This window comes from Seriola aureovittata, chromosome 24 (genome assembly GCF_021018895.1).
Source record: "Seriola aureovittata isolate HTS-2021-v1 ecotype China chromosome 24, ASM2101889v1, whole genome shotgun sequence".
In the NCBI taxonomy this organism is placed as follows: Eukaryota; Metazoa; Chordata; class Actinopteri; order Carangiformes; family Carangidae; genus Seriola; species Seriola aureovittata.
The window spans coordinates 4406572-4465298 of record NC_079387.1 but is presented as its reverse complement, the minus strand read 5'-3'; the positions used below and the strand labels follow the sequence as shown (position 1 = coordinate 4465298).

General features: G+C 40.7%; 5 protein-coding genes across 13 annotated transcripts; 4 read left to right on the top strand and 1 right to left on the bottom strand.

The window, feature by feature from the left end:
• The first annotated feature begins 363 nt into the window (after positions 1–363).
• Positions 364–14628, top strand: LOC130165312 (OX-2 membrane glycoprotein-like). 6 transcript variants are annotated; one of them, XM_056370475.1, is made up of 8 exons: positions 364–419; positions 2133–2213; positions 2382–2511; positions 2666–2992; positions 3354–3683; positions 5438–5722; positions 6528–6629; positions 10764–14628. In XM_056370475.1, exons 3-8 carry the CDS (start codon positions 2442–2444, stop codon positions 10766–10768), a joined length of 1119 nt encoding a protein of 372 aa, XP_056226450.1. In that variant the 5' UTR covers positions 364–419; positions 2133–2213; positions 2382–2441; the 3' UTR covers positions 10769–14628. The 6 variants fall into 6 exon arrangements, with proteins under 6 accessions (XP_056226450.1, XP_056226449.1, XP_056226445.1 ...); XM_056370474.1 differs by having other exon boundaries at positions 404–419; positions 2315–2511; XM_056370470.1 differs by lacking the exon at positions 364–419 and adding an exon at positions 420–558.
• Positions 14629–19149: 4521 nt separating this feature from the next.
• Positions 19150–24348, bottom strand: LOC130165313 (uncharacterized). 2 transcript variants are annotated; one of them, XM_056370477.1, is made up of 7 exons: positions 24060–24348; positions 23566–23948; positions 21614–21931; positions 21359–21400; positions 21058–21183; positions 20911–20945; positions 19150–20814 (listed from the first exon to the last, which is right to left on the bottom strand). In XM_056370477.1, the coding sequence occupies exons 2-7, from the start codon at positions 23660–23662 to the stop codon at positions 20464–20466; spliced, it is 969 nt and encodes a 322-aa protein (XP_056226452.1). In that variant the 5' UTR covers positions 23663–23948; positions 24060–24348; the 3' UTR covers positions 19150–20463. The 2 variants fall into 2 exon arrangements, with proteins under 2 accessions (XP_056226452.1, XP_056226453.1); XM_056370478.1 differs by lacking the exons at positions 21359–21400; positions 24060–24348 and having other exon boundaries at positions 23566–24038.
• A 1288-nt stretch (positions 24349–25636) lies between these two features.
• Positions 25637–31700, top strand: LOC130165112 (splicing factor U2AF 35 kDa subunit-like). 2 transcript variants are annotated; one of them, XM_056370043.1, is made up of 8 exons: positions 25637–25705; positions 26962–27049; positions 27343–27409; positions 29055–29104; positions 29599–29697; positions 30002–30135; positions 31248–31340; positions 31422–31700. In XM_056370043.1, the coding sequence occupies exons 1-8, from the start codon at positions 25662–25664 to the stop codon at positions 31528–31530; spliced, it is 684 nt and encodes a 227-aa protein (XP_056226018.1). In that variant the 5' UTR covers positions 25637–25661; the 3' UTR covers positions 31531–31700. The 2 variants fall into 2 exon arrangements, with proteins under 2 accessions (XP_056226018.1, XP_056226019.1); XM_056370044.1 differs by lacking the exon at positions 25637–25705 and adding an exon at positions 28180–28249 and having other exon boundaries at positions 26987–27049.
• Positions 31701–32979: 1279 nt separating this feature from the next.
• On the top strand, positions 32980–43240 carry cbsa (cystathionine beta-synthase a). The gene is made up of 15 exons (XM_056370080.1): positions 32980–33129; positions 36344–36647; positions 36999–37105; positions 37369–37503; positions 37615–37694; positions 38393–38597; positions 38734–38825; positions 39006–39131; positions 39223–39307; positions 39399–39504; positions 39853–39930; positions 40047–40181; positions 40361–40469; positions 40937–41021; positions 42349–43240. Exons 2-15 carry the CDS (start codon positions 36352–36354, stop codon positions 42480–42482), a joined length of 1773 nt encoding a protein of 590 aa, XP_056226055.1. The 5' UTR covers positions 32980–33129; positions 36344–36351; the 3' UTR covers positions 42483–43240.
• Positions 43241–43981: 741 nt separating this feature from the next.
• LOC130165128 (uncharacterized) lies at positions 43982–57982 on the top strand. 2 transcript variants are annotated; one of them, XM_056370078.1, is made up of 10 exons: positions 43982–44271; positions 46054–46199; positions 47203–47284; positions 47489–47624; positions 48492–48694; positions 48879–49015; positions 49165–49306; positions 49443–49724; positions 49883–55550; positions 56164–56520. In XM_056370078.1, exons 1-10 carry the CDS (start codon positions 44146–44148, stop codon positions 56268–56270), a joined length of 7029 nt encoding a protein of 2342 aa, XP_056226053.1. In that variant the 5' UTR covers positions 43982–44145; the 3' UTR covers positions 56271–56520. The 2 variants fall into 2 exon arrangements, with proteins under 2 accessions (XP_056226053.1, XP_056226054.1); XM_056370079.1 differs by lacking the exon at positions 56164–56520 and adding an exon at positions 56538–57982 and having other exon boundaries at positions 43985–44271.
• The last annotated feature ends 745 nt before the right edge of the window (positions 57983–58727 follow it).

Sequence of the window (58727 nt, the reverse complement as noted above, 5' to 3'; positions counted from 1 at the left end):
AAATTTTAGAGAAACTTATTGTGTGTTATGAACACCCTTTCACGAACAAATGAACTTATTTACAATCACAGTGAATCAGAAATCACTTAACACTTGGCAAATTATAACAACAAGTTGAATTGAAGTTACCCAAATGTTTGTAGCATGTGCTCTCATCCATGCTCCCATCCGTGCTCCCTCCAAGCCAAGGTGAAAGGTCAGACTGTGGGGCAGACACTGAGAGGAAAGACTGAAAACTCTGAAAATATAATATCATTGTCTCTGGCCTAGTAGCTCAAGGTGTTAGATGTAGATTTTCATCAGCAGTTGCGCAACATGGTCACTGGAGGTCTCTGTTTCTCCAGGTTTCATGTCTGAGGAAGAACTGAGGCAGTCTGAGAGTTCAGGGGTTGAAATGCGGCTGCAGGAGCTCAACAGTGGTAAGTCGTAGTTGAATGTATGAACCATGGATTGTTCTGTTCCAGATTCACTTTACCTGCAGCAAAGGGAGCAGCTCTAATCATTTGAGCCAACTTTGTGTTTGTGTCTTTTTGTGGACTGTTTGTGGACTGTCAGCAGGTAAGTCTCATGTCTTTTTTTTATCATGGACAATTCTCCACAACCTCAGTTCCAAGCAAAGCTATTTTGAAATAACTTGCAAATTTAGTAGTTTTGAGTTTTTCAGTCAACCCTCCTACAGTCAGTTTTTGTGATGACAATCCTTCAGGGTGAAACATCAATCAATCTATTGTACATAAAGATATGATGTAGGTAGTAGTTTTAAGGCTATGTATGTTTTACTGAAAAAAACATGCAACTTTTATTCATTGTACTTATTTTCTTCCTTCTAATGAATTTATCTACCCATATATTTAAATATGTTTCATTGACTTAAACTCAAAATTAAGCTTAAGGATTAATTTTAACTTGGTGAAAGTGTAACTTTTCACAAAATGTTGTTGCACCTGTTGGATAAAACTTTATGAAGAAAGGTAGGAGTGTTTATAGTGTTTTTGTCATGTATCACATTGTGGCATCAGCATGCTACTTTATGCATATAATTATTGTCATATACAATGGCAAAATTGGCTTATGTGAAAAAGCCTTTTCCTCCTGTCAAATGTGGGAAAGATGATAAGAATATATGTGGTTTTTTTTCATCAATTTGCCCAAGAAATCTCAAATAAAATCTGTTGTCTGGGGCTGGACCAGCTGTGGTGAAAATGCTCAGTATACACATCTGGATGTAGAGCAGATTGTTTAAGGATTCAAGTTGCCAGTCGATTGATGAATCAGATATCTTGTAACAGCCCACTGTCAGACAGCTGTAGTGTTTTAGCGGTGGAAAAGTGATGAAAGTGTTGCCCAACAGGAGCAAGCTGCGTGTTTGAAACCAGATGGTTGGCACCATGAAAGAGCAAAATAACACCCATAAAGCTCCGAGGTCTGGACCTGGTCTGTCTTGTGGTTTAAGTTGGGTTTTTCTTTTCCCAGCAAGTCCACTTGTAGAGTCTGATCAAAGGCCAGTTCATGCTTGATCCCTGCTGTTTTCACCTTTTTGGTCAGGATACGGAGTCAGTTCTGGAGTCAATTTGCAGCAGCATCTTTCTATGAGTGGGGAGATGTTTCTGGCCAACCAACCAACCACTGTCACACCGTTTGCTTTACTACAAACTCACATATGTTATGATCACCTGAATGACTAATATCTTATCATCCGGTCCTGCATCACCATCTGGCCACTGTAATTTATTTGAGGTTGGCTTTCCGGTATTGATTTTGAAATCTATGGGTTTGGTTCTGTCTACACATCAAGTGGCAGCTTGTTTTGCTGCCAGATGATTACGGGTTTACCGGGGCAGGGCGCATGCTGTGGATTAACATGTAAAAACTCCCATTAGACCCCAAGTGATGTTTCTTGAATCAGCAACTGTTGTTGTTGATGCTTACACATTGCATCACTATGGCAACAACCATTAAAGTGAGTCTACCGCAGTATCAGATGCACATATGTCCTCCCAAAAAAAGTTTTAGTTGTGCATATTTTTTGTATTTTCGATTCATTATTAATCAAAGAGTGTAATATTGTGATGCTCAGGCAATGCTGTCATTGCTAGTGTAATCCTCTGGCTTCATGTTGCCCATTACAACAGACAGTGCGCCACTAAGATGCAGCTACAACTGTGCTGACCAGCAGCAGCTCAGCAAGTCAGAACACTGGACAGCCGACAGAGGTACAGCTGCATCACAGCCTCACACTGATTCACACTTGATTCTCTGCTGGTTTAAACATGTCTATGTGGCCACAACATTAAGCATGTGGCTTCATGTTGAGGTTTCATGGTGAGGTTTAGGTTGTGGCTGAAGCTGTTGGAGCCCTCTGACGGTGTTTGAGTTTGCAGCTGCGGCCTGGATGTGAGACTGGCTCAGCGAGTGAGTTGGTAACCCTTCTTCAGTGAGCGATGTATGGACCTGCCCTCTCTCTGAGTCTGCTGCTGTGGACAGTAGGAGTGGCTGTACTCAGGACTCATGGTATGATCTGCATTCAATTGGTGCTTTTCTTTGTTTTTTGGTTTATTAAATTTCAAGCAGGTTGCACAATGCCCCAAAAGGCAGGCGGTATGTTAATCATGAATATGTTTAAAATTGATTTGTAAACTTGATTACTCTTTTCGTCCTATGTCAGGTGAGGTTATAGCCCAGTCTGCCATCCTGACCGCAGAGGCCGGTCGCCCCCTCATGCTTGGCTGCAACATCACCATGGCAACAGGAGACACCGTCCGGCAAGTCCGCTGGCTCAACAGGCACGACAAGATCCTCCTGGCCTACGAACAAAACGTGCAAGTCCTCGTCAGCAATCAACACCCGAGTGTGCAGCTCACTGCCTCCAGCAACGATGCCAGCTACATCACCATCACGAGGGTGCAGCCTGATGACGAGGGCTGCTACCGCTGCATCTTTGACGTTTACCCCACGGGCTCACAAGAAGGCAGGACATGCATCAGTGTCACTGGTGAGTCTGAGAAGCCTCATATTGCAACTAAACCTCACATGACACTTGAACTTTTGTTCTTGTTTCCATAACGACACAACCTTTTGCAAGGGTGTTTATTTGGAGAAGTCTGGTCACATTGCCTGTGTGCAGCTCACTGAGGTTCAGAGAGTCCCAGAATGCCTTGAGACAGGAAGTACTATACTAATGTCTGAAGTCCCAGATCAGCAGGAGAGAAAGCTCCCCTTGGCACTTCCTGTTGTTACCATTAAATCTTTATTATTGCCTGACTCCTTCTTGTTTCCCCTGAACCTGCACACAAGCCAGTGCTATAAAACTTTCATAGCACAGTTGATGCCAGGAGTTCTTTCTTTATCCCCAGGTAAGGTGCGGCAAGTGGGCAACAAGACAGCCATAAGCGGGCAGCCGGCCACCCTCTCCTGCTGGTACAGCCTCCCTGAGAGGGTGCAGCAGGTGCTGTGGAGGAAGACGGCTGAGCAGGGCGACACCACCACCGTGGCTTCCTACAGCAAGAAAGGCCACCACAACATAGAGGAGCCCTTCAGGGAACGAGTTAGCCTGAGCCGGACTCTGGGTGAGACCCAGATGACCATCCAGTCTGTCGCAACGGAGGACGAGGCCTGCTACACCTGCGAGTTCCACCCATACCCAGACGGCAGCAGAAGTGCCACCTCCTGTCTGTCGGTCTATGGTGAGTCTGCTGATGTCATTTGCAGCAAACCAAAGAAAACAAAACTTTTTGTACTTTTTTTAGCATGTTGACCCCAAGAAGAGTAGAACAAGAAAGAAGTCATAGGGTAAACATAGAGAGCTTTCATATAAAATGTGTAATTGGGCACAAAATTAACGTTCTGCTGTGGCGTTATATATGGTGCTATAATATGTAAAGAATATCTTTACATATCTTCTTAAACCCATTAACCACAAACAATAGCTCAAGAAAACAAGATGCAAGGCCAAGACACAACATGAATACCCCATCTTCCCCAAGTCCCAGGTAGCCACGGGAACATATAAGTACTAGTGGGTGTTAACTGGTAACAAACGCACATCAACTAACCGTCCTGACTACAAAAACAGGAGAAAGGGCAGTTAAAAGAAAATGACAGTCCACCCGTACGAACTGTGAAAATACAACGAACAACCTATGGCAAAAGTTGAATGGAGGCGAACAGTGGTGTGGCCGGTTGGAACCGGAGGTAGATTCGGTTCTCCTCCCTTGCAGCTCGGCCGCGAAGTCTAACAGCAATGACAAACACCGTTGTGGCTCCTTTAATCTTTTGGTAACTGACTCACTCAGGTGATGCTGTCAAACGATGTGTGCTATTTCTGGAAATACCTAGCTGTTTAGCTGTTTCCAGACATTGTTCAAAACAAGTCAGATAATTACATGGTTTGAGCAATGTGGAGGTGACGTTTCCGTCCGTCCCACTGCTCCGTGTTTCATTGTTACTTTTCATTTGCAAGGAGGAAAAAATGATGCAGCCAGGAATTTAAATGATATGAAACAATGTCTGAGCCCCAGTTGTGTTCGCTGTACTTCAATATACTGTAGGCTGAGAGGAAAGGTGTGTGTGTGTGTGTGTGTGTGTGTGTGTGTGTGTGTGTGCATTCCAAATACAGCTCAGGAAAGGGAAGCACTGTGTATAAACAAACCAGAGCTGCTGTTGTGGGTCATTAAACTACTGTTCTGACCTGCTTTGGTGACAGCACTTCTTGTCCCATCGCCAACACTTAACCCCCCCCCCCACCCCATCCCCCCACCCCCACCCCCAAACATCGTTACTGCGCCAGAGAGGTGTAAAGCACAATGTCAGACAAGAGTGTAACTTCAGAAGTGGTCAGCAAATGTTCCAGGAGCGTGAGTGGTTGTTGATCCTCCTCCGTGTGTTTTTGGAGTGATAGTGTTGACAGAAGGAAGGGTTTCACCGAGAGGAATGGGGTGATTAATTTGGGTGAAAGCCCAGGGGATGAGTGGCTCACTGTTTCCCCAGACAAGGCCTCAGTGTGTGTGTGTGTGTGTGTGTGTGTGTGTGTGTGTGTGTGTGTGTGTGTGTGTGTGTGTAGGTGTGTGTATGTCCTCCTTGCTCTGCTAAACAAGCTTTGCTTCTGTCTAAACTGATGGAACCAAAGATCCAGACACACAAACACAGAGTCAGTAAAAGCTGCTCAGCCTCTGTTCTCTGTCTGGGTTTTGTTTCCAGGACGACTTGTGTCATTGTGTCCTCAGGGCACGGAGATTGACAGGCGATGTGCTCTGTCTCTCCATCTCCATTACGAAGACACAGGAACAAACATCTTTCTGTTGTCTGTGATTGACGAGCTCAGACATTAAATTTGTGACCCATTGCACTTGGACTGAAAGTAAAATCAACTTTTTCAGCTCAGCAGTTAATAAAAGAAAATATCAGAATATTCTATTAAACATAACCCTTCTCTCTCCAGTTTTACCCAAACCAGAGGTGAGCCATGTGACCACATCTTCAGGGGTCACCGAAGCCAACTGCACCGCCCAGTCCCGCCCTGCAGCCGAAATCATGTGGAACATCGGCGGGGACAACCGAACACTCGGACCACCCATTTCCTCCGCCTACGATCAGGGCGACGGCACCACCATAGTGACAAGCACGCTTCTCTTCCAATCAGGGCTGCTCAGCGAACTGTCCGTCAAGTGCATCGTGCACCACCAGGGTTTAGAGAAACCCATGACGGTGTCCCTCAACAAACATGGTGAGGAATAATCAATATAGTGTTGTCCTACCACTGGAAGTACCCCGCTGAGTAATCTATTAATTATATGTCAGTATCAAAGAAGCAGCCAGGAAGTGAGAAAGTAATGAAAACACAATATAAATCCACAATATACAAATGGATGTAACACAATAACAGATCATGGGTTATAAACACTTTCTGTAATAAATAATCTAAAAGCAAAAATCTTATGAGATGGGTGACCCTGGGGCAAAATCTTATCAAATGGGGGTCCGTCCGTCTGATTTTTGTCAGTTTAGGGGTCCTTGATGTGAAAAAGTTTGAGAACCACTGAACTAAAGGCGCTCAGGAAACACAGGGAAACACTTTTGGTCATAAAACCAAAATCGTGTGCAATCAAGACAGGAGAATAAAAGCACGACATGTCTCCTTTAAAGGGAAGGAAACTTTAGGTGTTAAAGCAGCACAAGAAGCAGACCACAGTTGTATTGTCTCAAAATGTTGCAAACTGTGGACTAGTCATGGTCCCCATCTTTTCATGCTGAGGTGTGGTGGAAACAAGGCTTGTTTTGTCCATGTGTGTATTCTCAGCTATTTTAGTCACAGGTAATTATGGCCGCTTTGATACCATCCTGAATCCTGTAATGCCTCAGCATACGGGAAGAATTTTTTTCTTTTTTCCGCATAAAAGAAGTGTTATTCTCCTGCATGTTTTAGTCCAGATGTTGTACATTTCACGTGCTGTACTTTAAAACATAAACAGCTCTGTGGAGTTAATGTAAGCGTGTGTTTGTGTGTGTGTGTGTGTGTGTGTGTGCTGCAGTGGGTCCAGCCACGGTTATCCTCCTCTCTGTGTGCGGTGTGGCAGCGGTTCTCCTCCTCTGTCTGTGTGTGTGTCTCTGCAAGTGCTTCATCTGCACTGAAGGTGAGTTGTGAACTGAGCGTTTACTCTCTGTCCACATTTGTCAAGTCGTTACTTATTACACTTTGATTTACTCTGCTCTAAAATAGCTCAGAAAACAACAGGGTCATGCCTGTTCTCTAGTGGTTTTCCAGAGGCATTTTAGGAAGTGGAGGGGGTGGTTGCAAAAGAGAAAAATGACTGTAACTCCTGTTGGGAGTGTATCTATAGGTTGGGAGTTTCATGGGCTATAGAAATTAGCAAAAATATACTGAGTATTTTGAGATTATAGTCTTCTTTATGGGCATTTCTTTACTACAGGGGAGAAAAAACCACTCAGCTGATTGTTTTTCTTGTGGCCTGTTGCACCGGCCAAGTTCTGAGTGCCTCTTGTCATTGTAGTGATTATGATGAAGTGTTCACATTTTTTCTGGTTCCATAAACAGAAAACATCCTGGGATTTTATGAGCCCCTGACACACCGAGTGCAGCCTCCAAGAACTACAGTGCCACAGCCAAAGTCTGACTGATTAAACATGTTTCCTTTTCAATATTTTTAATTTAACAATGGTTCACATGACTACATGGTCTTTCAGCTCATTGTTATGGTTTTACGCCCTGCAACTGTTTTCAGTGACAAAGCTCTAAAAAAATTTAAAAAACCCACTGTGCGCCGACCTGCCCAGCACCAACCAGCAGACGGACAAAGCGAACAACTTTCTGGTGAACAGAGTGGAGCGTTTAGCAGCTAAAGAGCCTGACGTTTCCCTCAGGAGTTAGTGGAGACCATCAGCCACCACCATGTCTTCCAGCAGCTGATACGAGCTTGAAGCATGAGCAGTTTTGATTGACAGACTTCAGCTCCCACCCCATGTCTTTGGGCGTCTCTGATTGGTTAGGAGGGTGAGGCTCCCTCAGACACTTTAGAAGGGAGCTTTAAAGTTGCTTTTGACACAAGACTACAACTGTGCCTTTAATGAAGGTTTAAAGAAACCATAAGAAGAAAGCGTGAAATGCCTCACATTCATCCGAAAACACACTGCAAATGTCAACCGGCAGTTACTTTCCACACAGAGGTGCCAGGGTGGACGCTTGGTCATGTGTCATCAATGCTCCTTTGACTCCTGTCAGCACCTTTCCCCGCTATCTTTTCCGGGTGTCGTGGAAACAGTGCGGTTGCCAGCTGCGTAATGTGGCGTGTGGACCGCTGCCCGATTCCCCTTTATCGTAAATTCTCTGTCCACCGGGGAGAGAAAGGGACAACCGAACTTAGCTGAGCAATGACAGAGGCTTCGGCTGACGTTGTTGCTGGCCAAACAAGAGTTGAGGAAGAAAAATAATCAAGATTAGGACAGTCCCACAGCTATTCTCGATTTAGCAATGTGGAATTTAGCTTGAATATTGGGTTTTGTGTCACATGAGCAAATAGAAATCCCAACAAATACCCATAAAAGGTTTTCTCAACAGCCCAAAAGTTCTTTTAAAGCAATGCATTTCCTAAATAGACCTCTCTTTAATCAGAAGCTCAAAGTGATTAATGAGTTTTTCCTCCAGCTCCTCCTCATCCTTGTTTTCTTGCGCGATAAGAACGCCGAGGGCGCACACTCACATTTTCCCAGTGTCCTAAAGACGGAAAGCTGCTGCCACATCTCCTTCATTCCTACGTTCTTCGTCACCTCGTCATGTCAAGTTCCAAAAACGGTTCCAAAAAACCTGGCGCCCGCATGGGTGGCACACAACAAAGGCCTCAATCACGCTGTTGATTTAAGAGTGTTTGTGTTTTCACCACATCCCTGAGTCGTGAGACACTCAGGGACAGTCTTGACAATCTCAGTTACTGTGTTTGCATGTGATTGATAGTGTTGTGTTGGACCAGAACTTGCTCATGTGTCTGTGGGCTGAAATTGCAGCTATGAAAATAGCTTTTTTCTCAGGATATAAAGTTCCCGTTTACTTGAGAATTTCCACGTTGCTTGAAAGTCTCGGCCCACGTTTTCCAACTCTTTGGATCCTGAGCAGAATAACAAGTGGTTGCGCTGATTGTCTTGAGTTAGCAGCCAGAAGAAAAGACCCTCTTTTTCTGTCTAATCCCTTGCACTGAGGGGTGTGGGGTGGGGGGGACGGGGGGGACATTAGGGGCCTGGAGGAGGGGGGGATCAGCGACAAGGAGGAACCAGAGCCCAAAGTTGACAGCCTGCCCAGTTGATAACAACGCGGCCTCTCACACTTGACTGTACAGACACACACATACTGTACTTCCCGGTCTTGGCTTGGATGAGATGTGCCAGGAACACAGGCTTTTACTGTGACAGGATTCAGATTGTAGTTCAGGGGAAAACTGCATCAAGGCCTCCGTCTTTATTCAGAGCTAATTCTGTCATTTCCTTTAAGTCATCGCCCTTGACAACAGCTTGTAGAGACTACACAGTGAATGATATGACACTTGATGACTGGGCAACAATGGGTTTCACACACTTCAGACATGTATGATTCAACGTGCATTAATATGGATCAACATTACAACAATTGGCAGTGATGATCAGAATGACAAAAAAACTGCTCAAACTGTGAAATATAATTTTGTGCTCTTGTACGACTCAGTTGCTCAGAGTAAGAAACTGATTGAGGAATTACCTTTTAGGGCCTTTAATGTAAGTGGGTGCACTTCCTGTCTAAATGAGAGGCAAAGCCGTCAGCCATGTGAAAGTAAGAGCTGTTCAGTTGCAGGGAAACCCACCATGAATGGCCTGAAAAGTTGTGATATGTCTGCGGCTGAGGTCTAACTGCGAGCCACAAAATGACTTCTGTGGTTCCCTCTGCATCAGTGGGTGTAATTCAGCTTCTGCTTGCTTCAGCCACGGTTGGAAAATGGGGTCAAGGTCTGAGGTTCTTCCAGTAAAACGCCGCTCGGCTATTTGTGTCTGTGTTTTCCGGGCGGAGATGTACAGGCCATAAGGTACGGCGGTGGGCACAGCTACAAGGGCAGGAAGCTGACCACAGATAAGAACCATTTCTTCATGAAGGCACATGTTCTCAGAGGCACCTTTCAATCTGCAACACCGCAGGAAGTACGGGGGAGGAACCACACCCGGGCCGGCACACAAACATGGCCCCCCTTTGAATCATAAGGGCAGGACTGAGGGTAACACCGATTGTTCCTTAGAGATAAGAGGTAGAAAAACTGAACACCAATTTAAGTTCTCTTTAAAAAAAAAAGAAAAAGCAGCAGCTTTTTCACATGATGAAGGTGACACCTGCTGGTCACTACACTGCAAAAAAAAACAAACAACTTAAACATTAAAATTATTTTAATAATAGGGCTTTTTTCTTTTTCTGCAGTGTTGATTCTCTGTCACTCACAGCTGACTTAACTCTAGTGAGCTCTCAGGCTGCATGTGTCGATTCATCATCAACACTATAGACTTTTTCTGAATGAGCCACCTCTAAAATACACATTGCTGCCACATGTACATTTAGGTGTGGCAGGCATTTAATTATGGCTGTGGAATTCCTGCAGTGTTTCATTATTGTGTGCATGCGGTCTTTTTGGATCCGAGTGGGCGTTCTGGGGACTCTGTGTGTGTGTGTGTGTGTGTGTGTGTGTGTGTGTGCGCCCAGACATGTATGTGCTGGCTGTGTTTATTTTTGCATTCCTTTGTGGGATTTACATCAATACAGCTTCTGCTCATGATCTTTTCTTGCCTTGAGAAAGTCTCAATCTTCACTAGACTTTCTTGTAAAAACAAAGTTCCTATTTATTTTATCATTTTTATTTTTGCGTCACCTGCTGCCATAAAATAATATGATGAGTAAACATGAGTTTCGTGATGTAAGGTTATCTAAAATATCTAAAAATCAACCAGAACATTTTCATAAATTTAATAAACAAGCTAATTTAATTGTTAAAGTGTTTGCATGGATCAACAGTAGAATCCATCACCTAATGGGTAAATAATGACGACTGGCCAAAAACCTAATGTCATCCAGCTTGAGCTTTTACTGATGAAATCTCAGGGACGCCATGTCAGGAAAGGGATGTTGCAGCCTGCAGAGGAAGGATTTAACCCGTGTGATCAAATGCAAATAGGGAAATGAAAGATTTGTGAAAAGCTCCTGCCGGCCTGACCAACTCACTGTGTGTCTCTCCCCTCCTGTCCAGATTGATTTGGAGCCCCTGCGTCACCACTGCTTTGATGAAGGTCCAGCAGAGCTCCGGGCCTGACCTAGCTGCTCAGCACCGTGCCCTCCATGGAAGGGAACAGAGCTTTCACAGAGCGCAGCCAGCAACACTGCTGGTTCTGCTTCCATCAGCTGAGAAGATACTGCTAGTAAGAAGAACTAAAAACCACTTTATTTAATGCTAGATTTTACACTCACAGTTGAAAGGTTGCTTTGATGATTGAGGAATCCTTATAAGAATAGAGGGTTTTATCAGTATACCTTGTGCCATCATGGAGGTGCAGTGGTTGGGGTCAATACACTCCAAACTTTAGAAGAGTATTGCAGTGGGTGTATGATAAGTTCTATATTTTTTTTTATTTAGGTTGTAGCATGAGTTTGCTCACTTAGATTGAAGTGTTTTGACTTCGTTGGGGAGATTATTATAATTATCATCACTATTTTATTATCATTATAAAGAAAATCTGCTTCATTTTAAAAAATCAACTAATATCATGTAGATGGAACTAAATAAACTGCCGGGTCTTTGCCTTGTTTTTCCCTATTACTGCTGCCGCAGATCTTTTACTTTATAGAAGTTTGTAAAAACTCAGCACTGTCAGTTAAAAGCAAGTAATTCATATATTTTTTCAGAACACCTTGGGCTATTTAAAGGTCCCCTGTTGTATTAAGGTAGATGTGCATGTCTTTTTTAATTATAAAGCAGGATTACTGTAAAAGTGTCAAAGCGCTCAGTCCACAGAGAAATGCACACAGCCTGTATTTAGAAAATGAGCCCTAAAACGAGCTGTGAGGAGTTCCTGAACTTTGTGATGTCACAACAAAACAGTCACAGCTCTCAGCCAGAAGAGAGGCTCACGGCCTCCTTTCTTCTGATTGGCTCACCGACCTGTTGTTACTCGAGCTCCAGAGAGAAGTCTGAGAGAGGAGATGTAAAACTACATGTTTTTGGTTCTTAAAACCACAAATAAATCTTCTCATGAATCAACACTTGTAAAATACGGGACCTTTAAATCTGTGTGCTACAGTGATGTCCCAAAAGTTATGAACAGTGATTGTAAAGACCCCTCAGTTTAAAAAAAAAAATCAATAAATCATAAAAAAAAAAAAAAAGTTAAAACACAGACAAAAACACAAACAGCACTCAAATCATGTAGGACCCACATCACTCACAGCTGACTGAGAAAATAGTCTTTCAGGGCCTTTACTGTGCTTGAAAATGGCCACCACGGAGTGTTACATCACCTGAAAGCCCCCCGCCCCCAGTTTGTGGTTGTCAAATAGAGATGAAGGATGATTAAGAGGGCGCCTCTTGTGATATAGACCTGCGAGTTACAGGAAATCAAAAGGAAGCGGTAGAACTGAGGCTAAAGTCTGACCCCGCTCTGTATGACTCACTGCGAGGATGGTTTGAGTGGGAAAGAATGACAGGTTTGTTACAGTATTATTAGCTGCACTGCTGTGCGGGACAGAAGGGTGGTCGACGTTCTGTGGTTCACACCGCCCAAACGATTCCTGTGTGGATCAAACCACAGTTGTAAATCACTGATCTGACGTATGTGAGACAGTAACAGGAGGGCTTTGTGTCTCGTTTTTTTTTCTGTGTGTGTGTGTGTGTGTGTGTGTGTGTATGATCTGAAAGTGAAAAAAAAATCTGGAGTGTGTGTGTGTGTGTGCACGTGCATGCAAGCTTTCGTTTGCATTGATGTACAGTATTTCATCACCAGTGTTAGAGTTTAGTCTTTTATTTGCATAAAATATTAATATCGGCCTTCATGGGCTGTGTACAGTGATGTTAGTTTTGTAGAAAATCTTATTTCTCAAAAAGAAAAAAAAGATCATGTATTCTAACATAGCTGCTGGATGCTTACATTTATACTTAACATCTACTTTCACATTGAAGTCTGTATATTAAGATGATTATAAGGTTTAAATCTTGATACGTACCTACAGTGATGTTAGAAATCTTTGCGAAAATACTAAAGCTGCTGTAAAACATTCAATTTTTCCACATTCCCACTTCCCTTTCCGTTTTAATATTTCTGTCCTCGGTGTCAACAGTGTTTTGCTTTTGAACAGTATTCACTTTGTAGTGTGTGTAAGAGTTGATTAATGGTTTCCTGTACTGGTGCTGATCCCCCTCGGCACCAGCTGGAACAAATAAAACCTTTAGCTGCTTTTGTCTCACTGATTATTTTTATCAGCTGTAGGTGTTTTCTTAAAAATAAACCTCAAATTTGTATCTGAACTCTTGGTTATGATGTGTTGAGACAGTTACACAATAGGAAACGCACTTCCTCTGCAGCCCACTCCAGTGACTTTACTTTTTCAATTGCAGACACTGTGAATGCACAATGGCTTTTTATTTTTACTGATCTATGACTAACTAATGCAAATATTTCAAGCTTAAAATAGTCTCAAATGTACTTAGACCCAGTTTCACAAATGTCATTTCAGCTTTTAGACAGTAAATTGTCATTTTGGAAGTTTAGAAAGTCTGGAAATCTATGCACAATAGATTTTTTTTCAAAATTTGATCTGTTTTCTTGACTTTTTTTCCGAAAGGAATTCATCCTGTTTTGGAAATACTCTCTGCAGTCTGATTTGGTTCATTGTAAAGTTTTCTCTAAACACCATTCATGTACAGTAAATGAATGATTTTCCCCTTAAAGTCTCCATAAACCTCACAAAGACAGGAAGGGGAAGTAGTTGTTTTGCTGCTTGGAGGCACTGAGTGGCATTTGACAGATTTATTTTTATGGTTATCAGTCACACTGATGTCATTAAAGCAAATAAATTGACTATTAACAATAATAAAGAGGCTTATCTGGAGGAAACTGCGCTAACGTGTGAACTCACTATAAAATCAATAGTGTGTTATTGTTTTTTGTCCCTTGGTAATGGAGTCGTGCTCATAGGAAATAATGATTGCAATATTATTAATCGCCTTTCTTTTTAGGATTTTGAAGGGTTTTGTTGAACAGTCAACAACTGTATCACCTAGGTGATAAGGTAGATATCAGTGGCCAGTTGCATTGAAAGTACAGGATACTGAGTTTTTCTTTTGCAACACTAGATGGCGTCCTTTTTGATTTGCTTTTAAGAGAGAGTTTTCAAGTTTTCCCATTCAGACTTATTTCCTATTTTCTATGTGCCTCCATTGCACCAAAAATAACATAATGAACATGTATTAATCTGACAGCTAAAAAACACCCCCACTCCACACACACACTCAAAGTTTTTGAATTTCCTTTTTTTTTTTAAGGGGGCAATTTGTCTCCACCTGCATGCGTCATATAGTGGTTGGTGGGCAATGCAGCATTCTGGGTGGGGTGTTTATCAAAAGTAAGTGCATGCGTGTGTGTGTGTGTGTGTGTGTGTGTGTGTGCAGGCAGTGCAGCAATGTATATTTTAGCACTTTTTAACCACAGAGGTAGTCGAGAGGTAGAGTCGCACTTCCCACAGGCCACGCTGCTCCACGTGCCTCATACAGCCGCTTCCTATCACTGGTTCACTCTTCACCCAAATCACTCTTCAATTGTGTTTCGGGCAGCGACCTGTTTCACGTTGCACCTCGTTCGCAGCTGAAAACTTTCTTTTATCTTATCTTAGCAATCAACAACAAAAATGATCAGAGAGATCAATATGATTACCGCTCTGTTGCCACAAAATCTCAAGTTCTCACTCAAGGGGCGAAACAGCTGCTATAAATGTAATGTCATTGCATAGATGTAAAGCTTGTAATGGATGTTTAAGTATTAAGCTGACACGAAATGCATCATAAAAGTTATGCTTTTTAATTTACATTCAACTATCTTTCAATAAATGACAAATAATTGTTTTCATGTTGCTTTCAGGGTCATTTTTTAAGGTGGTTCCTGTTGACGTTCTATTTTGTGACCTTTAGAAAATTCACAGGATGCTGTGGAGATCAGTTCAGTTCTTTTATTGAGATTGCAGCTGGTTTCAGTCTGAAGTGAAAGGTGTCGTTTCCTGGATTCTGATCTCATGAAGAGTTTGAACGCCATCAAAGGTGATTCAAGGAGAAATGTGTCAGACTTTATGTCTGGATTTAAAGTAATTTATCACCTCCTCACCCTAAAAGTATTAGCATTGAACAACTAACTGATTTCAGTAATATTGACACATAATACTGAATTAAATGCATTGTAATTGTCATTGTTGTCCAAGGTTTATGCACATTTACAGATATTAAAATGCACAAAGCAAATCGACAGGTGACATTTGTATTCAAATTCGACGACGAATACCTTTGTTAAATTTTCTTTTGTATTCCGTTATATCTATTTATGCACATTAACTTATTTAAGTTTGATGTTTTCTTCTTCTTTCAGCGCATCAACAGCTGGATGAAATCTGAGCTCCAGTTTGATGATGAGTTTAGCGGTTTGTTAATGATTCATGTCTCCCACTGTAAAACAACTTCCATTCCTTTGTTTTTACATGACATGACGAGTGGTTTAATTCTGCTTCCTGTTCGTCAGTCGACAGTCTGTCTGCCTCCAAATGCAGATCAGACACTGAACCCGAAGAAGAAAAAGCTACTTCAATCATCAACACCAGAGAGCATTTGAACAGAGGTGCAAACAAACACACCCATATAGACAAGCAATCACATTCAAAAGAGGCATCTGTAGCAGATGTGTGCACAAAGATCGACACCTATACAGGAAACAAAACTACTTACCTGTTAATGTGTTACATTGCACGTACACACACACACACACACACACACACACACACAAACACACACACACAGTTGTGGTAGTTTACACAAAAGCGGTTTCTCATGTATGAAATTTCACTTCTGTCTTCTAACAGCTTGATTTACAGGAAATTCAAAAGCATTTCAATGTCATCAATAATCATCATCTCCCATTCTGAAAAGACATTACATCACAATACAAAGCATAATAATAACAAAACAGCACTGATTGACTCATTTGATGCAGAAATCAGTAAAAATATGATCTATCAGATATAAGTTCCGGTATTGAAATGATTAAAATGAAATGTTTTGATATTAATCATGGCCCTGATATCGTACGGTTGAACTTAGCGGATTGATTTCAAGGTATAGAGCAACTGTTTTCATAGATATGAATAGTAGAGGAGGCCGCATGGGAAGGCTGGCAGCTCGGCTCTGGCGCGTTCGTGGATTCTCCTGCGCGACGGACACCTGAGGTAGACATCAGGTGAGGTCAGTTATTGTTCCCAGAATCATGATAGTGAATAAGAACAGTATTACATTTTTATTCTTATTGTTTTCTGGCAATTCTAATCAGTTTTTCACTGTTCACTTCAGAGCACAGTGCTGACTGACCCTGAGGAACCAAACAGTCACTGTACGTAAAAATCAAAAAGTCTCACCTTTACACCCTTGATTTGAGGTAAGACATATAGCTATCACAATGACAGCAAACACCATGACTCCAATAACACGGTACACACACGGCCAGAACGTTTTCTTAGCTGTTACGCCTCCTGCGAATCACAAGAGGACGTTTGACTTAAAGAAGCACAGATGTTTGAAAACTGAATTCATGTTAAAAGAATGTTTTGGGGATTGATGTGACAACCGTCATGACATAAATGATACAATGCAGGTGAGACAGCATTAGCACTGTCAGAGAGTGAATTCTTGCCTTGTTCTAAAGTCGTGCACAGAACTGTGGAGGGCTCATCTGTGGTGACACCTGCAACAACCAACACACAGATTGTTTAAGCCACAAAAATGATCATTCATCAATATGATCATCAGTTTTCTGTCCTGTCAAGTTTAGATACAGTCCTGCTGTGCAGAAAGCATCACTCACCATGGATGTTGAAAATGTTTCATAATGCAGGTAAAAGCAGGTGAAAAAGCAGAATCACTACAAAACACTATAAACATAAATGTTTCTTACTTGCTTCATTCTCCCATTTAACAGTGGTAATTTCAGCATGACCTATAACACAACAACACAGGGCTACTGTCTCAAGTCTTAAATGATTTGATGATAGAGGGGGTGTAAATAGGAGGAATTTCATGTTTTATAGTACAAAATGAAATCAGCTGCATTTGTTCAGTTATTATTCAGTAGCAGTTAAAAATGTAAGCTGGACAGCGTGAACTCAGGTTTCCTATGGTTTGTATAAATTACTGAAAAAGGCAAACTCACCATGGACAGACACGTTGATGCTGTGACTCACACCATCTTCACTTCGACACTGATACAGACCTGAGTCGCTGACGAGTATTTTTTGGAAGATCAAAAACGATACCCCTTCAGAACGGCTTAACTCTTTCCACTCCGTTTTAATGTGACTGCCACTGCTGACATTAACAGGGCCAATAGGTTGATCAAGTTTGTACCAGATCACTGATGGTGGTGAACTGTTGCAGAAAGCAATTGTGCAGTTCATGATAAGTTCTTGTCCAACGAAGGCCTCGTAAAGTGTGTGGCGTTGTACTTTAATTACTATTTCACAGTCTTCACCTGCAGGAGAGAATAACAACACATGCTGATTACAGTAATGAAAAGTAAAGTGATGAAATAAATGTATCCTTGCTTGTTCTTCACCTGCAAAAGGAAAAAGAAATGTATATGAATTTAAATATAGAATATGGAAGTATGAACATAACCTAAAGTTTTAAAAGGTTTGTTTAAAAAAAAAAAAAAAAAAATCTTGTAGGAATAACACTTCAATGAATTAGGTCGCAGAAAAAGTTGAAAACTTGCTGCAGCTGTGGCCATTAAACTAAAAAGATTCAGGTCAGCTTTGCAAGCTGGTAAACCATCTGTGGCGGTTTTGTGGTTAAAGCTTTTTTTTTTGCCTCAGGTTATATACTGCCTGTGACAAAATCTTATTTATTCAGATATAGTATGTTTAGATTTACATTACTGAGTGTTACAGTTTAGGCTGGTATCATCTTAAAATCCAACTGAAAACACATTTAGTCATTCCTTATTGGAGTCAAAACCAATGTAACTCTTTTAAATGTATTATTAATGGGGTTTTTTTATTATTAAAAGGAAGAAAAAAAAGTATTTGGGTATATATCACAAATTTGGCAACTAATTACTGTAGCTGTAGCCTGCAAACTGATGTTAGCAGTGCACGTTTCCACGATCATTTTTCTGTTTGATGGTTCGCTCGACACACTGAGGTGCAGGATTACACATTGTTCATATGTGTGAGATAAGACAAAGAGACTTTAGCAGGAAAGCTAATATGGTTGTTGTTCACAGTCTGTGGCTCTGGTGACCGTTACTGCTTTCTCCAAATATGGTATAAAACGAAGTGATATGATTGGGTTCACGGAAACAAGTTTTACGTCTGCGTAGATAAAGAACTAACTGTATTTTACTTCATTAAATCAAATATATATATATTTTAATATATAATATATTTTTGTCTAATTTCTTCTCAAAGGAGAAAAGTGATTTACTTTTTTGGACTTTAACAAAAGAGGTGAGACTTCAGAGAGAGTCCTGCTTATGAGGCTCAAGCTCTACTATCCGCATTTCCAGAAGAATTGAAGTAAAATAATGCATATGGATCAAGAAAAAACTGATTTTACAGTAATATATGCTCCCTTAAATGGTTGCACAAGAGGTATGGCTAATATTCTTATAACCATATCTCTATAGAGATCCTTCAGAGATGCAAATAATGAACAGAAATCTGCATTAGGGCATCAAAGACCTGTTTAACAATTTCTTATTTTGTCAGTTTTGCAACAATTTGTGTTAAACACTCACTGGTGAATGATAGATTATGGTTGTTTTTTTTTACGTTTTCCCTTAATAGGACTCAAATCACTTCCGCATTCAGTGTATTTCATTTCGTTGTATCTTTGAGTATGTCCAGTAAAATATGTGTAATATGCCCCCGCTCTTGATTTACATGAGATACAAGAAGTATATTTGAAACTTTTTCAGTCTTCATAACCTTTAAAATTGATTACCTGGTGTCAGAAAAAGAGTGCTGACACTGCTCAGACTGAGATGAGCCATTTAGAAATAATGAATAACTTACTATCGGCTTCCAAAGTCCCAACGAGCAACGCCAACATAGAAACGTGGAGGATGGTCAGGCAGTACTTCGATCTCATGGTGGAAACGTATCCCCTTCTGTAAAACAACTATTACCTTAGACGTGTTCTACATATAACACTAAATGGCATGTGGTCGACTTTACTTCCTGTTTTTGATTACAGGCATTTCAAGCACACACACATTGGCTACACACATCTTTTTTTTTTCAGCTTTGGTAGATCTGAAACTTTGTTGATTTTTGAGTAAACATTTCTGCCTCCATGGTATGAAATTGTTTTAGAGAAAACAAAGAGCAAGAGCAAGTCAGGAGTGATAACTTCATTTTCAAATCAGACAATTATGGATATACATTATGTTATTTGATTGCACAAAATAATCAGATAATCATTACATTCTCTATTTCCCAGTTAAAGAATCACAATCAGTAACTCTAAAGGTGTGTGGAACACAAAATCCCAAAGGCTCATTAGTCATTCGTTGAGTCAGAAAATGCATGAAGAGTTGATATGATACAGGTTGTAGAATCCCCAAAACATTACTGTTGTCAGATGTGATGTTACTCAGAAGAGTCAATTGAAGTCATGAATGTGCAACAACACGAGTGAGTTTTCATGTACGGCGGGTGCATGACACAAATCATTCAAACCAGGGTTACAAACAAAACCACACTGGCTGTAGACACAGTTTGCCTTTCCCATGCTGTAGATCTACACAGTCTCAGGGCTTTGTAGCTCATTTCATCCCTGGCATAAAATGTACAATATTAGGTTTTATTTGTTAAAATATACTCTCTCTCCAATTTCCACATTGAAGTGAAGGTTGATCTGCGCATTTACAGTCTCACAACCTAAAATGAATTCTGAAAAAACTTGCACCAACACGTCCTTACTGCAAGTTTTACAACGTGACTCAGGTAATCTTACCAACTATTTAAGTAGTAGTACTAGTTGTCTTTGGTCTTCTAGCTGTTGCTTAGGCTACTACATGCTAACAACTGGTGTAGTTTATTTACCTTTGCCAATCTTTTCTAGCATGAAAAGTCAGTGAAAGGGGAAAATTCACAATGGCATTCTTGCTAAATTTTTTTTTTTTTTTTACAGGGTGAAAAGCCCTACATACCCAGAGGCAACTCAACTTATAGTAAATGATTAGACCTCCTCTCTGGATTGTGCACAGATGAGGCCTTTCTCAGTACAGTCATGTTCAAACTCACATCCTTGGGAGTTAGAATTTGCCTAATTGAATTCTGATGTTGAAAACTCCAGACAACAAGGGTGATGCAAAACATTCATTTTCCAACTGGATTGTGCAGGTGTGCAGGGCCTTGAAAGTATTGACCAAATGGCACTTAAATTATTTGGCAAGTCTTTGGAGTCTTGGGTAGACTGGGTGGAATAGTCAGTGCTGTAGCTTCCTCGTGTTTTGAGTCCAAGATGAGTTTTGTGTATCCGCAATCCTTGCTGTGAGTGGGTCATTGTATCCTCTTGTAATTGCTCTCCTCTGCTCCTGTGGGATGTACCTGTTTGATCAGTGGTCCTCTAGTGTGAGTGGAATTTACTCTAGCCAACACCAAGACACATATTACTCCGCATGATTTTGAGAGTTTGTTTTGGGTCTTTAAGACACTCGGATAGCCGCGTACTCTGAAAACTCCTCCTCCCGCCTCCATTGCCGAGGAGCAGCAGCCCCCGGTGGCGGCTGATGGTTGAGTGCGGCGTACACGACAGAACTCCCTTCGTCCTCCACCGCGTTTCTCCCTCTCTCCGTGTCCTCTTTTACCTCGCCATAAACGTGCTCGTTATCTATCGGCGCCTCATTGGGTTGGGAGGACGGTGCGTTTCGCCGGGTGGATCTCCGGGTGGATCTCCGGGAGGATCTCCGGGAGGGCGGGGCAGAGGGGCTTTGTCTTGGCGAGACATGGAGGCCGGCATGTGGGGAGGGCTGCTCCACCATGGGGACTACGATGTACTACGCACATCCGAAAAAGCATTTTGCATTAAACAGTTTGAAGGAATAAAAATGAAATAATGTGGTTATAAATTGGAAAATGTATTCTTATCTTACCTTATTTTCAGTTTGTGTCTCTTTCTTTGTTTTCCCTGCATGATGGTGAAATTATAGTTTCATGTGAATGGCATAATTAATCAAATACTTGGCATTTTATCTTGGAGTAAAGAATAAAATGAATAAAAACAAATCAGATCATCTCACCTTTACACCCTCGCATTGATATGATGGATAGAACTATCACTATGACAACAAGTGTCACAATCCCAGCAGCAGGGTACACATACATCAATATATTTTCTGGGAGCTGAGGGGTAGGAGTTGGGCTACCTGCGAGAGAGAAAAAAGTAGTTTTACTCAACATGGATGTGTGTTTATGTCATCAATGTAAACCTAACACAGGCCACAGTGTTTGAAAGAACAAAACAAATGTTTCATAATGCAGGTAAAAGCAGGTGAAAAAGCAGAATCACTACAAAACACTATAAACATAAATGTTTCTTACTTGTTTCATTCTCCCATTTAACAGTGGTAATTTCAGCATGACCTATAACACAACAACACAGGGCTACTGTCTCAAGTCTTAAATGATTTGATGATAGAGGGGGTGTAAATAGGAGGAATTTCATGTTTTATAGTACAAAATGAAATCAGCTGCATTTGTTCAGTTATTATTCAGTAGCAGTTAAAAATGTAAGCTGGACAGCGTGAACTCAGGTTTCCTATGGTTTGTATAAATTACTGAAAAAGGCAAACTCACCATGGACAGACACGTTGATGCTGTGACTCACACTATCTCCACTTCGACACTGATACAGACCTGAGTCGCTGACGAGTATTTTTTGGAAGATCAAAAACGATACCCCTTCAGAACGGCTTAACTCTTTCCACACTGTTTTAATGTGACTGCCACTGCTGACATTAACAGGGCCAATAGGTTGATCAAGTTTGTACCAGATCACTGATGGTGGTGAACTGTTGCAGAAAGCAACTGTGCAGTTCATGATAAGTTCTTGTCCAATGAAGGCCTCGTAAAGTGTGTGGCGTTGTACTTTAATTACTGTTTCACAGTCTTCACCTGCAGAAGAGAATGACAACATAACAGATTATGAGTGATAAGTTGAATTTGAGATAAATTAATGATAATAGTATATAACATAGGATTTGGAACTATGGCTTCTTTAGTTTAACAACCTCATATATTATATGACAAAAAAATATTTGTAATGTTATGTGAATAGTTGATGGGATTTATATTAGTTAAAGGACACTAAACACATATTTGAAGTACATTAGCCTCATAATACTTTCTTAGTAAGACTGTGAAAGTTACATAGGAAATAAAAAGCAACTTCATATTCAATAAGATCACGCATGACTAACTACAGTAAAAATGAAACTGAAAAAACTCTCTAAACACACTCAAAATGCAAAAAAAAAAAATGACTTGGTGACATTTAATTGTGAACACAATTTGCATGAGATCCAGCGGCTGCAGGAACCGAGAGTGGGCCCCACCTGAATTAGACTGTCCCAAGGGGAACTTTAACGTCACATGTAACAGTTCAACCATACATGTAGAGCTGGAGTTCATTTTTTTGATATCTGAAAAAGAAGCTAACAAAGCAATCTCACGAAAAGGTCCATTTAGTAGCCATTCTGGAGCTTTTGGACACGTCGCATGATCTTAAAATCATCCACTGTATATTTCCGGAGTAACTGCTTGATGATCGAATGTGGAGATACCTGGTTTTCTCGTGGTAATAATGTCACAGGTAACAATGATTTAACACCATTAAACATGGTGAGAAATAATGTTGGTGGTTCACTTTCCCACAGTGAGCCAGTTTTAAATAATACATCTCCTGTGTAAGAAAATCACACACCGCGTTGTCACACCACAAAGAAACATTTACGGCACAAGAAAACCGCAGAATGTACATAAATACATGAATGAAACTGTGGTCAGTAGTTATGAAGTCACTCACACAGTCTTTACTCTTTAAAAGAAATTACATTAGTACTTCCTATTACCAAAGGAAAACTGATTACCTCCTTTGTCTATAACAGCATTTCTAAATCACAAGGAACATGAAGATGATTAATGAAGGCTTTTTGTGTCTTGCTTTTAGAAATATTTTGTGCTTCTTCTATGTTTGAAATAAAATCTCTAACAGTTTCCAACGAGCTCCCACATGTACGAAAAACACACCCTCCTGTTGTGGAAGAAATGAACTGTAAGTAGTGTTTTTAGCATCAGGGAATATGCAGTTTTTTACATCAGCTCAAGAGACATTCATGGTGGAGTTCTCATACTTTTAAAGGCAAGTTTTAAAGGCAGAATTGTGGTCCAATCGCGATAAACCCCCTTCGATAACTGATATCCGTTCAACTTTTAATAACTTTTACACCAAACTGAGCTGATGGTGGTGTTTGGGATGTGGCTATGCGCCAACGCTGACCTTTTAAAAATCTGAAAGTGCTTGTACACAGCACTTTAAAAGTTCATGACCCTCGCAGAAATCAGGCCACCAACTCTTACCAGAGAATTTGGGGAGTGGTCACAAAGCTAACCAGGCCAAATGAAATAAGCTGACTTTTCAGTCCAAAGACTTGATTTAAACCATCACACACCTACAGAGGAAGGAAAGGTAACACCAAACAAATACTGAGACAGCACAAAAAATGTTCAAAGAAATATCAACTACTTACTGTCAGCGTTCAAGGCGAGAACCAGCAGTGCTAAGATGGACACATTCAGGACAGTCCAGCAGCGGTTAGGCCTCATGATGGGAACACCTCCTGTCATCTTCCACTCGCAGACAATCCAAGTGGGAGATGTTCCTCCAAGTACATCATTATTTGATTGAACAAAATAGAGAAGTGCTGATCTGAGCCACTTACTGTACTGCTTCCTCTTTCTCTTCTCTCGCTGCTCACTCCTGTCCAACCCCTGTCTCTTTCCCCCCGACAACAGGGGCGGTGAATGAAGTGGAGGTGAATTTGAGCCGGTGGGTGGTCTTCTGCAAGTGCTGCAGGTCCAATGCAGTGAAACATCTCAAAACAGGGGGTTCCCACAGTTTCAGGTGCTGATTCTGTTATGATACGGCAACAGCAGACATGTTTTGTTTTACTACGATCTCACACTCTCTTTACATTTCCGACTCTTGTTTCAGTCTGTGCACCTTTACATCTTGTATCATTACTTTTTCTCAGCCTCTGTGGTTCAGCCTCTTCAAGCTGACTTCCTCTCCCCTCTCCCTTCCTTTCATCTTTGCCGTCTGCATCTCCTGCAAACTTGTGTGGCCCTGTGCACAGCGGTGTGGTTTCCGTGGAGGATATATAGTGCACTGAGGAGGAGAGGGGGACGCTGCGGCCTCTTGAGCAAGGAATTAGGTTTGGTCTCAACATTGGTAGGGGACGCAACAACCCTGCCACCCCCCTCCAAAACAAAGAGGACTTTTTAATGCTGTCAACCAAATGGTTTATGAACATATAAGATCTGAATTTACATTGACAAATGTATTTACATTTAAATAAAACTATGTAGCAGCAGATCAAAGACTAAAACTTTAGGAAATTATCATGTGTTATAATAACTTACAAGTTAACATCAGAATCAGTGGACTATGGTTACATTAAATATAAGTTAGTAATTTACAATTAATCCATAATAGTGTATATTAATATATATATATATATATATATATATATATCTGTGTACATAGCAACATTTAGCGTGATGGACTGTTACTCGTGGCGTTTAACCAATCAGATCGTGCTGTGGGCGGGACACTGCTGTACAGAGTACTGACCACAGACTACAGAGGCTGCATTAGGGCCAAAGTAGCACATTTTTAAATTAAATTATTACATCTGTTGTCTGTTAAAGAAAATAACTATACCAAAAATTCTGAAGAACGGAAGGGAAAGCACTAACACAAGTTTTGATGCTACATATAGGCTAACTCTGTTCCATATTATGTTTTTTTGTGTGTGTTTTACACATAAAATATTATTATAATTGTAGGAATTGTAGTGGCAGGACAACTTCAATATCTTTCAACAAAAGACAGTAGACTAGAATCTCCCTAAAATGGAAATATTCATCAACATCATTGATGTATACATCTCAGGGGAGAAAATAAACAACAACAATCACAACTAGATAAAAGTGTGGGTATTACTACTATTAATATTGTTATTATTGTTGTTATTATTATTATTATTATTATTGTTGTTGTTGTTGTTGTTGTTGTTGTTTTAAGGAATATGTAGTCTGTGTATCAAAAGAAAAAGTACACACAATGGCTGCTTTGTGATAGTCTTAAAGTATAATATAGGCTATTCAACATTATGATTACTATAACTGATGTTTAGCAAATTTTACCTATTTTATCCTGAGTGGTTTCATCTATAACAATGCATCATCAAGTACAGTACAATTATCTGCAGGCTACTCTTTATACAGAAGTTGATGTAGTCAATTACTTTCCACCAATGGAAAAATCACTTGTTGCTATGTAGCCTACTTTTCAGGGGAGACGATGAAAATGAAAAAATAATAATTGAGCAAATAATTGCAATGAATAATGAAGTAACAATTGACTACTTTTGAGGGTATTTGAGCAATAATACAAGTGGGCTTATCTGAGAGGAGAAGAAAACCATTTCTGAGATTTCTTTCTGGAACAACATCGCCAGTATGTGGTGTTCAGGGTCACTGCAAGTTGTCGGGTGGTCACGACTGCGCAGTCGCCCTCCCTTTACGTAATGACGTACATCATTACGTTTCCGACGAGCCGAAAATGGCGGAGTACCTGGCATCCATTTTCGGCACAGAGAAAGACAAGTAAGTTTTATTTAATATTTATTATATCAGTCACCAAACTGATTAGTTTTATACAAAGTATGTTTGCAGCGGTTCTTCTCCACCACCGACGGGACTCAGTTTGTAGCCGCAGCACCGCGGAATGTCACAGTAAACCTTACATTAGCAAGAGGAAGCTAACGCATTGAATGAAACTCATGAAGACACCTTAGCTAACCTGCTGCCACTGTGTACTGTTGGTTTGCGCCAAAATGTCTAATTTTACAAAATGTTCTTTTGTTTTTTGCTACACAGATACACATTTGAGTCATACTTTATGTGTTATTAAACAGCAAGGTAACGCGCAGCTTGGTTAATAAACGAGGTTGTTAGCAGAGTAGCTATCTCTCAGGCGGATTGTTTTGTTCCGTTTTACCAGTGGAGTGCAGCAAAATGCACCTTACACCTTTGAGACTAGGAAACTGTCTGCAAGTTACAAAATTCATTAGCGCATTGTTATGCTTTTATTATAATAATGTGACTAAGATTTGGAGAATGACTCTGTGGAGATCCTAGAGAAAGTTCAAACCAACCTATAGTTAAGATAGACAAACAGAGCCGTGTAATGTTCATTTCACTCATTAAAAGAAGTGGACAGAAATAAATGTATCCTTTTACCAGAGACTGAAGACCAAGAAAAAATGTGACACAATGTTAAGTACGTTTACATGCCAAGTTGTGTTCCGGGTTTCAGCATATTCGGGTGTTATGGTGTTTACATTAAATCTGGTTATTCATAACGTTAGTTTTTCTGATCATCTGTGTGCAGACGTCTTGATTTCCCAATATCAAGAAAGAAGCTTTAGCTAGCTTTCTTAAATCAGGAGAAAGTGTTTACATGTTCATCACATGATACTGATACACACGTAAACAGTCATTTTGAGATTATAACTTCCACAATATCTAGTTTAGCACTGAGATTAAGATAAAGTGACCATAGCTTTTGTATTGGTCATAGGACCTGATACTGTAGGCCTGGTTGTTTTTAAGTATATGCCTGGTTGTATTTTTTCTTTTAACATATATACAGCCAACAAATCCCATGGAAAGAACAATGAGTTGATCCTACTTACAAGTTTTGCCCAAGTTGTTAAAGCCTGATCTAAAGTTCAATTCTTGTCCACAAACTACTAAAAACACATTAATGAGTCACTGTTGCTCTGGGTGACATGTTCACCTACGTTATTTCATCAGCCTTATCCTTTCCAAATATGATGACACTACTCCTTCTTTTCCAGGGTCAATTGTTCATTCTATTTTAAAATTGGAGCTTGCAGACATGGAGACCGCTGCTCGAGATTGCACAACAAACCAACCTTCAGCCAGGTGAGGATCCCACCTAAAATCCCTCCTAAAATAATGGCGCTGATTAAACCAGTTGATATTGATGAACGCTCTATAACTTAAGAAAATAATGATAACAAACATTATAGAGTGCTTTTAAAGGCACTCATAGACATGCCTATGAGGCTGCTCTGTTTGTAAATATGTGTTTTATTATGCCTTTATAATAAGACACAAGCTAAAATACAAGTTGATGTCATTAGAAATGTCACAAAACTAGACAATCACCAAGCAATCCTGTCTGACCACATATCTTTTTGTTCTTTCCTCTGCAGACCATCTTGATTCAGAACATCTACCGTAATCCCCAGAACAGTGCACAGACCGCCGACGCTTCCCGCTGTAAGTAAAAAAAAAATTGTCAGCAACCTCCCTTTCTGTTTCCTAAAAGTGGCGTTCACAAATAACCACAGATGTGAGGTACTGCTTCAGCCCTGTTAGCTGGACACCCAGTGGGGACCCTGTTGTCTCCCAAGTATCCCAGACCAAATAATCAGTCATTCATCGGTTATCACCCAATACCAACAACAAGCACAAACACCTGCTTGTGACTATCTGTTTTCCAGCCGTCACGTGACTTACAGTGCAGGCCACATGTATCTCCACCGTGACGCCAGTACACAAACAAAACGAACAGTTCTCACAGACTCTGCTTTTGTGGTGGAATACTTAGAAGTGTGTGTGTGTGTTTATGGGTTTTCATTAAATATGTTGAGTCCAGTCTAGTAGAGCTGAAGCAGAACCTTTCTCACAGGTAGGTGTGTTAGAATGATTGATGACTGGTTATAGCCAGACTGTACAGCCAAAAATTGTTGTCTTATTTTTTGCCAATGCCCTGCTCTATTAAAAAAGAACTAAAAGTAGGCGAAGAACATGCTAACATCTTTTTAAACTATCTACAAAACAGTGAAGGGGTCCAGTGAGCTTCCCCTCCAATAAATGAAAGAGTGGTTGTTTCTGAGATGCTTGTGAATGCAACTTCATCCGTCACATAATTAGCTGGAACTTAGTGCAATTTCCTGACAGAAAAATATCTAATCACATTTTTTTTCCCTCCCCAGCTCTATATTTGGTTGGATTTATATCACAGAAGTTTACGTTTTGTATTTCAGACCATTTCCCTCTTGAACATTTACCTTCATAACCTTCAAAACTCTGCCCAGTCTGCTGATGGTTTACACTGTAAGTTCTCCCTTCATCCGCAGGACCCTCCAGCACCGACCACCTGATTTACTGTGTCACACCTCCCCACATAAATCTGGCTTAGTGTAGGAAAATGTCTTCTAGGGGCATTTAAGGCATCACATCATTTCCTGGAGTTAGTAACTGGCCTCATGCTGTTTTGCATGTTTCCCCGGCTTTAGTCAAAAGTACCTGAGTCAGTGTGGTGCAGTAATGTGCACAGAACAGCTTTGGTTTCAGATCCTTCATTATTGCTTATGTGATAGACTTAAAAGCTATAATTAACTGTTCCTCTTTCCTTTACACTTAACAGTTTCACACTGAGCATACAGTTCCTGCTTCTGATTCATGGAAGCAGGTTTCTAGTAGTGCTGTCCTCAACACCCTCCTTCCCTAGCCAGGGGGTCATCATGAACTAGTTGAAGTTGAGTTAACCTAAATATTATCTGGTATTATGTCATGGCCCCTCTGCACATAATGTACATGTAGTTACACAAAAAGGAAAATCAGTGGCAAATGTAATTTTAAAGTAAACTATACCAAACCAAGAGGGGTCAGCTCTAGTTTTTACTTTGCTTCTGTGAAACTGGTCGAATTAACATGAGAGAGCATCCAATATTTTACAGAATCTTACCTCTGTGATCTATGTTTACAGGTAACATTTATATTATACCAGGAAGCATCATGCTACATGCTACTGCAGTTAGTTTTGTCTGTTTAAAGGTATTACACAGTCCGTTTTAAAGACTTTTCTCCCAACACTTGTTTAGCTTTGCCTGAACTGTCCCTTGTTGACATTTTGTAGGCGCCGTCAGCGATGTCGAAATGCAGGAGCACTACGATGAGTTCTTCGAGGTGAGTGACCTTTTGTGCTTGTTACTTTATTCCACAAATTGCAGAACATGATGTCACAGCAGTGTTGTCCGCCTTTTGGAACACTTTGTTGCCAAAAGGTGCAACATGTCATTGCCTAAATGTACCCAGCTTTGCTGAATCAAGAATCCTGTATTAGTTTAGTCAATATTTACGCAGCAGGAATTTGCCGCAGCTTCCCTAATGGAAACGTTTCACGTTCGCTAAATTAAAAAAGAAATTGTGATTGTGGTAGTGTTTAAAAGTAAAATTAATTGGCCACTGTCACTAACTAATATATGTTATTATTATTTTTTTGTTTCCTTCGATACCCAACAAACGTCTAAAAGTAACCTCCACAGGAGATCTGTTAGCTGATGTGGTTGATTGGGATAAACAGTTTCCTTGTTACCAGGTGCTAATTTTAACTCAAGATAAAGGATGAGAACCTGTTGGACAGGTTCATCGTTCTTTTCCTCTCTTTCTTTTCATCACAGGAGGTGTTCACAGAGATGGAGGAGAAGTATGGAGAGGTGGAGGAGATGAATGTGTGCGATAACTTGGGCGACCACCTTGTTGGCAACGTTTACGTTAAGGTTGGTGATGGATCTAAATATATTTACAATAGGGGGAACCATTTAAAAAGATAGTATAAATGCTTTTAAATTTAGTGGGATCTTGAATTGAGATCATTATGGGCTGATATGAAAACAGCCATGTTTAATTATTTTATGTCAGATTTAAAAACTCATTTCTAATTTTTAATTTCTAATTTACAATTCTTCTGTTGCCCAGTTTATTTTTTTAGTGTTGATGCTTTGTCATGACGTTAAATTTATTTATGTCCTTTTAGCTACCACCAGTTATTCTCTAAGCTCATGTCTCATCCTGTGTGTGTAGTTTCGTCGTGAGGAGGATGCAGAGAAAGCAGTCATGGACCTGAACAACCGCTGGTTCAATGGTCAACCCATCCACGCAGAGCTCTCCCCCGTCACTGACTTCAGGGAAGCGTGCTGCCGCCAGTATGAAATGGGGTGAGTAACACCTGGAAATCTGATGCAAGGCAGACCGTTTTCTTCATTCTTGATTGCTTTGACATTTTTTGAATGCATTGCCTGCGTTGTACCCGAGCAGAGGATTTCTTATTTTCCCTTTACTTGGTCTATAACAACAAAGGAAAGCAGCGAGATCTTCAAGAGATCTTCTTGAAGCTGAGATTTAATCTGCAGATGTTTGGTATTTTTACAACATTATCAATAACTCAAAAAATATTTTATTTCTTTATTACATAATGACAGGCCATACCATTGTCAGTAATGACATTTAAATTATCAGTAGCTGTTGGCCATAAAATCACAATCAACATTAACCCGGGTGCTTTAATACAAAATTTTGAATATTTTACAAGCAATTTTATACTAAGCCACATGTGTGTGTATGTAAGGGCTTTGGGTGAAGGCATGAAAAGGTATGTGGCATTGGCAGCAGGGTGCTGAGATTGGAGGAAAGTCTGGAGCTAGACAATCCACGATAAAGCTTCACTGTTCACCCGGCAGCTAAGCTACCAACTGGGTGAAGCAAGCAATTGGCCTGAGGCTCCATAATATCAGTGGCTCTGAAAGCTCTGGGCTTTACTCTGTTAAAATTGGTCTGTGCTCATTTAATTGAAATCTTGTTTGAGTATATGCACCACTGAAGCACAGTATGACATGATACTGGGGTGAGCATGGGGAAAATGGGGCCCAGTAGCTCATTTTTGCCCCCATGCTTGCGGCTAGATGAGGGTCCACTGTTGACTGCATTCAGCTTGTCATCATCCTCCAGTAAAGCACTGAACTCATTCTGCAGCTGCATGGGCGCTGTGGGAATTATCGCATTTTCTTTTAAATGCAGTGATAAACTTTGTCCTTGCACAGTGTGAGGAAACTTCTGCTCCTCTCCTTTATGAGTCTCTCAGTGATTTTCCATTGGATCGTGGGTTGTTTGCTCTGCCAGTGATAGGACGAACACGAGGGAGATAAATCATCAGATGTTTTGGCATGTTCCTCAGCATGTGTAACTAAGAGCCTTTTCCTTGTGGCACTGTTCCACCAAATACAATGCAATGTCAGCAAGTTTTAACCCGGCATGTACTCTTTTCCTACAGAGAGTGCACCCGAGGTGGTTTCTGCAACTTCATGCACCTGAAACCCATATCACGGGAACTTCGAAGGGAGCTGTACGGCCGCCGCAGGAAAAGGTGCGGAAATCTTGAAAGTGAACATTTCTACTTGAGGATCAGTTAGAATTTGTAAACCAATCTTGTCTTTTCTCCCACCAGGCACCGCTCTCGCTCGCGTTCTCGGGAACGACGCTCCCGCTCCAGGGATCGACGACGGGACCGCGAAAGGCGGAGGTCGAGGGATCGGGAGCGCTCTGGACGATTCTGAAGGAAGCCAAGACTGTCCCAATGTCCCACCAAATCCCTCCCTCTTGACCCCAGCAGTGATGACAAAGTTATTTTCTTTTTTGGTGAATTGTTGGAAGTGTTTTTTCTTTTATTCCCTTTTTTTAAGACGAGCTTGTGTCGCTTTCTCAATAAAACAGATTTGTAACTCTGCACTGGCACCACTTGCTTAAAAGAACATTAGTTTATTTCTTATGTAGACTCCTTTTTATAGAAGGAAAAAAACATGTCAAGTCATTAAAAACAAATGGTGAGACTTTATGGAAAGCCATTACTCAGAATTATTAAAAATTGAGCCAAGATTTTGGTCAAAATGTTAAGTGATAAACAAAATGGAGGCATCTTATTCTTTTTTTCTGAGTACTTAAAAAACCAGTAGGTGGAATAGGCACCAAATAATTTTCAAAAGGTCAAATACCTAATAAAGAGCTCCTCAGTTCTGTCACCCTGTGGTTATAACTCTCAAACTTAAATACTGACTCAAAAACACAGGAATAATCTTTAAATATGAGATTAATAATAGATGGATATAACTACATTGCTGCAAATGTATCTTAATTCATACTTGTAAAACGTGTTGCCTTTTTTCCATTACTCACTTTTTTTTTTTTATACTGACTGACTGATGCAATATTGACCAAAGCTTAATCAGCCATTGGTGTGGGCCTTCCCCCTACACCCATTTATATTTTCTTTGGAAGCAGTCATTTGTTTGTTACTTATGTAATAGGTCATTTGATATGGATATGCATGTTAGGACAATTTGAAACAAACAAAAAAAAAAGTGTTAGATTTTTACATAGGTCAGCTCTCCAAGACAGGGAGAAGCTGAGGTGATATTCTATATATATTTGCAATCAATCAAATGTCCCAGTAAATCTGAGACTCTTGGGCTCAGTCTGTGGTATCTGCTGCCTGCTTTGCCAAGTTGTTACTTAAGGATACTTGCTTCTTAAAAAAAACTGGAGTGGTTGATAGGTAAAGCCATAGAAAAGTATGGAAATCTATCAATTATATGTATTATTTCAAAGTTCACATACATTCCTTAATGATAGAAGCAGTACAGCTGTTTTAAAATAGATTTAATAATTGTTAAAAGTAGTTTGAGATCACCATAACTCCAGGATGTGTTGACAAAATTAAAAAGCGTATTCAAATATTGTAAAAACTATTTTTTTTTTGTCTCCATATCAGTAACATTTTGAAAATAATATCCACTCATGAGAAGTGTTCAAGATGTCACATGCGTCGGAGCCCATGCAGTACGTGTTTGGTCAATAAAAGGTAAACAGATGGTACAGACAACTTTAACACAGCGTTTTCCCAAACCCTTATTGAGAAATCTCCGCTGTGATTGGTGGAGTGGAACAAACAGACGCCCTCGCCGTAGCCAATGGGAGGATGCCGTGAAACTTTGACCACGTCCTTCCCGTTTGGTCCACGTGTTTCGTCACGAAAGCCGCTGTCTTTGTGGGAGAGTGCTCACTCCGACGTGCTGTTCAGGGTCGCTGTGTACATCGGAGTCCTCCGTGGTTTATTTATATATTTTCTTACAGATTTCTGGCCGCATTAAAGTCGTCAGGTGAGTGGGGACAGACGAGTAGAGGAACCATTAGCTGAAGAAACCTAGAATAGATACATTAAACACGTGGTGTTTCACATTTGGTGGCTGAATGCAAATGTCTGATGCAATATTGTAACTGCGTAGTGCAGATATTTGATAGGCTATTTGTCAGCAAATTTGGCTTGGGGTTTTTTCATTTAATTGCTGCAGACTATAAACGAAATATGTTTTATTTCTATGAAATTATACAATGTCAATTATACGAGTATGTATTTCAATTTTTAGTCATCCACCCGGTCAGTGCTGAATCGTGTGTAATTTCCTTTAGAGTTTTTCTCTCGTTTTAATTTTGCCGTTTTATTCTTTAGTATTTGATTTAAGCTTTTTTTATTCATTTTTAATGTCATATAGCTTCCCTGTTACATATCTATTAGACGTTAAAACACATAGTAGACAATGTAGGGCCGCAACTAACGATCAATTGACCTACTATTTTATCGATTAATCGCTCAATTTAATGTCAAACAACAGTGCCAATGTCCCAGTAGAAGAAGTTATCTGACCAAAGGCTCTAAACCCAAAGATATTTAGGTTATTATCATATATAGCTAAGAAAACCTGCGAAAATTCACATTAGAGAAACTGACAGTGTTTTATTTTTTGGTATTTTTGGTTCTCCACTGCAAATAATTAAAATGTCAAAAGATTTTCCGATTAGTAGATACATTTTTAGTCTATAAAACATCAGAAACCAATGCAAAATGCTTTTCATAGTATCCTGGAGCACAGGGTGTCATCTTCGCATTCCAGACCCCAAAATACTCTTTACTATAATGTAAGAAAGCAGCACATTTGCACATTTGAGAGTCTGGAAACTCTGGTAATTTGGTATTTTATGTTTTGAAAAAGATTATTCATCCTAAAAAAAAAAAGGATGACACTTAATTGTTAGTATTCTTGTTACTAATATTGTTGCTGTTGTCTACTTGTCAATTTATAAACCTATCTTTTCAGTATGTATGATCGTTATCATTACACACCTATGAGCATCATAGCATCATAAAGTTAAACATGTTGATTTGCATGTAAATTAAAAGGTAATCATAATTAGCATACCTGCCTATTTTCAGCTGTATGTGTCCACAGTTTTACATTGTATTTCTACGCCCAGCATTCCTGATGTTCACATTTGGCCCACCATTTGTTATGGCTGAGTGAGTATCTATAGGCTGCTCTTCTGGTGCTGTTGACCAGCGGATACCCTGGTTGTGTTTGTTGCTGGTAGAGCAGTGATCTGAGCAACACTTGTGCCAATTTATAATAAGCTGAGATTTAAAACAAAAAATGGCTACAGCACTTTACATACCAAAGGAGATTAGAAATGTCACGACTTAAGCAGATAACCAAGTCTGATATGGTAAGATTGCTACAGGGATTTTTCATTTGACTGGGTTTGATGTTGCCAGGCTCAGATCAGGTGATTTTGCACTGTATTTCTTCAGCCTGGTAGGTATTTGAAGATTGGATTCTTGGCTTAAGTGTGGCGTATTAAACAAATTGAAATTTCTCCTCGTTAAATCCTCTTTCAAGTCTTTCCTGCCGTGCACTATGGGCTGCATGTGCTCTCACGGAGGATCATGTTGCCCTGTTGAACCCACATATCACCTACTCTCTTCCCACATTCTCCACAGCCGTTGTCACCAGTGTAACCTTAAGAGTGCATGCGGAGATCATCTGATACCAAGCTTTGAATGTGGGCAGGAAAGGAGATTAAAACCTTACACTTTCAGATAGGCACTGAAAACGATAACTGATGAAAGTTACGTAAGGATTACAGACGGAAGTATAAATGTATTCTTGTGTTCATTTCTTATTTTTAAGTGTGTCTATAACTCCAAAGCAGCGTATCTTGGACCAGATTTCTCTCCCATGCAGAGCTGTTTGCTTAAGAAGACGTAGTTGGTTTACTGTGTGGACACTATCTGAACTCATGGTGGAGTCAAAGAGGGGCCCCCGGTTCAACAGCTGGCCCCGCTGTGTGCACTGTGTATTAGTGAAGGTTCATAAGAGCTGGATGGTGGAGAAACCAAATGGATGAACTAACACGTCAAACAGAGATGCTGATAGGCTAAAGGATGGGAGGCAGCAGATTTTTTGTTCTTGTGAAAAAATATTGTCTGTAGGGCTGCAGCTGATTATTTTCATTAGTGAATAATCTGCACATTATTTTTTCAATTAATGCATTCAATAATTGATCATTCAAATGCCAGTAATTGGTGAAAAGGCCCATCACAATCTGTCACTATATATTTTCAGTCCTCGTTGTTTGCCAAACCTTAGGTCTATACCTGCAAGACGAACCGTCTGCTCCTGTTCTGGGCGGGTTTTATTACTGAAACTAATATCAACCTTTCTACTATTTTAATGTTTATTCTTCAGCTTGTCTTAAAGTCACTGACCCACCTTAAAGCCCCTCTTTGGACCACACAGACTCGTACTATTTATCGCCTCGCAGTACTGAATTTCAGTTAACATTTAGTTACACATTTGCAACTTTTACAACATTTTACAGCTGGTAACAACCAATGATTGAGCCATTTTAGTTTTACATTCACAAACAAAGATAATCCAAGGCACCTTGCCTGCACATTTCATCTCTTTTCCTCTTCAGAAATGTAGCGCACATCACCTTCTTAAGAAATGTCACTGTTCCTTTTTCTATAGTGTAGGAATGATGCAATACTAACTACAGCTTGATCAGCCAGTCGTTCCTCCTTCCCCATTACTCTTAATTTCTGTAATTACAGCATGATCATTTGCTCATCATGACTACGTGAAATGTCAAGTAATAATGAATATGTGTAGGTGTGACACCTGCAGTGGGCGGGGGGGGGGGGGGGGGGGTAACAACAGCAGAGTGCACTGCCAAATTTCACAGCATGACAGAGCTTTGCCGGTGCTGGTAATGACTCAGCATTTATGGAGGAAAGGAGTGGTTCAGTGTTGGGTTTTCGCTTTTATTGTGTTATGTAACAATATAGTTAGAATTAAATTTAATGTACATTTTGACTGTTTGTATCTTTAATGAAGAAGATGAAAAACGTGTCTTTTTCATGAAATTTTCTGTTAATTTTCTGATACATCAGTCCTGGATACCTTAAGGAACAATCTTATCTATATGGAGAAAATGTCACAGGTAACTACATAATCCTGTTTCCTCTGTGTTTTCCAGGCTAAACCATGCCGTCAGTTCCCTCCACCAAAGAGACCACTGTCAATGGCCCAGTGTGCCCCCACGCTGCCAAGCTGCACAACCACACCAACGGAGAAGCCAAACTCCGGGAGGGCTCCTTCCCACTGAACGGGCTTGACAAGCTACCCAAGGTAGGGGACACCCAAGAGACGGCCCGAACCATTCAGATCAACACAAAGAACGCTTCTCCCGAGAGGAAATGGATCCGGCCCGACCTTCCCAGCCGCTGCAAATGGAGCCTGGGAGCCTCGAACGCCGACTCTCCTCACACACGAGTTCCAAGGTCAGTGTGATGTTCAAGGCTCTAACGCTGTGACACGTGAAACAGTTTTGATATGCAGTTTAAAATCCAGCTTGACCAAACAACACTTGTTTGGAACTTATTGTACAGATAGCAGTGACCATTGTTTGTTTAAACCAGTGAAAACCAACTGTAACACATAACTGAGGAGTGACACTTGACACATAAACACTTGTTTTAAAAAGACGCCTCAAACCAGAGAAACAAGTGGCGGCAACTGTTATTACCCCACACTAGTCTCGACAAGTTAAAACAACGAGTGATGTTGATGTGATTAACTTTGCCGTGTATCTACATGCACAGACAACGCTGAAACCCTCTCTCTTCTCTCAGAGCTGTTGCTCCGACCATCCTCCCAAACATCCTGCACAGGATCGGTGACACTCCCTTGGTACGCATCAACAAGATCCCCAAAGCGTTTGGACTCAAATGTGAAATATGTGAGTCACTTAAGCCAAGACACATTCTCAGATAAGGCCGAAGGTGTGACTGTTAGTACAATTTCACTCATTGACAACTTGTAAACTTGTGAGTAGGGAGGCGAGAGATGTTACAAATGTTCCAGCTCAGAATATGATTCACTTATGAATTGAAGGCATTTCAGCACCGATTGCATCATTTCATCTTTTTTGTATAATCTCTTATCAAAATGCCTTTTTAATGTGACACTGAAACAAATGTTTCCGTTGTGTATTTTTTTTAGTGGCCAAGTGTGAGTTCTTCAACGCTGGCGGCAGTGTCAAGGACAGGATCAGCCTGCGGATGGTGGAGGACGCTGAGAGAAACGGGATCCTCAAGCCTGGAGACACCATTATAGAGCCAACCTCTGGAAACACTGGTAATTAACGGCATCTGTTTCTACTCAGGAATGTATGGGTGTCTACGAGGAATGGTATTTAAAGGTGTTGAGCAACAGCGTTATAAAATGTGCTCGTATATGTGTGTTAAGGTATTGGACTGGCCCTGGCTGCAGCTGTGAAAGGCTACCGCTGCATCATTGTCATGCCTGAGAAAATGAGCATGGAGAAGGTGAGTTCTCTGTCAGAATGAAACTATCACTCTGTCAAAGGGGGGATACATTTGCTAGCAATTCCCCGAACTGGCATATTTCTATTTGAATATTTTTGACTCTTAGTCTCTTGTGGTGCGTTCATGTTCCCTAGACAAATGGTAAAAACGTGTAAGAGTCATCTTTTGTCCTTAAATGTAAATTTAGTTTTCCAACTAATGAATTCAAAAAGCTGCTGACTCATTTTCAAAATCTTTATGGTTTAACCTCAGTGCCCACATGGAAGCCTGATAATGGAACCTTTTTTTTCCAGTCAGTTAGTTGAAGTTAAAACTTGCAGAAATGAGTCTTTCTTTGTCTTTATTACCTGCCCTTTTCAACGCAGGTGAAGTGCACCTGTTTAGTAGTAGGTTTGACTCTATTTCAGCAGGTTTATCAAGCCTCTCAAGTGCTTATGTTCATTACAAGCTGCATTTGAACTTCAGTATTTTGTTCATGGTGGAGATGGAGAGGCTGTCCAAACCTTCCTGCCACAGTGATTGCACAGGGTCTTGGTATATAATCCTTAAATGACACATGCTGCACATCTATATGCATATGGAGCTTACCTACTGCACATCTGGTAAAATTATGGTACAACTTAACAGGCCCAATCTGAAGTCGTACAATGATAGATTGCTGACTGTTTTTCCTGGTTGTTTGGTGTTTTTTTGTGCAGGTGGATGTCCTGAGAGCTCTCGGAGCCGAGATTGTCCGTACACCCACCAGCGCCCGCTTCGATTCGCCAGAGTCCCACGTGGGCGTCGCCTGGCGCCTCAAGAACGAGATCCCCAACTCCCACATCCTGGATCAGTACCGTAACCCCAGCAACCCACTGGCTCACTACGACACCACAGCTGAAGAGATCCTGGAGCAGTGCGACGGTACCAAGATCTTTCACCATATAACACAAATCAGTACCTTTGACATAGCTTTGTCTTTGCTCACAACTCTCAGCAGAAACCAGATTTGCTCGACAAACAATCAAGAAAATTCTTCATATCTTTATTTTTTTAACAGGTAAAATCGACATGCTGGTGGCAGGAGCAGGCACAGGGGGGACGATCACAGGTATCGCCCGCAAACTGAAGGAAAGATGCCCCAACATCAAAGTAAGTTGTCTCCGTCCAGAAGTCAAAGAGGACAAGTCAGTGTTTTTGTAAGATTATGCTCCTGAGTCTGAAAGTAGCATAGCTTTTGTGATTATTTTCATACTCACTCCAGCCTTGGCTGAAAGTGTCTGAAGTGGAATAACTGCTGAGCCACTTATGAATGGTGTGTGTTGTGTGCAGATTGTTGGAGTCGACCCAGAAGGCTCCATCCTGGCTGAGCCTGATGAGCTTAACAAGACCGATAAAACCCAGTATGAGGTAGAGGGCATCGGGTACGACTTCATCCCCACCGTGCTCGACAGATCAGTGAGTTCCAGGAACTGCCCCCCCCCCCCCCCCCACTTCCTTTTCTTTTGTTTACCTGACTCACAACCACTAATTTTTTAATTTTTTCCAGGTGATTGATACCTGGTACAAGTCCAATGATGAGGAGTCTTTCAACATGTCTCGTATGCTGATTAGAGATGAGGGCCTGCTGTGCGGTAAGTGCTCACAGTCCGTGCAAACACCGACACCAACTTTCCGACTGTGTGAGGAAAAGCCAACTCAGCTTCCTGCTCTTTGCTCTAACAGGAGGCAGCTCTGGAACGGCCATGGCAGCAGCGGTGAACGTGGCCCAAGAGCTGAAGGAGGGCCAACGCTGTGTGGTCATCCTGCCCGACTCCATCCGCAACTACATGTGAGAATCCCACATCCAAATAACCAGATGATGCATTCTTTAATTCATCATCTTCAGCTCACAAAAAAAAAAAAAAAAACATTTTGTGTGTCACATTCTGGCACATTCCTGCTGTCGAAACGCGTTTGGGGTTTAGTTTCTTGAGGAAAATTGCAGCTTTCTTCTTCCTCTTTGACAGTTTTGGCAGCACATTTCCCAGCGCACTGTGCACTAGAAAATTTGTTTTGTAAGACACTCACTAGAGGCGACATGAAATTTGACTGTGGCTGCCTCGTAAAACCTGTTTGCAAATACTTGATTTAGTTTGTACTCATTGTTTAAAAACTATCTGTATTTCTCACCCTCAAGGTCCAAGTTCCTGAATGACAAGTGGATGGTAGACAAAGGCTTCCTGAGGGAGGAGGACCTCATGGTGAAGAAACCATGGTATGTGTAATGAAAGGCTTTATTCTCTATTTTCCTCTATCTGTGTGTGTGTGTGTGTGTGTGTGTGTGTGCGCGTGTGGTTGTGTGAAACCCTCTCATTCCTCTGCGTCTGTCAGGTGGTGGAACCTGAAGCTGCAGGGTCTGAACCTGTCCGCCCCCCTCACCGTCCTGCCAACCGTCACCTGTCAGAAGACAATCAAAATCCTCAAGGAGAAGGGCTTCGACCAGGCGCCTGTGGTGGATGAGGCCGGGTGAGTGTCACGCTGAAATACTGCAGGTCTGGATCATGTTTGGTCCTATTGTGTTGTATCACAGTATCAAATGTTTAACTTCAACCCCTGTGTGTGTGTGTGTGTGTGTGTGTGTGTGTGTGTGTGTGTGTGTGTGTGTGTGTGTGTGTGTGTGTGTGTGTGTGTGTGTGTGTGTGCAGGCTAATCCTGGGCATGGTGACTTTGGGGAACATGTTGGCCTCAATTCTGGCAGGAAAGATCAAGCTGTCGGACCCGGTCAGCAAAGTGCTCTACAAGCAGTTCAAACAGGTCAGACACTATATAAAACATGTCTGTTCATTGCTGTTGCATTCAGGGAAATGTCCAAATGTGACAAAGAGATCCCCTCGTGGTGTTTTTCATACAAGTTATAGGCTGAATTTGAAGACTAAATTCTTAATTATGATTGGCTGAGAGCAGGAGCCAATGAGGCAGACCAGTTCAGGGGAGCATCTCCAGGTGAAAAGGCTCTGAACTGACTAGAGAGATTTTAGCAAATCAGGATGTGAGACAAGACCAGGTTCAGCTGTGACACGTTTAATGGAGTTGAGTAAAAGATTTGAAAGTATGTATTTTAAAAATCTGTATTCACCGAAAACTTTGACACATTTCCATCTCACCAGATAAATAATAGCCCCTTTTGTGCATATGCTACTTAGATTTTTTTGATAACATGTTAATGATGAATTTATTCACCTCTTAGCAATCTCAACACATTCCCTCATTTCCATTCACAGATCCGTCTCACTGACAATTTAGGAAAGCTATCCCGCATTCTGGAGACTGACCACTTTGCGCTGGTGGTACATGAACAGATCCAATGTAAGTACTACAGCATTTTCACAAACATGCAAATGAACACACACCTCCTTGGTTTATGCGTCTTGCTTGAGTCAGAACTTTGGCACCCCTGTGTGGTGGTATGACAAAACTGTCATTCTAAATGCTTAGATTAACGTAAACAATTATTGCATAAATCAGTCATATCTTTGATTTATAACATGTATTCTCATGAATGCCATAAATCAATCGGTCAGTGTTGTTATCCTCAGCAACTCAGACTGAGTGTACACATGCGGGGTCAGTGTCTTTCTCAAGGCCATACTGTTGACTGCTGATGAACCCGGGGCTCTGCCACACCCGCATTTTTAAGCTAACATCGGTCTGGCTCAGGGGCTCGACTTTCCGCTGATCATCCCTCTCTGATACATGAGTGTCAAAGTCCAGCTGAAGCGCGAGCATCCCAAAGAGTGTTTGTGTGTTTTTGGTCCAGGATTCAAAGTGGTTGATAAGATATTGGCAAACTCAGACTTTCTGGATCTGAACATGAAGTGCAACCTGACGTCATTACACGGTGGAATCACTGAATAAAAGTCAGTGACACAGAATAGAATAAATTCTCAAGCTGCAGGATTTATATGTGCTTCCTCTTCCCTTCAGCAGCTGTTTTATAATGACCACCAGAGGAGTGTCAGATTAAAGATGGACACAGACTGACCTTTAAATATTGTGTTATTGTTTTTTATACACATTTTATGAGTCCACTGGCCAAGTTTGATTGTGTCCAAGCTGCACAAAAAGAGTTTGGCACAAATGTAACCAGCTGGTGAACATAATGTAGCTAAAAGAGAGTGATTATTTGACTTGAATTCATCACATGGACAGACACATAGATCCAGATGTTTCTTGCTTCATATTTGCTGGATGTGAAAATAGGCAACTGTTTGCTAAACATTCCTCACACTAACAGAAAGTGATGATATAGCAATATGGTCTGTAGGTTACTGCCCCCAAGTGGCCAAAAAAATGAACTAATGCTGTTCTTTTTTTTTTTTTTGGATTGTAGTTTTAAATAGACTATTACCAATTGCATAAGATGTGTACAGGCAGTAGGCCCATACAGTTGAGACCTTTTAGAGTCCTGCTGTGGAATCAGTCCCATTTCCTACATACAACCAAACACTAAACTGGTTTTGTTTATAGGTTGGTTTTTATTCAAACAAAACCACTTTTCAACAGAGTTTTAATCTTAATCTTAATCTTTAATCTCTAAGCATTGAATTTGGCATCACAGATCATTGTGAAAACAATATAAAAGTGTGGTGGTTCTCTGAAATACACCCTCTGAACCCTTCTGCTCCTCCACCAGACTTGACAGACGGCTCTCCCAGTCTGAAGCAGATGGTTTTCGGGGTGGTGACAGCCGTCGACCTGCTCAACTTCGTCACAGTGCGGGAAAGGAGAGAGCGATCAATGTCGGAGTCAACTGATGAGCTGAATTGAACTGGCATTCTAAAACACACACAGGACACACTTGTATATTTCATTCACTACTATAACAAGATGAGTAGACATGTCTGAAAGGTAGCAAAAAATAGAAATAAGAAATGGGATGTTTTTGATTGAAGTTAGCATTTTTTCCATTTAAAAAAAATATTGATTCATTTTTTTTATGTTTAAGTCTTAAAGTATAATGAGAAAAGTATGTTGTGCCATTCAGTCATTTTATGTTATTACTTATTTGAGACATTTGATTATGATTTATTATATCTGCTTGTAGTGTTCAAAGCAATCTTTTGTAAGTTTGTAACTTATAGAGAGCTTTTTGTTTTGTATCAGGGTTTTTGAATATAGGCCTCTGTGTTACTGTTTTATTTGTCGGAAAAGAACATGATTGATTCACTGCAGCTTTGTGTACCCATCAAACATTAGAGATACGAGAATAATATTAAAGCCACATTCATCTCATTCATCAAGATTAGACAAATAGACAGTTGCTGTATATAAGCATTTGATCTTTCCAGTGTCGCTCACTGTGTGCTTTGTGTCTTTGTACACAAGAAGAAATACATGTGGAATATAATCAGATTTCTTAAAACAATCATGTATTATTTTCCTCTCCTGTTTCAGCATAATGTCTGTGAATTAAGTGTAAAGTGACTATTTACTGTTGGCTGTGTCTAGGAGAAACATTTTTTTATTGCATCATTTTTCCTTCATGAATGTCTATGATTAAATAAAATTTAAAGAAAGTCTGTAAACAGTCTTCCCGGTTATTGTAAAGAGAATATTGCAAAGTTGCACTTCATACCCTCATTCCTGAAGGGCAAGGAGATATATTTTTATATCTTCAGAGCACTATTATTATAAAGGGACATATTTAGCATCAAATGCAATTTCCATGCTACAGTAGCATTTAAAAACATCTTAGCATGAAATGTGTTTAGGTTTTGCCTTGCTTAGGTAGTTTTAAACAATGCCCCTTAAATCTCACAAGAATATTATAAGGATAAGAAATCTATGGGTTTCTGTTATTGATATTTTTTTACAATTTTTTATCTTTTTAAATCAAATCTTTATCGAAATTTCAGTTTTTCTTCTATTCAAAACAACTGCTGGGAACTACTGTTTTAATAATTTTATGGTGATTCTAGATAGACTAAATCTGCAAGCTGTACACGTTTACATATGTACCTAAACACAACTGTCAAAAATAATTATTTGATAATTTTATGTGCTATGTCAATAAGATATAAATATGATTAAACTGTGAGTAAATGATTTATTAGTAATGATATTTGTGTTAAATACTTCGTAATGCAGTCATTCTAACAGCTGCATCAATCATATTTCCTAGTTTGTACAATGGGACGTGAACGCAAATATTAACAGTCATTAACGCACAGTGTTTGTGTTTGCCATGTGGTTTGTGGCGCATGTAATAATCTTCTCGTAGCACCGTGTCGGCGGGGCATAATTGGGGTCGTTTGATTAACAGTGTATGTAAGACTCCGCCCTAATTAGCTCTCCTTCGGCGTACTCTGGTGTTATGAAGGAGCGAGCCCCTGTGTGTTAGCAGTATCCAATCAGCGCTGTCAATGCAAGTCGTTGACCGTGGAGATGTATGTTGTGTGGTAGCTGCTACGAGCAAGGCTAGACAGGCAGTATGGCGGAGGAGGGCAGTGTGTACGAGTTAGAGGGGCTAGAGACACAATTACAGAGTTTGTTAAGCCGCCACTCAAGTGATGAGTTGCGTGACGACAGTAAACCGTTCTGCTCCGACTTTTGCAAGGTAAGGAGCCGTGGCTGAAGTTGGTGACAGGCTTGTTGTCGAAGATAGGAGCATATATGTTAGCCGACTCCCCTCCCCCAGAACTGGACGCTACACGGCTAGCATTAGCAGTTAGGCTCGTTAGCAGCTAGCTTATTCGCTTTCGCCTGAAAAAACAATTACATTACAGTAACGCCCTCTGTACATTACGTCCGATAACGTAGTGTCAGATTCAGTTGATGTTGTCGAAGCGTCCAACTCAGTAAATTACTAATATCTTGACAATGGCTGTTCACTGTACAGCTAGCAAGCTAACTCGGCTATTCGCTTGAGCCACCTAGCCCAGAATTTGCCTGCAAGTTAGCGTAGTTAGTACACTGAATGTTTACCAAACTGAGCCACCGTCTGGGTAACTTTTTGCAGCCAAAATATGCGTTTGTAACCATTTAACTACTAATGAATATGTTAGCTTCGTAGCTGTTGTCTAACTGGAGGTTGCTATGCGATTAGTAGCCTGCATTATCAAGCGTTTTCTACAAAGCCCAACTTCGAAATTTTTTAATGAGCTTTCCTAACCCTCAACAACAACATGTTTTGTTGAAGTATGGATAACCAGATGTCGTCCTACCCTGAAAATGTCATAATGCTATTATAACGTTTAACGTTTATACCGTGTAAATGTGCATTTAATGTCAGTTGTGGGGGATTGCAAGTAAATATCCAACTGTATCAGATAAGACTCACAGATAAGGTTACAGCATACTCACTAACAGTGGAAAATAGTCTAGTCTACGGTCCAACATATACATTCTTATTTTGCTACTGACGGTACATTAAAACTTTAATTTTAGTTTAATTAAGTACATAAACACAGTTTAAGCTGCCAAACTAGTGTTGTGATGCTTTGATGGATGATGATGGAAACAAGATACACAGATCAGAAAAAAGCCTGAAAATAACATTGTTGACAGTTAACATTGAAGGGATTGCAATGGTGCACAAGAGTGATGTCTTGGATTTTCATCATGTATAAGCACATTATAAAATGTCAATATAATCTCATTGTATTTTAATGATCTTGCAGGTCAACTGTAAATATTGTGTGAAGCAGCGCTAAATGCCACATTTTGTTTGCAGACAGGCCCTTGACTTACGTATGTTATCATTGTGCATTGTAGTGAGAGTGTATCTATTGGGAAAGCTGCAGACATAACTGTTCCCATTAAGATAATGAATGTGCCCGGTCTGCCTTCACTGTGCAATGAGTGTTTTCATTTGAGCAATATAATACAAAAATGTGGCTCAGGCATACTCATGATTGTTACTTTTTTGTAGGGTAATCAGTGAGTTAGGTAGCTGTCTGTTTTCTCTTGGGTTTTAATGTTATAAAAAATGAAGGTATTGGTGGTATGGCTACAACTAGCGATCCTTTCATTATCAGTTAGCCTGCTGATTATTTTCTCTATAATTGTTTATTTTGAAGTCTTAAAATGTCCTGTCTAGCCTTACAAACAGTCCAAAACCCAAATATATTACATTTGCAATGGTATAAAACATCGATAATCAAACTAGTTGCAAATTACATATTGCGTTGATTCACTAATTGTTGCAGCTCTAACTGGTTTTTATTGATTACACTGCAGAAATTCCCCCAGGCCTAGTACATGTCGTCAGCTTACCTATAACTGCAGTCAAAACATCTAATATCACCACAAACTTAAAACAGGCTAAATGATACAAACTGTTAATTGTCCTTGTAATTTTGTTTTTGACTTATCTTTGTTTCGCCTTTTCTCTGTGCAGCTGGTGGAGGAGTACACTTCTCGCTGGCAGGTGCCACTGCCTCAGCTCAGGATCCTTGAGATAGCTCTCTGCTACTTTGCTAGAGCCTCCACTTCCTTCACATCAAACTGTGATCTTGTGCTCCACACACTCAGTAGTCTGGCCTTGTGAGTACACAGACCTCCCTAAAGAGGTGGCTTTCAGTCTTTGCGCACTAAAGTAATAGCCACAGATTTTATTTACTGCTTTAAAACAACAACAGTGTTTCGGGTATTACATTATTATTATTATTACATTATTATTCAGTGTGGAAGGCAGGTGATAGACACCCATGGTGTTCAGTCACATAAACATGTGCCAGACATGATTGTGTAACTTGTGATACACCTCAAAAGACAACTTGCTGAATTTCTAGTAGGTGATAACAGAACAATGTGCTACTGAGAGAGCTACAACCCCAGGCTTTCCTATCTCAACTCCTCCTGTCACCATCTCTGAGTTTCGAAACTTTCAATGTGAGCAGTGCCAGAAAGGTCATATCACTGCTTTGTTCAATTTTGCTTCACTATCCAAGTTTGACATTGGTTTATTTATGAATAGAGTTAGGGTAAGTCTTTACTCTTTCCAGCCCATTAGGCAATTGGCAGACATCACACACTGCCAGGAAAAAATACACACTAGACATTAACAGAGCATTAACTATATACACTATCTTTATAAAACACACAGGTATTATAAAATAACAAGTACCAGTGTCATAATACACAGAAAGAAAAATATTGTTTTTATATATTTGTCAGCCACATCTGAAGTGGTCTAGCATTTTCTGGGCTGTTGGTGGCAATGTTTATGGAATTGAAAGTTGATTGTGTTCATTGGCTCACACAAACCTATTTGTGAGCCAGGAAAACCCCTGGCATGCTGCCAGCTGTTGACCCTACTCCATCCGTAAACTCTCTGTCCTCCATCCTCTATCCCTCAGGGTTTCCCTCAGTTTCCCAATTAACTGCTTTCCACTGCCTTTTTTTCCACTACCACTGCCTTTAGATCCTTATAAACAACTGCATTTCTGTGAATTTGGCTAACGGCTCGTATGTATAAAGTTGGTTTACACTGTTTTTAAAAGTTGGATTTGTTGATGGAGGCCAGTGATTTCTGATTTCGTCACAGGAGTGTTTTTGAGTTGCTGCTGTTCTTTGACCTGGATGACTTCCATCAGGAGCCACTGAAACAATTCACTGTTACATTCCAGGTGAGATTGAAGTGCAGATGAATCAAAGATTAGAAATTTTACTTTATTGACTTGACTTTATTTTACAGCTCTTCGTTCTTCACAGAACACCTAACCGTTCAGAGCATTATTGTGGCAGGACATTTAATTTAATTTAATTTATTTCAAAATACTGGTACTAGCATAATACATCAGTGTTTTTTTTGTTCCTTGTCCCTCTTCCAGGAATGTCATTTGGCCCTTGCGAGTTATCAGAATGTTCACTTACTTCAGGTGGAGTGTTTGGTTCAGGGTGGCGGGCCTTGGGCCAGCTCAGTCTTACAGGCAATCCTCAGTGAGTCCAGTTTACCTCAGAATGAAGGTGGGTAAAATATTCAACATTTGTAGTAGGGTTATAATGATTCTGAAAGCGAGACAGAAACCATGATCAAAACGTCCATGATCCTGTGTCACGATACTGAAAGATGAAACCAACCCCAACCCACTGCAGGTGGAGCCTGTTAAGCTCTCATTACATTACTTATGAAACAAAACTCATTTTCATTTCATAATCAACACTATAACACATGTAAATCACAAAATTATAATTCTATTTACAGATAGGGAAAGACGTATATTATGTAAATGTTACACATTACACCTAGTTTATTGTCTGCACACTGCATGTGTAATGTGACTATTTTGGTCCAATCATGATCGAATGATCACACCTGCGGTAAAAGTAAGGCTAGTTTAATCAGCTCAAGATGTATAATAACTTTCAGATTGCAGACGCCCTGGCCACATTCAAGTCAGCAGCATGGGAAAAAAGATTAAAAAAACAAAAGCAAGGCATGAACTGCACCCTGGTTGTGACCCGAACCGTGGATTTGGAGAATCATTAAAACCATTAGTTTGCAGTTGTCATTTGTCATTATAGGTTAGAGTAAATTGTTTTTTTGTCTCTCTTCATTTCACACTTTCTGACCACTGAAACATGTCAGCCACATGTAACTACAAGCCATCTCTGTCCATTCAGTGTTTTAGTTTCACTTTATTTTCAGCTGCTGTAGCACATAGCAGTTCATTTACCATTTTTATATGAAATTTATTCTTTTTATCTTCATTTAATGTCTCATACGGGGTCATATTCTAAAATTTGGACTCCATTATCTCTGGTTGTTCCTTGTAATTACTGCTAATGTTTGCAGCATTAATTTGTCTCTCTTGTGACTTGGCCTTTCTGTAGCGGATGGGTGCATCAGCTCTGAGCTGCCGGTGTTCTTCGAGCTTCGGGTGCGCTACCTTTTATCCTGCGAGCGGGTCAGTGAGGCCATGGCCCTGGCTAAGTGTTGTGCTCGGCATCCCACAGCAGGACAACACTTGTTCTTCCTCCAGGTCTACCTCACGTGGCTTTACAAAACGTCACAGCATGACCGCCTATGTAAAGAGGTGGGTTGAGTCACTGTTGTAAGCATAAAAGTACAGCGTCTTTCAGTCAACTGGCGAGAATATTTCTGTCTGAATTTTGCTTGGATGCGACATAAGTAGACCACATGTTCACTGTATTTATGAGAACTATCTTTTGGGCTAAACTGATAGTACCTGTGATTTTCTGATTTTCCTGTCCTTTCAGATGGATGACTTTAATGGTAAAGATGCAGTTCACATTATCTGTAGCTTGGAGTGTGAGGAAAAAGACGACCTGCTGCTAGCCCTCAGCAGATCCTTCCTCTTCCAGCAGCTCCGCAGAGGAGATATGTACTATCTGTGGTAACTAAACTTAAAATTTGATGCTAATGTAATAAGAAGTCAGTGTATAACATCAACTGAGGTCTATTTAGGGGTTTCTAATTTCTACAAAAATCATAGCTGCCAAGTTATACAGCATTAAGAACAATTATTCACTCTGTTTTTTGCAGTGATCTTGTCTTTATATGGAGTAAACTTCATAGTCGGTTGAATACATCCAAGGATGCCCTACTTGAGGAGAGTCATCAGCTGATGCTGTCTGCCACTAATGTCAACTCAATCTTCCCGTTCATCAGAGCCATACTGCAAGAGGTGAGACAGAAATTTGAAATGAAGTGAATATTTATAAGCTGATATTTTTTTTTTTTTTTTTTTTTTTTTTTTTTTTTTTTAGTAGAATTATTAAGATTTTAGGATCTCATCAGTTCCTTTGTTTGTAACTTGCTAGCTGGGTGAAGATGGTATCCAGTTCTGCGTGGAGCTTTGTGCTAATGCCCTGGAGTCTTGCCTTCCCTGTGATGTCATTACCAAGTCCCTAATCTACAAAACCATTGCTGGCCTGCTTCCCAATGACCTGGAGGTTTCCCGGGCATGTGCTCTTCTCGTCTTCTTCCTCGAACGCACTGTTGAGGCCTACAAGATGGTGTACCTTCTTTACATGCATCCTGATCAGGAGTACCACGTGGAGAACAATCCCATCGGAAATCATGTTCGCTTTGAAATGCTTCAGGTAGAGCTTCTTTGTTACAAATCACGTGAGAGGAAAAGCATATTTTGGGTTTCTCAGTCAGTTCAGATGACCATTACAGAATTGGTACATAACATTGTTGCTTGCTATTTTTTCCCATATTGTTGTGCTAAAACATTTTCTTTTCTGTCTCTCCTCAGGTCTTGAAGAAAGACCTCTATTTTGACCCAGAGTTTTGGAACCTCATTGCTTTGCGGACCAATTGTTTGAAGTTGATGAGTGAGAAAGTGGTTAGTGCTGCCCTTGAAGAAATCATGGAGGACAAATGGATCCACAACTATTGCACCAAAGAGCTTGGATTCCGGTCAAGCACATCATTATGTCAGAAAGGCAGTAAAGGGGCAGCAGCAAAGAAGCGGCACCATAAAGAGGACAGACATCATAAAGATGACACTGACACAGCATCCAAAAGACTGAAAGTGGGCCCAGGCAAAACACGACTAAATCTTGATGTAAAGAAGAAAGGCACCCAAGGATCAAGACCTTTGAAGGAAACTTCATCTGAACCTTTGAGGCGTTCATTTTGGCAGCTCGACAGAATAGAGGACAATGTCGCCATTGGGTATGGACAACATAGACGCACTACACGACTCTCAGAGAAGAACCCCCCAAAACGGAGGATTAGGAAACCCAAGTGGCTTCTGGCAGACTCAGGAACTCTTGAAGAGAACAGTGCTCCTCTGAAGATCAAAAAGCATGGGTTGAAACATCAACAACACGATCATCAATCTCCTGTTGTAAAGAGGTCTGAAACTGGTCAGATCAAGAATAATGCAAAACTCAAATCTTCAGTACACTCTCATTTAAAGGCAAGGGAAAACAACAAGCACCAGAGAGAATTGTCTTTGGACTGTCTTAAACAAGCCACCCCTCCGCAAGTAATTCTTGAGCTCTCCTTACCAGACAATGAACTGATGGGTACGTTTACTGAGGACACTTGCAACAGACAGAGAGGCTTCCCCCAAGTGCTTCTTTACAAACCCACAGTGAAGCTTCCTGTCACATCACAACCTGTGAAGACTGTACATCGCAAAGAGGTTATTCTTAGAGCACGGGATGCAGCAATGTTTGTACAACAGTTGCACTGTTATGCTCGGCGGCAGAAAGGAAAAGGTAACGGGTCGAATGTTCACGGCTCAGTGTCAACAATCACACGCTCCTCTGTGCAGGGAAGTCCTCCTAAAGATCCACTAAGAGAGCTCTGTGAAAAGCCTGAGATGAAAGGCAGAGTTTCTTCTCAGACACCAATAGAAGCTGAAGTTACAGCATCTCCAGTTTTAGAAAAAGTCCCTCAAGCTCAAACTACAAAATCAGTCTCACGAAAGGCATCTGCTGCAAGAGAGCTCTCTGTAAAGTCTTCTGTTGAAATGAAAGTTACTGTTGCTCCACAGACACCAGCATCAGCAAAACTGACAAAACCCCAGGTTTTAGACAAGGTCCCTCAACCTCCAAGCAAAGCAAAAGTCTTGCATTCCATTACTTCATCAAGAGAGCTCCATGAAAAGTCTGCTGAAATGGAAGCTACCACTGCATCACACAATGCAGCTGATGTGACAGAAGCCCCAAGGTTAGATAAGGTCCTGCAAGCTCAAACCGCAGCTTCATCCACAGAGCTCTGCGAAGAACCTGCTGTTGAAATGAAAGTAACTATTGCCTCACAAACCCCAGCAGCAGGTAAAGTGACACAGAGTGATACAAGGTTAGATAAAGCCTCTAAAGCTCAAACTGTAGAAGACCTCTCAAAAACCACAGCTTCAGCCGAAGTGTCGCAGACCACAACTGAAGACAACAATCAGAAGATAGTTACTGATAAAATCCCTCCAGGCTCCAATACAGCTAACATTGGCGCTGCAGATCCAACAGCCTCTCACTCCCACGATGTTCTCATATATGGGGAACAAGAACTCAAGTCACTTTCCCTTCAGGCTGAAACTGGTAAAATTCCTGTGGCCCAAGAAAAAGCAGACACTCACACAGAGGTGCTCACCACAGTCAGCAACAGCATTGCTGAGGCGGATGTCACAGAGGATTTATCCAAAGACTCGAGAGGACGTGTTCCTTGTGAAAGGGACACAAGCCCCAGAGGAAATATTGTCACTCTAAGTAAGGTATCAGAGACTCAGGCTACTTATTCACCTACAGACCAGGACAGTATAAATGACATATCTGCTCTGACATTAGTAACAGAAATGGTTACTGAACTTGCGCCTGAGGCACTTGCTCGAGATTGTGAGAATGAAAAATGGCGAGCTCCAGAGAACAGTGCTTCCAAGGAGTCAACAGCGGTAGGTAAACCTAAAGTACCTCACAAAATACGGATTCCCTCCAGCTGCTCTGTACCAGAATGGGAGGCCTCCGCGGTTGCTGATATGCAACTGAGGAAAGGGAAAGGAGGAATTCACGATATTGCTCTGGAAACACCTGAGAACAGTGAGGCTATGGAAACACCACCAGAATCAGAGGAATCCAAGTTGGAGTTCTGTTGTACCTTCTGCAACAAGGTCTTTAAGGGAAGTCGTGTTGTAGCACATGCAATGTTCCATTATCGTAAAGACGAGTGCATGTTCTGTGGCACGATGTTCAAAGATGACCTCCTGGCCATGATGCACCTTTCTGATCATATAGAAAAGCTAAAGAAGAGCAAAGAGTCAGCTGGTAACAAAGTCCAAGAAAACAGGGTCTCGGAGTCCAAAGATATTTCCACACCTAAAACCTCTGCCAAAGGTCGTCGCAGTAGTGGGAGATCAAAGAAATCTGCTCTGTCTTCTGATTCAAGCCCACCTGAATCCAGAAAGTTAAGATCTAATGACAAGCCAGTGGATGGTCAGCTTTTACAAGAAAAGAAACAAAACACATCAAAGCACCTTAGTAGAGAAATTCCTGTTCATAAGGTAAATGGGCATGTTGGCAAAAAGAAAGAGGTCGACACAGTGAAGCAGCCGCTTATGCAGCAGGAGATCTCCCAAGCAAGAACAAGTAATGGATCTGAGAATCCTGAGCTGCCAGAAAACCAACATGTAGAGATGTACTCCTCTGCATCTTCAGTTCAGGTAGAGAAAGAGTTTGGTTGTTCCACTAAAGATAAAATGAAGGAGGCAGTCCACAAAACAACAGCCACAAAACAAATTGGGAAAGATGTCGAAGAGAAAGTTTGCTGTCCTGTGGATGGATGTGCTTGGTTTACAGACTTATCGAAAAACCGTGTTGCACTCCTTTACCATGCTCTGGAAGATCACAATGGTGAGCTCAAACCCTTAGAACTGGCTTTCCATGTCGGAAATGGTAGATGTTCTATTTGCATGAGGGTTTTGTGGAGTTTCGAACACTTTCAGCACCATGTTGAAAGACACAGAATCACTCCTCGGCATCCTTGCCTTCATCAAGGCTGTACTGCCAGGTTCAAAACCGGAATGGAAATGAGACGCCACGCCCGGAGGCACAGTCCGCTGCAGGCAGTGTGCTGCCTCCCTGGTTGTTCTCAACTATTTATTTGTCTCTGGGCACTAAACCTTCATGAAAAAGAGCATTATGCATCCAAACCCACAAAACCAGACAAGGTCACAAAAGAGCAAACTGGTGCAGAAATTGGGGATCATAAGCCAAAAGATGCTACTTCTGTAAATAAGACTGTGAGTTTAAAGGCTGCTCGTAAGTTAAGAGGAAAGGCTACACATAACTCGTCATCAAGAAAACACGTTAAGGCTCCTCCTCTCTCCAATGTCAGAACATCTGTGTTGGAAACGGAGTTGAAGGAGAGAAATGAGGATTCAGGAAAGGATTCAAATGTCTTAAAGAATCTCTCCAACAAAGACACCTCTGCACAGCCTACTGTTCCTAATCTGAGAGTAAGGCAGACGTTAAGAAAAGGGCAAGTAACTAATACAACACTGGCAGCTCCCAAAACCCACAAAGTCATCTCATCATCATTGTTAAAACACAACAGCAAAGTGAGGCAGAAGTTTAAGAAAAAGCAGATCAAAGTAAATGCAAAAGGTCCTGCAAGAAGAGGTCGTCCTCCTAAATCAAAGAAAGCTGTGCATGATGAAAACACTTCTACTGGTCAAAACAGTGACACTGACAAAGAAAAAACTGGTTCGCAAAAGGATTCGAAGCAGCCTACTCAACTTGGAAGTGCACCTAAAGCAGCAGAGGACTCAAATCCGAGCAACAGGTTAGCAGCAGCAGAAGAAGAAAAGAGTAAGCAGGACCAAGATGTAGTCAGAACTACAGACAGACCAGTTGATGAATCAAAGACTAAGAAATCAGTGAAAAAGAGTCATGTTAAACAAAAGGGGGCCTCGCATAACACCTCTACAGTTGTTGCAACAGATAATAGTTTAAATCGATCAGTCATTCCCACCACAGCAGACGAAACACAGAAGGTGACCACTGGCAAAATAAATAAAGTGCACAAAGCAAAAAAGCGCTCCTCTCCTAAAGAAAATGATAGTCAAACTGAGTCAAACCTCAGCAAGTCAAGGAAGCACAAGGTTACAAATAACAAAGTCAGCACGAAGACTGTCAAGAAAAAATATCCCCTCAAAGAACAAGAGTCTGCCTCAAAGAAGGCCGCCAAGGCAAGATCTGCTGTCCCACAAGTTGAAGCCAAAGCAGCAGCAGTTGTAGTAGAAAATTCTGCTGAGGAGGATGGAAAAGCAAAGGCAGAAAACATGGACTCAACACAAAACAGCACTGGTAACACAGTGCCTGCTGTTACAGCAAACATTTTAAATGAAGCAACTGCACCACCCAACAGCTTAAATGAGCGAGCCTCACCACCCACCACATCAGGACAAAAAACACAGAAGGTAACAACAGAGGAAAAGATATCACACACCATGAAAAAAGAGAGACATAAAGAAAAGAATGCTAAAACTGCTTCTTCAAACTCAGGCAAGGCAAAAAAGAAGCACAAAGATAGGGATAAGAAGGGGGACAAAAAGACAGTCAAGAAAAAACAGCCATGCAATGACCTGGGAAAAACATCCGCCTTGAAAAAGACTGCCAAGTCAAAATCCATAGTCCAACAACAGGATGAGACCAAAACACCTGCAGCATTAGCGAAGAGCACTCTTGATGAGGAGGGAAAAGTTAAGGAAGAAGCCTCAGATGCAACACTTGACAGCGCTGGTCCCTCCATGCTTGCTGTTACCAGCCGCTTAAATGCAAAGACTTCTCCACCCACTGCCGCTGAAGAGAAAACGCAGAAGGTAACAAAAAAGTCAAAGAAATCTAATGATATGAAAAAACCTGACCCCAATAAAGCAAATAAGAAGCGCAAGAATATTCATAAAGAAGGTGACACAAAGATAGTCAAGAAAAAATTCAAAGATAAGGGTGTTCCACCAGCATCTAAGAAGCCTGCAAAATCAAAAACTGAAGTCCAACCACCCACTGAGGCCAAAGCAGAGATAGAGGAGGGAAAAACTTCAGCGGAAACACCACAATCTGCAGTTAGCAGCTCTGGTAACTGTGTTATAATGAATGGACAAGCGGCAAGTGAAGATTTAAAATCTACAATGTGTAAGGACTCTCTCGCCAAATATAGTAAGAGGCCATACATGCGACTGCCACCTACAGCTTACCTTGATGAGAAGTACATCACCATGCCAAAACGGAGGAAGGAGATGTCACTTTTCCAGCCGTATCAGAGAAATCCCCCCGCTGGGCAGACTCCTGTTCCAGCAACTCTGCAGAGACAACGATGTGCCAATTGTTTTGCTACTTTTAACAGTGCTGAGGATCTGCAGAGTCATCTCCAGCTGCAGAAGTGCTCAAACCTCTTTGGGTTTGACTCTGACGATGAGGGTGAGTCTGAAGCCTTAATTATTGAATAGTTCAAATTGAAAATGTCAATACACCACGTTTAAACATTAAGAATATCGTATTGATCTGAATACAAGACCCACATGACAAAAAAACAACCATCTCCTTGTCCGACTTGTTTTTTGGAAAAAGATGGAAAATAGCATCAGTGGTGCTGAGAAAAAATAAAATTAGCCCAAGGATAAGCACATACTTTTTTCTTTTCTCTGGTAAAGTGAAACAGAAACTTGTTCATAAGTCACATACTCACACACTCTCCTGTCAGGCTCTTGGAAGCAGCTGGTAAGATTTTCTTTGTCGTTGAGGTGCGCTTCCGAATAATTTTTTTTTATTCATGAGGAATTTATTTCTCCTGTAGATTCAACTGGCCTAAACACTTGTTGGGCTGACGAACTGTAGTCACACAACAAACAGACTTAACTACCGTGTTGTGTCTACATGTTTTTCAGTCATCCGTCTGATGGAACAGATACAGCCCTATTTTAGTCTAGCTCTACACACGTTGCGTAACAGCTTGTGATTTACTCTTACATGACCTAAAGTGTATTTTTATGCTTAAAGTCATTTTTCCTGCGTTTTATTCACACAACTGCAGGGATTGTGTTTTGGCCTCACAAAGCCTGCAAAAACGCCCTGAAATGGCCTCACTGGGTCCAACGACCTGGAGCTGCTGCTGCTTTTCACGCCACATCTCCTGTTTAGACACAGTGTGAGGGTACAATCAACCCATACACTCTGTAGTAGCTGGCGTTACACTCATAATCTCTCCATTAAAATATAACTTAAGCTGTGAATACGTAATTGTGTGGTCCTGAAATAAAACAGCGCCCACTTTGTCAAATTTACAGAAGAAAATATTGTCTTATATTCAGGCCAGTACACTCATAAATAATACAAACACAGAAGTTTAAATTGTTAAATCATCTGCAGCTGTGTCGTTATGCTTTTTCATGTGTTTTTCTGTTTTAGGCAACAGTTGAACAGGTCTATTTAAGTCAAAACAGATTGTTGTCTGGGATGCATAATAGAGTGACCTGTGGACCTGCATGGAGCCCCTGGATGGATCGTACCTCAACAGATCATTGCTCTCTGAATGACTCGTTCATTATTTTGGGCAAAGACTCATGCATCAGGAGTTATCAGAGGAGACCTGGAACTGAGAGGGTCTTCTGACTTTTGCTGCAGCATGTGCCTGTAACACAAGGCCCGGGAGCGGCCGGGACACATCAAATAGCCAGTCGGTAAAAAGACTACTGAACTGAATCCCAGTCAGACTGTTAGCAGAACAGCTAGTACTGAAGTGCCTGCTCTGGAACCGCTGTGTCGTTTCCAGCTGCTTCACCTGGTATGGAGATTGAGTATTGTGGCTTAAAGACTGGACTCTTGAAAGCTGTGAAAAAAAAAAAACTGACGCTAGATGACAAGGCTGCTCCTGCTTTCACTAGGATACATATTTTTCACATCAGTAAGCCATAATATGACATTGTTTGCTTTTTGCACTCTTCTCATAAGATATTCTGTTCATCTTTTTTCTGCTTAAACTCTCAAAGTGATGGGAATTGTACAATAAAAGCTCATACTATTTTAACATCCTAAGGTTAAAAACATAATGTAGTCTAAACTTTGAAAGTTGAAAGATTGCTGTATCAAAGTCTTCTTTGGGAAGTTTTTATGTATAATTCTTGTTTAAATACTAATTGTATTTCTAATACAAAGTTCCCTGTGGGGTTGATTAGGACTGAGCTGCTTGTCCTCATTATGACTAACCAGTAGGGGTCAGTGTGCACCCGTTTCAAGCACCTCATCAGATTTCTTTTTTCCTCTTGCTAAACATAAGATGATAATGTTTGCTTTTTTTTTGCAACAGACAGATTTATACCTACAGAGTTGTTCCACTGTATTTATCACTGTACAGTCTCAAGAAATGCTTTCACTTCCAGGACACATCCATCAAGCTGTATTTCCTTTAGCAATAACAAATTCCAACCACAGGATGTGCCAGTATCCCACAAATACTTTGCTGGATTCTGTCACTAATCATATTCTATCTATTATTTGCTGTTGGTGGAGCAGCTGACATTCTGTCTTATATTGTATTTTCTCACTTAAATATAGATTTTTCATTTTTATCTGGAACTGTCCAAGACCATTGGAACATTGTGATTTCTCTTTTAAGGTGAATGTTGTCTTTAAGGATTCCTTCAGAGAGAAACAGAAATGTGGCAGTCAAACTGCCACAGTTTTACTGGGAGGCCGCACCAGTCTTTCATGAGCAGCAGCAGGTTATATTTATTTATGATTTATTTTCTATCTTTTGTAAATATTTGAAGAGTTTCACTGGCTTATTATATAAGGAGTTGTTGGAGCCAAGTTTATATTTTGTTCTTGGAAAAAATAAAACTTATTTCAAATGGCTTCTCTTCTGTTGGCCTTCCAATGGTACACAATATACCAGCGAAGTGCATGCTTTCATCAGAGGAATTGGCAGTGTATTCCAACAGTAGGAAATAAAAAGCACGAGTGCACTGCCAACAGATAAGACACAGCAATGCGCTGCAAAGGAAGAGAAAAAATTCAATTATACCCCAAGGCGACTGATCAATAAATCCTCACCTTTGCCACACTGTCAACTTATCAATATAAAGGTTTGCAAGCCAACACGTGAAGCTTACTGCCAAGTGCAGCAATAAAAGAATCCATGTTTTTATCCAGAATAGAAAATTGTCTTCTTAAACACTGCCAGTTGTCAAGAGGCCATTTTGAAAAAATAAATCCTTACATGTCAGTGCTAGCAGCCCTTTTGAAGCCCATTTGAAATCTGAAATATACTTGTCAAATGAATGCAATCAATGCAATTTCAGCACTGTAAATGTAATCATTTTCTTATTTGAAAAAGGAGCTGAACCCGCAGCTGCACCCATAGGACCTGGATTTCCACCAACTCTACCCTCAGGCTCAACTTGAAACTTCAGGGACATTTCAGGGTAATTCTGCTGCAATATGAGCACAATACCTAGAGAATGGCCTGTAGTAATAATACTATGAAATAAATCCTATTTCTGTCTGTCTTTGTTAGGAGAGATGTCAGTCTCAGTCATATAATTTCTTGATTTAGCACAGTCATGGATTAAATATGTTATAGGTAGCTGAGGCTTTCTG

What these genes read in the sequence shown, in the direction of transcription:
- cbsa (XM_056370080.1), top strand. Translation starts at nt 36,352, where the DNA reads ATGCCGTCAGTTCCCTCCACCAAAGAGACCACTGTCAATGGCCCAGTG. An exon ending in TGGACTCAAATGTGAAATAT is followed by an intron (nt 37,106 to 37,368) that starts GTGAGTCACTTA and finishes TATTTTTTTTAG; the next exon opens with TGGCCAAGTGTGAGTTCTTC. An exon ending in CCTGTGGTGGATGAGGCCGG is followed by an intron (nt 40,182 to 40,360) that starts GTGAGTGTCACG and finishes GTGTGTGTGCAG; the next exon opens with GCTAATCCTGGGCATGGTGA.
- LOC130165313 (XM_056370477.1), bottom strand. Translation starts at nt 23,662, where the DNA reads ATGACAGGAGGTGTTCCCATCATGAGGCCTAACCGCTGCTGGACTGTC. An exon ending in TAAATGGGAGAATGAAACAA is followed by an intron (nt 21,184 to 21,358) that starts GTAAGAAACATT and finishes TCTCTCTCGCAG; the next exon opens with GTAGCCCAACTCCTACCCCT. An exon ending in AGACACAAACTGAAAATAAG is followed by an intron (nt 20,815 to 20,910) that starts GTAAGATAAGAA and finishes GGATGTGCGTAG; the next exon opens with TACATCGTAGTCCCCATGGT.
- LOC130165112 (XM_056370043.1), top strand. Translation starts at nt 25,662, where the DNA reads ATGGCGGAGTACCTGGCATCCATTTTCGGCACAGAGAAAGACAA. An exon ending in GACCGCCGACGCTTCCCGCT is followed by an intron (nt 27,410 to 29,054) that starts GTAAGTAAAAAA and finishes GACATTTTGTAG; the next exon opens with GCGCCGTCAGCGATGTCGAA. An exon ending in ACTACGATGAGTTCTTCGAG is followed by an intron (nt 29,105 to 29,598) that starts GTGAGTGACCTT and finishes TTTTCATCACAG; the next exon opens with GAGGTGTTCACAGAGATGGA.
- LOC130165312 (XM_056370475.1), top strand. Translation starts at nt 2,442, where the DNA reads ATGTATGGACCTGCCCTCTCTCTGAGTCTGCTGCTGTGGACAGTAGGA. An exon ending in GACATGCATCAGTGTCACTG is followed by an intron (nt 2,993 to 3,353) that starts GTGAGTCTGAGA and finishes CTTTATCCCCAG; the next exon opens with GTAAGGTGCGGCAAGTGGGC. An exon ending in GGTGTCCCTCAACAAACATG is followed by an intron (nt 5,723 to 6,527) that starts GTGAGGAATAAT and finishes TGTGTGCTGCAG; the next exon opens with TGGGTCCAGCCACGGTTATC.
- LOC130165128 (XM_056370078.1), top strand. Translation starts at nt 44,146, where the DNA reads ATGGCGGAGGAGGGCAGTGTGTACGAGTTAGAGGGGCTAGAGACACAA. An exon ending in GGAGATATGTACTATCTGTG is followed by an intron (nt 49,016 to 49,164) that starts GTAACTAAACTT and finishes TGTTTTTTGCAG; the next exon opens with TGATCTTGTCTTTATATGGA. An exon ending in TTCGCTTTGAAATGCTTCAG is followed by an intron (nt 49,725 to 49,882) that starts GTAGAGCTTCTT and finishes GTCTCTCCTCAG; the next exon opens with GTCTTGAAGAAAGACCTCTA.